The sequence below is a fragment of the Quercus lobata genome, chromosome 12 (genome assembly GCF_001633185.2).
Source record: "Quercus lobata isolate SW786 chromosome 12, ValleyOak3.0 Primary Assembly, whole genome shotgun sequence".
Taxonomy (NCBI): Eukaryota; Viridiplantae; Streptophyta; class Magnoliopsida; order Fagales; family Fagaceae; genus Quercus; species Quercus lobata.
The window spans coordinates 16,990,404-17,062,492 of record NC_044915.1 but is presented as its reverse complement, the minus strand read 5'-3'; the positions used below and the strand labels follow the sequence as shown (position 1 = coordinate 17,062,492).

Here is a 72,089-nt window from a genome sequence, read left to right as displayed (position 1 = left end):
CTTACCAGCAAAAGACACTCTACACACACATAAAAAAAATAAATAAATAAAAGAGAACCCTTGTCGACTAAGCAACAAAGCCGAAAGCCGAAGGCACCGCACACAACTAGCAACTTAGCCGCCCCCCTAACTCCAAGTCCTAGCTTTGTTCCTGAGCCCATAGTTGTAGGCTACCTGTACAACGCACCTTGTCTACCTATATATAAGGCAGACCCTTTTACTTTATTGCATACAGTTTAATATATAGTTGTTCAGATTTTCATAAACTATATCCTTAATGGATTAGTCAAAGTTGGCCTTATACATTTTCTAAAAAAAAAAATTGGCCTTATACATTCTTTTTTTGTTATTCTATTCCACTCGAAACCATACCATTCGTTATCTCATTAATTGACAAGTTTTTTTTTTTACTAACTCTATTATTTTTAGATAAATTACAACACTCTTTCTTGGAATTTATTATAACTAGTTGCTAACCTGTGCGATGCACGGGAAAGTTTTTAGTAACTATAAGATTTTATCTAATCAAATGCTTTAAAACTTGAAAATCTTAAAGAACTTACATTAGCACTCATCAATCTGTTTACAAAGCCAATGCTAAATAGATTTACAAATTGCATTCTCATATCCTTTGTCATTTGCAAGGTAACAGGACTCTTTTCATTACGGTTTGCATCCTTCTATCCTTCAAAAGTTTTAAGAAGTGCCATGTGGTCACTGCATAAGAATGTGTATAAGGTTATACAAAATTCTGTCATTATAATCAACATCCTAAAGCTAATATCCAATCCAAAATGTGTAACCAATGTTACATATTAGAGTGTTGTAAAGGGCAGAGAGTAGAGCAAACATTTTCTTACAACCACAACCATATGGCTTAGAGTTCTAACCATTATTCTAAGGAACCCAACAATATCAATAACCCAAAAAATATTGTTGTGATACATTTACTTTAGGACAAATAAATTCAAGCAATCAAAATCAAAAAAATCTATCTTAAAATTACAATTTCATACACAATCACACAAACCCACTATGAAATTCTATTTAAATTGTCTATTGCTTTCATCGAACTATTTGATTAACAGGCATAGAAACAAAACTTAGTGTAAGTAAAGCCAATAAAAGTCACCAATAAAGGAAAACCATCTTGCTAGAAACATCACAGAGACCAATAAATTAGACAGAAAGCACAGGAAAACCTCTCTATCTAACAGATCAGAAAACTCTACAAAAAAAGTACCAATTTAATATGATATTACCAACTTTGCTTTGAAAGAAGATCACAAAGACATCACAATAAAGAATGAGATGGAATATACTCCTTCAGTACTACCATGCTTCCAATCAGCTAGTCTTCTTTTCCACTCTTCCAACTACAAAATCCAATGCTAAATTTGCATTGAGAGGAACTTATAATAATAATAATAGAGAATCTATTCGTCCTTTTCATCTAATATGTAACTTGATAGATGGTCTCAGGCACTTTTTGCACATAGATTCTTTAAATTGTATATCAAATTAGAAGGAAGAAATTACATGTAAAAGCCAATTCAATAGAGAGATCTATCACACACAGTGATCAATAGTTTAAAAACAAAAGCCTTGTAATGTATCTGCCATATAGTGTAATCATAGAAATATGTGCTTATCTAAGAATATTTCCATAACATACTTACACTTATCTGACCAATTTTTTCAGCATAGTCCAATTCGAAATGTTTTTCTTCTTCTATTCTTTTTATTTTATAAGAACTCTAATTTTCACTACAGTCCAATTAAACTGTAATTAACTCAGAGATCATATGTTGACTACAAAATTGGTTCTTAAAATACAAAATTTGTATTTAAAGCAATGCAAAAGACAATTCAAGTCAAATGAAACAATCAAAACTAACACAGTAAGAGTCCAGAGCTATTAAAGATGCAATTTAAAAGCTATAAATACAGTACCTGATTTGATTCAGATAATAAGGAAGTTAAAGCATGAAGCTGGTGGTTTATAATCTATACAAAATTATAATAAATTAGATCTTTAGAACTCAAGCATTACACAATACATTATACACACACACATATATATAACCAGTAAAGGGATTCATACTTTGATCTCAATCAATTATTATTTAATATTGCATCAATTCGAGAGGATCCTAAAGTAGGAAGCAATTTGACACCCATTGATTTTAAAACTCCAAAAGTTGTTTAGGTAGCCGTAGCTTCCCCAATGAATTAGGCTGCAATGAACTACACAAACTGGCCCTGATACCAATTGTGCTTTCAGTGTTAGATGCTCAGGTTTTTTATTGTCTTTCTCTTCAATCTTTTCCTCCATTCGAATCTAAATAAAAGTGAATGGAAGAACAAAAATTAACAATTAAACCTGCTTTAAAACAGCAAATGAATGTAGAAAGAATTAAATTTGTTGTTGTTTGGTATTCATTGAAATCTGTTGTTTTAAATTTGTTGCAGAGAAGGAACAACACAAATGTACAAAGAATTATAAATTGAATAGCTGTGAATTGGTTTGGAGATAGTATTGAACAGCCATAAATTAAAGTGATATAATGCTCTACAATAATTTCACAAGCAAATACCAAATAGTAAGTAACTAAAGGCTAATACCAAATATTTTATGAATATTTTTCCTTCTTTCTCTCCCTACGGTTTTCTTTTGTATTTTCCTTTTCATCTCACACTGGCTAATAGGTGAATGTCAAAATCCTAGTTGATACCAAAGTACATGTTTAATATTGTTAAAACGATATAGTTCACGAACATAAAAAATCCTAAAAAATCAAAGAATTAATCCCACAATTCAAATAACTGTAAATTGTAAATCATCTTAAAGATAAAATCCAAAAAATAATAATAATAATAATAATAATAATAAACGATATAACCCCACAATTACAAGACCACCACCACCACATACATCAACACATCCGTGTACAACAAAGTAAATTATGAATCATCTCAAAGATTAAATCCCAAAAAATAAAATTAAAAAACAATATAATCCCACAATTACAAAACCATCACCACCATGCACAAACTCACAAAAAACTCAACAGTTGTATGGTTGAATGAAAAGGCTCTACCTGGTTAAGTAGGAGTTGAGGATGCAACAAAAATCAAGGCGTAGGATAGGCTTTAGCATAGAAGCTCCTTATGGTCTCCTTGAAAAAATTTAGGCATTCTAGGGTTTTTGCGTTAGGAGTAGCGTGCATGTTCTCCTTTTCTTTTTGTGAGAGAGGCCAATCGAATTTAAATTTAGGGCTTCTGGTTTTTTTTTTTTTTTTTTGTTTATGATTTTTTTTTTAATATTGTGCTGACGTGGAAAATTATGAGAGCTTCATAGGCTTCGGTTTTATATATATATATATATATATATGACATTCTCCTTTTGTATAAATGATACTCCTCTTGAAGGTTTTTATAAATGCTTCATTTAAGTCCATGTCCTCTTAAACCGTGATCAAACTAACAAAATAATTAAATTTAAAAAAAAAAAAGATCCTTACCCAAACTATGGACAAAATGACAATTTCCCCATTAGGTATGTATAAATTAATATAAATCTTTTCTAGAAATGAAATTATCATGTTTGTGAAAATTAACTATTACATTTGTACAAACTTCAAAGGGAGGGTGGGGGGAAGGGGGAATGTCATTTCATGAAATGTCTTAGGTGGCGTCATTTTGTAAAATCTCAAGGCAGGATAGGGTAATTTACCTAATGTTATTTTAGGATTTTTTTTAAGTTTTTTTTTCCTCAACCTAAATTAACTCAATATTCTTCACTAATGCATTAATCACTTTCTACTACACATGACTAATCTATCTTAAACAATTCTCCCTCATCTTTTCATCAATAAAGGCCACCCTTATTGTTAAACGAATTTCATTATTTCAAATCTTATTTTTCCTTGTATATCCCCAATATTTTTTAACATTCTCATTTAAGTTATACTCCAAATGAACATATAGTCAGTGGATACAATATCGAGAGAGATCGATAATGCACACATAGTTAATGGATACAATATTGAGAGAGAGAGAGAGAAGGAGGAGGAGGAGGAGGAGGAGGAGGAGAAGAAAGAAGAAAGTTTATAGCTAAGAATCTCTCTCTCACTCTCTCAAAAAAAAAAAGTATTACTAGTACATTTGGTTTCACTTCCTTTTTCTTTTCTTTTTTAGCTTATTAAACTTGTTTATTTATATACAATTTTTTTAAAGACTCTATTTTAAATGTATAATGTACTTTTACCCTTTCAACAAATAAGCTATCCAAACACACACGACCAAAAAGTTTGTTAAAAAGCTTGTTTTTAATATATTTTTTATCCCTTTGCAATTTCGCCCTTATAAAAGGAAAATTAATCTAATGAAATGGCTACATAAAACTACCTCTCATATCATGTGAGATCCACCTAACCATATGTCTTATATGTTTTGAGGAATGACCTCATGGAGCCACTCCAAGAGATACCTCTTATCAAAGGCTTTGCTCATACCTTACGTTGTTAGTTGAATGTCTCTTTCATTATTTTAGGAAATGAATTTTAATCTAAGTATATTAGAACGCATGAAAAAGAAAAAGAAAATTGTAAATGGATGATTGAATGCAACATTTTAATTACAATCACATCCCCCACCCCCCCCCCCCCCAAATATAGAGAAAAAAAAGGGGGTCAAAATAGGATTGTTTTGTCCCAAAATATAAAGTACTTTCTGTCATTCAGCCCTTCATCATTCATAGAATGAGACTCAAGTATTATACATTTTAAAATTTTAATTAATTCCATTTAATTTAAGTACAAACCGTGCAATGTGTCATAGAGACAAGTTCATCTTAATAACCAATCAACGACATTTTTTTTTTTTCAACGTTAAACGAATTAGTTCAAAAAAGGTTATCCAGCCAACCAAATTGACAATATTTTCTTTTCAACCCTAGCTAATAACGCCATTGGCATGGTGGAAATTGTGGGTTTCAAGGAGCATCCAAACTGAAGTTTGGTGTCTTGGTGAGAGTTTGTCCTTGTCTCGAATATCAAGATGTCCCAAACATAATGCATAAGTATTTACTCTTATGATATTGTAAACAAGAATAACAAGTAGAATAAAATATGTATAATATATAAATATTAAGAACAATTAAATATACTTACGGATCAAATGAGCAGAGAATTATAAATGCAAATTTGACGAGGGCCAATGTTTGAAATTATCTCCTTAAGTCTATTCTCTAGTCTAAACCATGTAGAGGATCCTTGCTAGGTGTAGTGGGGCTTTTTTTTTTTTTTTTTTAATGTTGGGCTGGGCTGCCTCCTGTGGTACTAGGCCCAAGTGTTCTGAGTAAGAGAGTTAAGACAGGTCCAACTGCAACTCACTTTGGTCTAGCTTATGCACAAATTATGCCCTTTTTGCCAGACTATGATCACATACCCATGGCAGGCAAAACTGCTACGGGAAAGTTATGGCAGATAGACATAATAAAGATAAAACAAGGAATACTAGACAGAATAAAAGGGGGCGACAAGAAGTAACCTCGTACACAAAAAGTAATAGAAATAAATGGGGAAATAATAATAATGGGCTTCTTGGATCAAGGAAGGGAAAGTCAGTCTGCCACGCCAAAGTAACACTACGGAGCTGAAACCGAGAAGAGAAACCACTTCCTCAATGCGATTAATCTCCCCAGAAAAAGAAACTAATTGCTTTAAGGGAATGGGCCTAAATGGTTTGTGTTCAATGAGGATCTTTTTTCTTTTATAGAGAGTAAGGCCTTAGAGGAAGAGAGGAGACCAACCTATTGGTGCATGCCTGTCATTCTAAGCTCTCTATTTTTTCTTTTGTTTTTCTCTCTTCCTTTCTCAGTGCTTGCTCCTACGTTATGATTTGTTCTTAGCGATTACTATTACCCTGATCGTCCCCCTTCTGTGCATGGCAAGGGCCCTTCTTATAGTGCCTGCCATGACTGGTTTTTACTATTTTAGCCTTTTACTACCTTTGTCTGGTATGGGTGTCCCTTGTCGACCACTACTGGTTCGTCAGTCGTTCAGCCATTACCACTTACTTGTGTTGGCTGTGCCACCTCCCATTACCAGACAAAGAAGGCTATTTTGTTTGTTTGTTTACCATGGCCCTCTTACCTGTTATGATGTGGGTGCTTCCTCTCTTTATCCATGGCATACACCTAGTGGTTCCCACTCATCTTTGCTCATTTTGGGCGATATGTTATCCCAGCAAGACATTTCCCTCAAAATAGCCTGAGCAGAAATCCCAGAATAGGTTTTCCCCTCTCCCCACCGCCAAACTATGCCCTCTTACCTCTATCTCATGACCTCACCACGTCCTGTATTGGCTGGGTACAGGCTGGTAATGTTTGGGCCTTACGCTTGCTTCACTTCTATGTATATTCAAAGCTTGCCCACTGCTCATGCGTTTGTCGTGATCTGGAGGCTTGTCTGCTCATTCTGTCGGTCATTTTTAGCTTCGTATGGTGTGGGCTGTTTTCTGATCTCCTATTCTCTATGCCTTGCTTCCTTTGGGGGCTGGGCTTTGCCAGATTGTGGGTTTTCCTTTCTTCAACCTACTCTTTTACTATTTCCGTAGCCTTGCTATCATTTCCTGTCATACAACTTTGCCATTCTTGCTGTGATGTTATTTGACCCAATCCTGCTGGGCCTATTTAGGTCTGTCGTTTATTCTTCTCCCAATGACTCAGTATGGTCATTAGTCTTTCTATTTACATTACTTGCGGGCTCCTATGTCCTATTTGTTTCTTCTTGGGCATCTTTGGCTCATTTGCTTTCCTTGGGTTTCCTTGACTCTTTCCCTAAACTCTGCATTCCCATGGGCTTTTACTTTACTTCTTTGGGTTTCCTCGACCCAATTCTCTTATCCCTCATCCTTGGGGCACATGGCTTGCCATCAACTCCTTACTTTCTTTATTTGCATTATTTCGGGCTTGATGTGACCCATTCTCACTTTTCTATATCATATACTACCCATGGGTTTGCTACTTCTCTCTCTCCGGGTTCTTTTAGGCTCATTTGCTTTCTCAAGGTCCATTTGTTTATTTCATAGGCCCATGATCCATTATTCCTGCCACTTGGACTTAATAGTTTTTCTATCCACTTACTAACTCTTTTCTGCCTATGTTGCTGGTCTTTTTCTTTCTTCTGGGCTTCCCCAAAATGAGCATTAACACTAGGTAAATAAAGTTTTTCACCAAACTAGTTTAGGGAGAATCTCTTTAAATTTTTCATATATTTTTATATTGAGTGTGAATTTTGAAAATCTAATCGTTGGATTGTATGTTCTTATTATATCCTTCATATTTGAAAATTTTTAAGAAAATTAAAGATCAATTGGTGTGTTATCAAAAAAATATTAAAATTTCAAATTTTTGTGATCTAAAATTGTGTTTAAAAAATAAATTTATTAATCGAATAGTAAATAATATTTGATTTAAATAAAATTTGATATGCATATTAAGAACACAAGGAGCATAAAATTTAAATATTATATTTTTAAAAATTCACAAAAAAAGATATATAAGAAATTTGATAAGTTTGTCTTCAAACTAGTTGCAGAGAAACTTTGTTCTTGCCATTGTTCTTTGTCCTGGGTTGCAATCTAGGACGCAACATCTCTTTCTCTCCCTCTGTCTTCTGGAAAAACATCAAAATACTTTTAATTAGTTTATTTATTTTTTAATTTAATAATTGAAATACATACAAAACATCAAAAAAAGAAATTTCTCGAATAAATGTAATTAGTTTTTTTTTAATTTAAAATAATTTCAAAAATATCAAAATTACATCATTTATGGGTCAGCTTAACGCCAATGTGGACATAACGAAATAGAAGGATTATATCAAACAAGGAACAAGCTCATACGATGGTGATTGATTGAACCCGGGTAGCCTTTAGGCTTTAGTCCTTTTTCTTAATAAATTGTGGTGAGAATAAATTATAGGACCGAAATGAGGGGGGAAAAAAGTTATCCAACTGAATTGAATTTTGAGTAAAGATAAAAGGTGTAAAATGCAATTGTGCCAAGAGAATTCTACAAATTATTTTACATATAAATGATAATGACCTAACTTTAAAAAGAAAAAGAAAATTAAGCATGTAAGTTTGAAACTTTGAAATATTAATTTTTTTACAAGAATAAGTGATATATATTCATTTTAGATATAAGATTACTAGATTCAATTTATAATTGATACGTATATCATATATAAGATTAAATATTTATACGGTTAAGGTTAACCAAGGTCCCCCAGAAAAATCTTCTGAATCCACTATTCCACTGATTTTTTCTTCTAAGATAAGATGTGGTTGAAGCTTAAAGGCAAAAATGAATGAGACGAAAAAAAAAAAAAAAAAAAAAAAGATATGTGAATGTGATCATCCCTAATAAGAAATTTAATCTTAATTTATAGTGGCCTTGGAATATTTTCTAATTTATGTTTATGTAAAAAATTTAAATCTTATTTTTTTAAATATAATTATACTTTTTTCAATTTTCAATAAAAAATAGTTATATTAACGGATATTCTTAAGGCAATTGTTAATAAATCATATCAAAAAAATTTTAACACTATTTTCATGAAAAATATGAAAAATTATCAACAAAATCTTAATTTATAGTGGCCTTGGAATTTAATCTAAGTTTTAACATATTAGTTATAAAATGTATCTAAAAATAATTTCTAAGTCAAATATCCTTAGTTCCATTAACATTAAAAAAAAAAACAAAAAACAAAAAAACAAAACTTTGTAAATGAAAACCGAATCCGAATTCCAAAAGCCATCATATTTCATTTGCTTTGTTATTTTGTTTTTTTTTTTTTTTTTTGTTTTGTTTTTTTTTTTTTTTTCATATTCCCAATTTCCAAGTCCCCGACAAGAGAAGAATCTACTTTATTATTTTTCCAAAAATTTTCATATCTCCTGTCAAATGCCATCATTATCCCCCGATTCTTCACCTTCCAACCCTTTTTAGTTTTTTTTTTTTTTTTTCCCTACTCTATCCCTCACCCCCTTTCTCTGAATTCAACACTTTCTTATATATTTCTTCTTATTTATTCGTAAATACCTGTAGAATCGAGCTCCATCAAATGCAAAACAAAAGGGAAAATTTGGTATATGAATTCTATCACATGTTGATGTAGTGACAAGTAAAAGCAAAGTGCACTATACAATGGGACAATTTCAATCTGACCCAGACATCTGACAGGTCTGGGAAAGCACTACCAATTATTGGAGAGAAGCTAAGCCTATAAAACTCCCATCTTAGCCTCTAAAATAAATTGACTAGAGAAAAAAAAAAAAAAAAAAAAAAAAGTGCTTAGCTTAGCCAAAAAAAAAAAAAGGACTAGAAAAAAAAGTTAACCATGACGACCTTTCATCAAGTGCATGTGTGCCACGTTTACACCATTCCTCAACTCAACAACGTCTTGACGGTTTGTATTTTTACGATTACTTTGTGTTTTCCCCACATGTACTTCACTTGTGTGTCGTTTCCATAACATCACTGTCTCCCACTCCACTCAACACTTTTTTTATTTTACACTCTTCTTCATTTTAATGTCCAATTATAGTCATATCAATGAAAAAAGTTACTGTTTCGCTGTCTCTCAGGCCTCAAGTGGCAAAAAGTTTTCTTTTTTCTTTTTTTTGCTGAATAAGTGGCAAAAAGTTGTGGTGGGAATATATAGCAGCGAAACACTTTTGTTGTTTTGGTTTCAAAAAGTTTAGAAAGCAAACCTTTATTATTATTATGGTTTTTTTTTTTTTTTAATCTATTTGCACTCTCTGAGAAAAATCTTTACATTTCTAATTCTGACCAAAAGACCCTGAGCCCTGTGCCCACACGGCTGGCATTTAACCCAATCACTGCCAAGTCACAGCCTTTTGCTAAACCCAATGCCCTTTGTGATTTTATAATTTTACCCTTTGACTGTAGCTTTAACCTCTTGTAATAAGAACATAAACAAATGCCCTTCAAATTCTTATTAACAACAAAACTACCACTACAACATTTGGGTTGGTCAATATGCGTACTGTAGTGGTCAACTACAGTACTACACCCTTTTGGTGCAACCTGCCCCAACTTTGGGTTTAAGTCGTATTCAATGCAAAATCTTGGTTGGTGATATTTCTCATGCATTTATTTAATGAGATAAAGTGTTTTTTTTTTAAATATATATTTTTAATTTATAAACGAGATAAAGTGTTGCCTTAATGCCATTCCACCAAACCAATGATAATTAAGTAAGCCACTATGCCTGTTATCATGGTTTTAGTAAGCTAAATTAGGTTGGTTTGTCTTGGATTTTTAGATGGCTACAATATTTTAGTATTGATCTTTGGAATTCGAGTTTATGATCACAAGTAAACTTGGGAATTTGGGCTAATAATATACTCCCCAAATCCTCCCTCCCGACCCCCTATGTCCCCTAAAAAGAATTTAAGATAAAAGTAAAATAAAAAGTATAACAAAAGATTTTGTTGGTTTCATAAATAATTATGCTAGAAAGAGGCATAAAGTTTTAACCGATTTATTATATATGGTCCCCCCCCCCAAAAAAAATAATAAAAGAAGAAAAACTCACTTGTAAGTCTAATTTAGAGGTGGTTTCTAAAAAAAAAAAAAAAAGTCTAATTTAGAAGTGAATCATCTGACAAAGCTTTTTTTTTTTTTTTCCCAACTAGGTTTAAATACTCTTTCTCAATTAATGAAATTTTAAAATAAATTTATAAATAAATATGTATGGGGTAAAAACCAATTACCCTTTGGGGCTGGTTCTTAACCGAAACAACTAATTTGTAGAGATAGATCTAAAAGCTAATTCTTTATAAATAGTGTAAGGACTCAATTTGTAATGATCCCAAACTGGTATTGGGTTCGTACGTTAAAAGCCCAAACAATAAAATTTGTAGAGCGTGGGCTGAAAGGTTAGGCCTTGGTCACTGAACAGTGGTTAACCATGGTGTTCATGGTGGACGCACAGAAGTGAACTAAGTTTGTCCGTGGATCTTGTCCATGAAGCTTAATGTCCCCTTTTTCTCTTGGCACATGAATCCTTACATTATATAACTCTTCTCAGTTGATCCTGACTTTCCATCTGTCGATCAGGCAGATAACTACTCGAGTACCTGTCCCATCAGTCACCTTCCCCCACTTTCTGTTAGTTGCAATAACCGAAGCCACACTGTTCAGGGATCTTTTCCCATCAATGTGGCTAGGACGTTTGTTGGTGCATTCAATGTGGAGGTGACGTCTTTTCCTTGAACCATTCCCACACTGCACCCTCGTGCAAGTCCCATTCCACTCGTCTTTTCTTCTAGGAGCGCTTTGGAAACTGCCTTTGATGACGTGTCGTTATTCCCTTTTAGTCCTCGGGATGCCGAGGACAGGGTCATCCTCGACTGCTTCTCTAGGCCATTTGGACTTTCGCTACCTGTTCTCGGCAACTACTCTCCTCGGCGTGGGCCTTGGGCCCTAATGGAAAGTGAGTCGGGACCACAAATTCTCTGGCCCCACAAATAGAAAAGGAACTCATGATAAAAATATTTGATTAAAATATGTTGTGGAAAAATAACTACTACTTCTCTTTTATAAACTTTCCTCGATCAGTCCGAGGAAGACTGATATACAAGGATAATAACAATATAGATGAAGGTGTTACAAGGTTGTTTATAAGCTTTTCTCTTAACTTAATCTTTTTTCAGATTTGCGGCACATAAAGTGTTTTTTTCTATTTATAGGATGATTGCAACCATCTTAGCCGTCCACTTGTAGGCCAAATGATTTCCCTAGCGGGATACTTGTCCCATCCTTCCCTTCCCCTCCTTTTGAGGCAGAGATGTGAATATAACAATTTGTCGAAACACTGTTTAGGAGGGTCATTCAACCATAAAATGCAGCATGACTAGTTGGTGCAGTGCATTTAATGTAGATGAGATAACTACTTTCTCAAGAAGCTTCCTCCAAGTTTCACTTGGGGATTCCATTGTTCCTTTGTCAGATAGTATCTTATGAGTAACTTGCTAGTCTTCAATTGTCCGTCCATGTTTCCAAACTTGCCTTTCTCCTCGGCCTGGGTTCTTGGTACAAACCTTCCTCAGGTTGGTCTTCTCGGAATACCAGAGGGTGGTTTGCTTTAGGATAGGTATTTGTAGGCCAAATCATTTGCCCTTTGGCCCACAATGCTCGGTTTAGGGCCCATTTTTTCTTTCATCAGTACACAATTGGGCCTCTTTGTGATTATCTAGGCCCAATACTCTTTGATTTTCACCCCCTCCCCCCCCCCCCACAATATTTATTGATATTAAAAAGGCGGTGTCCCAATTATTGATTAGTATTTTGAATTTAAAAAATTGTCTAATTAACGGGTGTCCAGGTATTTGACAAAAATATAAAAAAGTGTCAACAAAATTAATTGCTTTTTTTCCCATAAAATTTTCTATAAATATTTCTTAAATCAATGCCTTTAAGGCAACCATTAATTTTTCCCTTTTAAAAAATCTATAACAAAAGCCAATTAAATATCAAATAAGTCAAACAAAATAAATCAAATTTTGTTGTATTAGTTTTCCAATATATAAGATGACAATTTAATTATATCAAAAATTTATAATAAAGCAATATCCAGGTCTAGCTCAATATGTTTGGGGGCTTAAGGCAATAATTTTAAGCGAGACCTTAATATTAGGGATGACAATTTTTCCCCACCCCGCTTAACCTGCCCCTCCCTGCTTCGCCCCGCGCGGGTTTACCCCGCCTTGCAAAGGCGGTGGGGCGGGGATGGGGCAAGATTTTAGCCCCACTCTGCGTTACTAAATATTATAATTGTAAAATTTTCATACCCTAAAACCCTACTATTTAAACAAACATATTAATATTAGCATATTTTATTCTACCCAATGTGATTCTCTACCTTTATTTTGTTGTGTTATACTATGAGATATTTATTTTTTAATGATTGTCTTGATAAACACTTGGATATATTATTCAATTTTTTCTAAAAATTGATTTGATTTGATGGGATAAATTTAGTTGTAATTTCAAGTATATTTTTATTAATGAAATAGGTTTCATTAAAAAAATTGTACTAGTTGTAGAGCAAATTAACAAAAAGTAAAGTTTTACGGGGTAGGGCAGGGCTTCGTAAGGCCTCAAGGGGCGAGGATGGGGTAAGAAAGTATTCTCCGTCATGCGGGGCGGGGCGGGGATGGGGCAAGATAAAATCATGCAGGGCGAGGACGAAGACCTCATCCTTCGACCCCCCCCCCCCCCCCCATTGCCATCCCCACTTAATATTTAAATATCAATTCAATAAATTTATTTAATACGAATGAAATCAAGGTCAATTTGAGGAATACTATATGTATGTGTGAGAGAGAGAGAGAGAGAGAGAGAGAGAATCAATACTAACCAAACTAAAATTAATTTCATATGCAGAATTAAGTGTCATGGTTGAAGAATAAAATTTAACAAAATTTTTTAAAAGTATTATTATGTTAAAACAATAGTTTACTTTATCTTAAATAAAACAATGCATTGTAATAAATTTTGATTTGTGTGTTAAAAAAGAAATAGATGTTATTTGGTGTGTAGTCATGTTGACAATCTATTGTGTAAAATATTGGCTTAAAAAAATTAAAGCATCAAAACAATTCCCCCCCCACCACCACCCAAAAGTCTATGATTTTCAATTGGGTTGAGTTTTTGTTGGTATAATATTTTGGAGACTTTTTTGGAGGTGTGAAAAATGGTACACAACCTTTTGGTTTAAACCACTTATTATCATACAATCTTGGAAAGTTCTAAAGTCACAACAAACTTTAAAACACAAAGTACACAAAGTGATGTGGTAATAAATGTGATTTAATGTGGCAAATGGCAATGAATGTAATTGATAGGTTTCAACCACCTAATAAATGAATATTTGAATTTTTTTATATATAATTTGTTACAAACACATTTAAAAAAAAAAAGTTAAAGCATGAAAACCTTTTTTTCCCCCAAAAAGTTTTTGATTTTCAATTTAATGGATTTTTTTTGTTGGCATAGTATTTTGAAGGTGAGAAAAATGAGAAAGTATACCATGTTTCGGTAATACTAATTCAACATCTATTTTGGTATTTCATACCCAATAAATGAGTGACATCTGTTTCAAAAAATCACATCAAACTACTCCAATAAATTAATCACAATCTTCTATACTATTGGAAAGATAAATTAATCATTTATTGGAGTAGTCTGATGTGGTTTTTTGAAACAGATGTCACTTATTTATTGAGTAGAAAATACCAAAACAAATGTTGAGTTGGTATTACCGAAACATGGTATTAGGGTTGACAATTTTGCCCCGCCCTTCTTAACCCACCCCTCCCCCGCTTCACCTTACACGGGTTTTCCTTGCCCCGCAGAGGTGATGGGGTGGGGATGGGGCAAAATTTTAGCCTCGCACCACTGGGCGGGGCGGGGATGAGTTTAGACCCACCTTACCCCGTCCGCATTGCTAAGGGTTATAATTGTAAATTTTCATACTCTAAAACCCTACTATTTAAATAACATATCAATATTAGCCTTTATTTTAACCAATGTGTTATTTGCCTTTATTTTGTTATTTGTTATGAGTTTTTTTTTTTTTTGGTGATTGTCTTGTTAAACGCTTAAATATATTATTCAAATTTTTTCTAAAAATTGATTTGATTTGATGGGATAAATTTAGTTGTAATTTCAAGTATATTTTTATTAATGAAATAGGTTTCATTAAAAAAATTGTACTAATTGTAGGGTAAATTAACAAAAAGTAGAGTTTTACGGTGTGGGAAGAAGCTTCGTAGGGCCCCAAGGGACGGGGATGGGGTGAGAAAGGTTTCCCGGTCATGCGGGGTGGGGCGGGGATGGGCCCCATTGCCATCCCTACATGGTATACCTTCTCGAGAAAAATAGTACACAACTTTTTTTGAAGTCACTTATTATTGTACAATCTTGAAAAATGCTAAAGTTACTACAAATTTTACTATATAAAACATACAAATTGATGTGACAATAAATGTGATTTGATGTGGTAATAAATGTGATTAATGAGTTTCTACCACTTAATAAATGAATATTTGAATTTTTTTATTTGGTAAAAAAAATTATAGTATCTCTAAGACTCTAACATTATTCTACAATTTTGGGCCTCTTTATAATAAAATTTGCCTTTTTTTATTTTTTATTTTTTACCTATTAAGATCTTTTAAAAATTGGGGCCTTAGGCCTAGGCCTAAGCTGCCCAACCCATGAGCCATCTGGGCAATCCTATCAAAATTTAAATAACTATGTCCTACTAATATTATAATGTTCTCTTCTTCATGATAATTTAATTACAAGAAAAATTTATATTGTTTAACGACTTAATAAATGAATATTTGATTTTTTTTTTAATATTTGGTAATAAAACAATTTGTATTATCTCTAACGTCACTCTACAATTTTGGGTATTTCTATAATAAAATTGACATTTTTATATTATTGGGAAAAATCTTTTAAAAATTGGGGCCTTAGGCCTAGCTCCAAGTTGCCTAACTCTTGAGGGGGTGTTTGTTACTGTTGTTTAAATAACAGTTTTAATGTTTAAATAATATTACACATATTTTCACATACTTTTTCATTTACACGTATTTCTACAAAATAACAACATTACTAAAAATCTTTTACCAAACAGGCCTGAACGGGCTATCCTAACAATATCCTATCAAAATTTAAATGACTATGTCATACTAATATTATAGTGTTATTTTTTCATGATAATTATATATGAAATTTATAATGTTTAACTACCTAATAAATGAATGTTTAAATACCTAATAAATGAATGTTTAAATTTGTTTATAATTGGTAAAAAAAAATTATAATATCTCTAACATCATTCTATAATTTTGGACCTCTTTATAATAAAATTGACCATTTTTTATTAAGCAAATTTTTTAAAAAAATTGGGGCCTCAGGCTTAGGCATAAGCTGCCTAACCCTTGAGCTGTCCTGACAATATCCCATCAATTTTTATTTTTTTTGCTGAAATATCCAATCAAAATTTAAATGACCATGTCGTATTATTCTTATTTTTTAATAAGGACCATGTCGTATTAATATTATATTGTATTGTTCTCTTCTCCGTGATAATTTAATTATATGAAAATTTTATAATGGAACAGTATCCTATCAAAACTGACATGACCGTGTCATATTAATATTGTAATGATTAAAATTTCAATTCAACTTTAACCATACGGCGTGGCTTCGGCTGTTTAGTGCTTAAAGAGTCCATGATTGATAGGTCAATTATATCAAAAGGCATATAATAAACCACACAATAAAATGTATTAGATACCCATATTTGGAAAAGAAAATAAATTAGCTTTAAAAAGTGCGTATGGTGGCGTTTGTGTCTCCCCAAGTACGCCAATAACTCAAAGTCAAAAAGCTCTCAAAAACAGAGTGGAGATAAATAAATAAAAAACAAGGAAAAAAGAAAGAAAAGAAAAGTGCTAAGTACTTGTATTAAAATTTGCCTCTCCCTTTAGTAGCCAAGAAAAAAAAAAAAAAAAAAGGGAAAAAAAAAACATTGCCTCAAAGGCACTTCACATGTTTATTGCCTTTTTGCACCAAGTTTTTTTTTTTTTTTTTTTTTTTTTTTTTTTTTCAAAAATTGTTTCAACTTATGAAGTTTATTCCTTATAATAATTCTTTATCATCAGACCAAGACACCAATCAGTTTTTGGTGTAGGCGGAAATTGAATCCTAAATCTCTTATTCTATTATCAGAGACTTTACTAGTTGTGCTAATTGAAACCCACCTTTTTGCACAAAGTTAACAGCAATAATTTCACAAGTCACAACCCCAATTTTAGCTTTCGAACAACACTTGGAGCAAATGACCAACCTTGTTGGCTGCACCAAACAACTCATCAGTCTCAAATCAACAACCACTTTGAGTAGTACATACCATAATAAGCAAAGACCAGTTAGCTCAACTGGAAAAATCTCTAATGGTTGTATAAGAAATCTGGGGTTCAATCCCCGCCTACACCAAAAACTAATTGGTGTCTTGGTCTGATGAAAAAGAGCTATCATCAGGAGCGGACGCCATAGGTTAAAACTCTCTAAAAAAAAACAAGTTAATAATTATAGCATTCTGTTACACTTTTTCCCCTAACCAAGTACTTACACTTTATATTTTTGTCCTCACAAAATGCTCTGGTTAAAATTCTACGATATTAGTATTCAAAAGCTGCACTGTCAAAATTTTGTAAAATCATTCAGATTCAATGCTTACAAATTTAGGCCCCATTTTTTTGGTTGTGAAAATATTTTTTAGGAGTTTGGTGCGATATATACAAATTTCAAGTACACACTACCAAAGTCCGTTGCTTAGCCATCGGAGTTGGCAATATGGTGGTCCGACTTCAATTGCATGACCGTTGGCTTTGGTTGTTGGACTACCAACTTTGGCCATCAGACCGATGACCTAGCCACCAGATAAGAGGAGAGAGCCACTATGTGTGTGTTTGTAAAATGTTTTTACCAAATTTTTTACAACTTGTTACAAAAGATTTTACAGTTAATGAAAAATATTTTTCAGGTTTAATAGAGTTTTACAATGAAACAAATACGGCAAAATGCTGAAACTATTTTTTATAAAATATTTTACAGCGAAACAAATTGTGTGTTAGTGTATTAGGCTTTTTTTCTCCCTTACAATAATAAGTGGGATGATGGATTTGAACCCAATTTGTTCTATGAATTGTTAGAAATAGTTAGATTCTCAAAGAATTCTAAACATCTTAATTAAGAAAAAAAAAAATTTCTTGAAGGCTCTTGGTTATGGATTGAGCTTATCTCCAATACTTTTTAAAAAAGAATCTCCTTTTGATTTAATGAGAGATTGTCACATCACCAATTAATTAAATAAAAGATGAGGATTAAAACCCATTACTACTTGTCATTGTATATTTACAGTGGTGGTTATAGGATTTTTTTTTGAGTGGCCACTAAGAAATTTAAATTATACAAAATTTAATAAAGCGATAACTTGAATATTTGCTCAAATTGTAAGTTAAGTCACTAAAGAGAGTAAAATTGTTGTGACTGCAAAGCCAAAAAGAATATAATTGTTATCGTCATTAAGGAGAATTGACAACCACAATATTTTTTTTTGGTACCATTTTTTAGGGAAACATGAAATTAGAGATTATTTTTATTGAATAGGTTGAACGAGTTACAAATTTGAATGTTTAGCGATTTTTATCTTTTTGTTTTATAGTAGGCTTTTTGTTGAATAATTAGATCACTTGTTGTTGTACGATCTTATCTTATTTTTGTTTGGTTTATGTTTGTTGTTATTAGGACTAATATTTATTATTGTTATTTAAGTTTTTTTTTTTTAAACAAATTTATAAAAGGGATTAAGGATTATGTTTAGGGGGCAAAATTAATTTTGGAGTAATGCTACGTCCACAATACTTTTATAATAAATCTTATGCAAAAAATTGTTATTGGTGGATAACAAAATAATATCAATATTGAGCTTAAATTAGAATTAGTAACAGTTTACATCATTAAATTTGTTGTAAAATTATTGTAAAAATGTTGTGAATGTTGCATTATTCTTATTTTTGTTGAACCCCAACTTTTTGTAATTCTCAAGTAAGGGTATTCAACATTTTTATTAAGGTGGTTAGAATAGGTTAGCTTAATGCATAAATTTTTTTTTTTTGACAAGTGTATATGCAATTTTTTGCAAGTTAGGGTGGTGTTGTGACCACCCTGGCTTGCACATAGAGTCATTTGTGTATATTTAAAATAAAATGACATGTCTAGTTAAAAAATTACTGGAACTAAGCCACATCCCTTGATTATATCCTCTCACCCATCATTTTTTGTGCAAATAATTATTAGGTTAGTTCACCTATGGATACACTCAAACCCAAATTCAATTTCACATTATATATATATATATATATATATATATTTTCGAGAAAGTGTCAACTTACTGTTAGATTTCAACATTTTCATATGAAACTGTTATGATACGTATTAAAAAAGAAAAAAAAAAGTGTACGAATAACAAAAGGATACTTAAGCATACAGTAAATTTGAGCGTGTCTCTCGACTTACTCTTGATAGGTAGGTCATTAAAAACAAACCATATGAAGTATACATAATAATTTCTTCTAAATTTTCAGTAAATAAAATAGCTATCACAAAAAGGCCACCCTCGTAACAAAAACTAAGGAGAGAAAAACAAGTGGGTAAGTCCCACATCGATTAAGAGTGAGTTTGAGTCAAGGTTTAAAGCCTTCTAACACATTTCAAGAGTTACCGACTTTTGTAATGGGTTAGTTGTGTGATATTAAACCTTCATCCCCATTCCCAGTTGTGTGTGTGTTTACTATCGAGTCTATCTCAAAAAAAAAAAAAAAAAAAAACTAAGGAGAGAAAACAATGGCTATCTACAAGTACCATTATATAGCTGAGCTGACACAGACAAACCAAAACCAAAACCAAAACCAAATTTATCGGTCTTGAACTCAATAATTTTGTCTTTGTCTTTTGGTTTCAGTTGAACACAAACCGGCGGCGTTAAAACTCTCAAAACTTTATATTTAACCCTTTCATCTCTCTCTCTCTCTCTCTGTGAAATTCTTTCTTATCTCGTCTTACAGAAACCCGAATATATCGGTATCTGTCTCTTTGCGGCTTTGCCCCCAATTTCCGGACTATTTACAACACTGTCCTTGGCTTTACTCACTTTTTTGTCTTTGTGCATATCTAAAGTCTCACTCAGACCAAAACCAAAACCCCCCTTCTCATAAAATATAGCAGAGAGTATTTGGGTTTTGGTTTGACACTCTCTCTCACTCTGTTCTCTGTTTTCACAAAAGTGGTCCGGCAGAGCAGAGCAGAGCAAGAGCAAGAGCAGAGTCTCCATTAACAAAGAGCACATACTCCTAAAAAAAGGTATGTAAAACTTTTTCCTTTCTTTTTGCGAGGCTTTGTTCTTGAATTGTTAATTTCTTTTAATAGTTTTTCTTTGATTAATGTTGCATGTTTATTTTCTGTTTGGTATGTATATAGTATCTTTATTTGATATCTGAATGTGGGGTTGGGTTTTTTTTTTTTGGTGGTGATTGTGGGTTTTTTTTTTTTCCTCATCATCTTTTGGGATTTGCATGTGATAATGGTTTCTGGGTTTATGAGGGATTGGAAAATTGAAGGGTATTTTTTTTGCAATGTGCATGGGGGTTTTGTGTTCATGAGATTTTTGAAGGGTTAAAAGAACTGAGCTTTGGACAATGTGAATAGAAAATTTGTGTTTACTGATCAGTTTAATTATCACTGTCGGTAAATTTGTCCTGCAAATGGGGTTTCCGGTGTGTGTTACCGGTTGTTGTTGCGGTTATGATTGGTGTTTTTGTTTGATAAGTGAACTTATGAACTAATCTGTGCTGTTTCTGCTACAGGGGTTTATGAATTAATGTGTTTGTTATAGCTAAGTGATTGACAAGTGAAAATGGTAGTTTATGTTTTATGTGGGGAGGGGGGGACTTGTTTTGTTGCTTGTTGGTGATAATAGCTTGTGTGATGTTGCTAGTATCATAAGTTTGTAGACTTAATTTTACCTACATTTCAGTATTTGAGAAGTAGGGGATAATGTATTTCTTCTTATTTGATCAATTGGCGAGTTACTTATAAAAAGAAAAAAATGATCAATCAGTGAGTTGCATTTATGATGTGTCTTTATTGTTAATAATGGTTTGTTGTTGTCTTACTGTTGAGTAAGTTTCATTACCCTGATTTGTGAGCAAATTCGAATTTATGAGTTTGATTGAACATGTGTTCAATTTCTAGATTCGGGCATGTCCACAAGTTTGATTGTCTGTCATGGCAGTACTTGTATGTTGTTCTGTTATTATCTTTACGTTTGTTGTAAGATCATATAGGAGAGACGACAAAATTAGTAAAGGACATGTAATTTAAGTCAGCTCTGCCCAGCATTACACCCTATTGGATCATGACATCAGTACCACTTTCATCACAGAGTGGCCGTATAACATGACATTAAGACACATGCTCATTTTTTTTTTTTTTTTTATTTTATAATTTTTTTAAAAGTTTTAGTAGATGCCTTTCATGCTTGGTTTAATGAAGTGAGTATTCCTATGTTACTCTTTTTCCTATTGACCTTAGTAGTAATAGATGAGATTCCATTAATTTTGTTTTCTGAAGTGATTTATTGGTCTGTAACTCATTAGTTGATGTGGGTTTAACACATTCACACCGAGAAAGGAAAACTAAAGTTTCTTGTTTTGTAGTACTTGTTGGTTTTAGGTTGTTGGTGCCGTAACTAATACCATTTGTTAGCCCCTTTTTTTTTTCTCTTCTGATATGTGGATTTCTCAAAAAATTGTGTAGTTGGGTTCAATTGATAGCCTAATGGTAATGGCATTATTTGTGGTGTCCCATGTTTGTGGTTTGAATACCACCTCCCCCTCCTGCATATCTACGTATAAAAAATTATTTAATTATATAGTTGAAATCACTCCAATAGTGTGTGGTATAGTTTATTGAATAAATTCCTTAGCTTATATATATCACAATTAGGAGAAATTAAGGATGGTGGTTCTAGAAGCTATATCGTTTCTATTACCATAATTGAACAAATTAAACCTGAATTGTTTCCTTTGGATATTGAAAAAACTTGGATATTTGACGTCTAGGGCCTAATTAGATGCACTTTTTAAACCTGCTTTCATTTTTTTCTTTTGTTGTTTAAAAGAAATTAATTTGTCTAGGTGTAGGGGTGGCAATTTGTGTTCACGTGTCGAGTTTGTGTCGTGTCGACTCATGAGTATTCGACAATATGGGTCAACACTAACCTGACATGTTTATTAAATGGGTCAAAATTTTTCAACCCTAACATGACCCATTTATTAAATGGGTCAATCATGTTGACCTGTTTATCTAATTTTATCAAAATGAGAAGAAAGAAATTTAATATTAACCAAATTGAACTATGAAAAACCAAAAAAATAAATATTTTTAATATAAAATTCAGAACTAACGAGTAACTGTATCACAAATAATCATTCAAAATTAAAGAATATCTCAATATCACATATAATCAATCATAACATGTCAAAGAAAATAAACCACAACTAATAAGTTTATATACTTAGGATTCGAAGGGTATATTGGTATATTGTCATTTCATTAAATGGGTTAGACAAGTCAAATGGGTTTCATGGATTGGACACTAACCCAACCTGTTTATTAAACAGGTCAGTCCTGTTAACTTGAATATGATACTAACCCATTAAGCCTCAACCCATAATCTGCTAATTTCGTGTCGGGTTCACAGGTCATGTCCAATTTTGCTACCCCTATATCTAGGTGTAGAGCGTTTGGTTGGGCGTTTTGTGTTTTCTATTTTAAAAATTACTTAAAAAACAGTTTGTAGACCAGTTTTTAGGGAATTCTAAAATGATTTTGGGTGTTTTGAAAACTTTTCCCAAAACCACAATAGTGATTGCTCCTTCAAAATCCATCAACCCAATTTCACTCCTTCGTCTTGGTGATTCTAGCGAAGAACAAAAGAAACAATTTCGGTGAAGAACTAGACAAAAGGCGATTTGTCACCTCCGATGTCTGTTTGGACTCCACTAAGGTGTGATTCAGTGGTTTAGGTTGGTGAATCAGAGCTTTTCTTGATGGGTTTGTTGGTGATGAGTGGCTTTAAATGGTGCAACTTGTGGGTTGTATGGGTTATGGTGGCTTGGAAAGTAACATGGGTGATCAGTGCTAGCTTTAAATGAAGAGTGGTGGTGGATTTAAGGGGATTCAGCTGATTTGAAGGGGTTTTATAGATACACACACGTATGCTTGTATGTATGTATGTATGTATGTATATAAATATTTGTATAAGTAATAGAATTTTATTGTAAATTAAAAGGGCTACTCTATGTTCATGATGGTGAACACAAAGCTTCTTGGAAAAGTACAAGTAAATTAATTGGAAAATCTAAGAGACTAAGGGTGGGAGGCTCATGTTACTTAAGAGTACTCTCTCAAGTCTCCTAACGTACTTTTTATCTCTTTTTACTATTCCTAAAGCTGTGGCTGCTAGATTGGAAAGTATTCATAGGAATATCCTTTGGGGGTCTTCTGAGGGGAGTTTCAAATATCCTTTGGTGGCTTGGGAAAAGGTGTGTTTACCCGTTGAGATGGGTGGTTTGGGGATAAGAAATGTGGTGCCTTTTAATCAACCTTTATTAGGGAAATGGCTGGGGAGATATGGTCATGAAGTTACCCATCTCTGGCGGCGAGTTATCTCCTCTAAATATGGTGAGGGTCAAGGGGGGTGGAGTACTAATGTTTGCAGGAGGACTTATGGGTGTGGCCTTTGGAGAAGCATTAATGAAGGGTGGGAGAGCTTTTCTAAGCATCTGACTTTTGTAGTGGGGGAAGGCACTCGTATCCGCTTTTGGCATGATAGGTGGATTGTTGACAATACTCTAAAAGATCTCTATCTTGAGCTCTATGTGTGTTCAGTGGTCAAGGATGCTTGTATCTTTGAGTTTTTGTGGATTCCAGAAGGGGGTACTGTTAGAGTGTGGAATTTAAGGTTTTATAGAGCTTTTGAAGATTGGAAGTTGGTTGCATCTTATTCTCTACTTCAGCTTATCCAAACTTGTATTCCTCAGGGTGATAGGAGAGATACTCTTTACTGGCGGGCGGCGGCTTAAAGGTGATGATAAGTTTGACACCCGGTCTTACTACCATGCGATTCGGGGTGCTTCGAATTCTTTGTTTCCTTGGAAGGGTGTTTGGAAACCAAAGATTCCTAAGCGCGTGGCGTTCTTTTTGTGGACAGCTGCACATGGTCGGATCCTCACTTTGGATAATTTAATGATATTCTTTGTTTCCTTAGAAGGGTGTTTGGAAACCAAAGATTCCTAAGCGTGTGACGTTCTTTTTGTGGACAGCTACATATGGTTGGATCCTCACTTTGGATAATCTAATGATTAAGGGTCGCCCTTTGGCTAATAGGTGTTGCATGTGTTGCTATAATGGGGAGTCGGTTGATTACCTTCTTCTTCATTGTCCTGTTACCCATTCCCTATGGACTTTTATGCTATAGGCCTTTGGTATTCATTGAGTTATGCCAGGATTGGTGGTGGGTTTGTTATCTTGTTGGCATCAATGGCTTGGGAAGCATTATTCAGACATTTGGAACTTGGTTCTAGGGTGCTTAATGTGGATTGTGTGGTTGGAATGAAATCGTCGATTTTTGAGGACAAAGAAAAGACGTTGGATGAGTTAAAGGTTTTATGCCATCGTAGTCTTTTGAAGTGATCTCGTTGTTGGGGTTTTATGGATTGTTCTTCTCTCTTTGAGTTTTTTTCCTCGCTTAGCTTAGTTCCCTGGCTACCCTCTGTTTGTTGTGTTGTTTGTTTCTTTTATTTCTTGTTGTTTATCATCATGAACTTCTTTTTTTTTTTTTCATTTTTCTCTCATTCATAATAGCTTGCTTATTACCTATCAAAAAAAAGAAAAAAAAAAAGAAAATCTAAGAGAAAGGTGGAAATCAGAAATTGAAGTACAATTAGTAAAACCCCATGTCCTAGACCAATCAAACAAGGGATGGAACAACAAAGTCTTCAATTGATCAATAGGTCTCTCAATTTCCTCAAAAGTGTGATTGTTTCTTTATTTCCACATTAACCATCACATAAGCCGACACCAAATTCCATACATTCGAAGAATGTTTCCCAAACCAGTTGCGCCAACCAAAGAGAAGGGATGCTACCTTGTCCGGCAACACCCAATGAATCCCAAAGATCATAAATAATTTACTCCATAAAGCATGAGCCTCACAATGGATCAAAAAAGATTCATTGTTTCTCCATTGCACTGACATAAACAACACCAATTGACTAGCAATAATTCCCTCTTGTTGAGGTTGTCAATTGACCACAAAAAGAATGATACCCCATAGGGACCTTGGCATGCCAAATATTTTTCCATAAAAATGAGTGAGTATTAGTTCCACAGATGGCATTATAAAAAGAGCAAACATTGAAATTACCATGCCCGGTTAACTTCTGCAACTTATCATCCCCCACCCCCCTAGGCAATTTTGTATAAATATGATCTAAGAATGAGCACACTGCCTACATCTCCCAATCATGAATATCCCAATGAAAACACAAATTATAGCTTCTTAATGTCCCTTGTGATGGGGGCTCTAACACATTAGAGGCTAAAGCACCCTTATTTGCTGAGCAATCAAATAGATCAAGGTATATATCCTTTATAGGAAGATGGTCACTCCAAGTATCATACCAAAACCATATTTTATTGCACTCCCCAAGCACAAAAACCACACATGAGAAAAAATTATCCTAACCCGCTCTAATGCTCTGCCACAACCCACACCCGTGCGTACCTCTACTGACCCTTGTACACCATGCCCCTCTATCCTCACCATATTTGGCTACAATGACCTGTCGCCACAAATGAGTGGCTTCATACCAAGACCGCCATAAGAATTTTCCAAGTAATGCTTGATCAAAGCTCCCTATCCTTGTAATCCCAAACTACCAAACTCAATGGGAGAGCATACCTTATCCCTTGTCACCAATGGGTAGTTGAATTTATCCTCCGAAGCTCCCCACAAGAAGTTCCTTAGGTATTTTTTCGAATCTATCAACCTCAAACTTGGAAATAGTAAATAAAGATTGATAATATGTTGGTAGGCTTGATAATTTACTCTTTAAAAGGGTAAGTTGGCCTCCCATAGACAAGTATAACCTCTTCCAGCCAGCTAATTTTCACTCCATCTTTTCTAATATAGGGTTCAATGTAGACTTTGCCTTGTAATGAGCCGCCAACGGCATCCCCAAGTAGGTCATTGGCAAGCTCTCTACTTTGCAGCATAAAATCTCAGTTAATGCATCCAAGTTGCCCACCTCTTCTATGGGGACTTTTCAGTCTTGTCCACATTAATTTTCAATCCCGTAATAACACCATTCTAATGTACAACAATTGCTCCCTAGATGCATCGCAGAATAAAATTGTGTAATCAGCAAAATGATGTGAGACACTCAGCCCTGCAGGTGCTTTCACACCTGCTCAAAATTCTCAAATAAAACCTTCCTCCTCAGTTTTCTTGAGTATTCTACTCAGCACCTCTATAACCGATGAAAAAGGAGAGGTGAAAAGGGGTCTCCTTGCCTTGGGCCACGGGAACTACTGAAGAATTTGGCTGGAGTCCCATTTACTAAATCTGAAAATTTAACAATAGAGATACAAGCTTTAGTCCATCGTCTCTATCTCTCCGTAAATCCCATCCTCTCCATCAAGTAAAACAAGGATTTCCAATTTGTGTGGTCAGAAGCCTTTTCTATGTCAAGCTTGCACAACACACCTGGAATACGACTCTTCACTATACTGTCTAAGCATTCATTGGCAATTAGAACTGAATTCAGAATCTGCTGGCCTCCTACAAATACATTCTTGGAAGTAGAGACTAATTTATCTAGAACAAGGCTGTTATGTACTTTGGGTGGTAATGGGCTTTTGCGAGTTAGCAGCGGCAGATTTTGCGGTTGGTGGAGTTTGGGGATTTGATGATGATGCAACCTTGTTGGATTTGGTTCTATGAGTGAGGTTTGGTTGTAGCTTGTGAGTTTCTGTGCTGCAACTTTTAGTATGGAAGCTGAGCTTTCTTTTAATTATAGACGATCTTTACAGTTTAAAGAGCACTGATTCGTGTCCAAAGGAAAAGAAATGGAGGTATAAGAAGAAAGAGAGGATTCGTAAGCTTGATTGTATGAAATGGCATCTTTCCAGGAAAAAGTTGCATAAATTAACTATACTTTCCCACCAGTAAAGATTAGAGGTATAAGATTTGGAGGACAATTGAGAATAGTCTGTTTTCATGTTGATGAGTGAGGAGACTAGTTGGTGTGCGTTTGACTGGCAGTTCAGGTCTTTTAGGTAGATTCCAATCTTATTATCACTCATGTGTTTTGCATCTGGGGATAAGAAGTCAGTTTGTGCTCGGTCTCACCTGAATGTTTCATGCAAAGAATATGATGGTTTTGTTATTTGGTGGTATGAATTGGTGTCAAACAATTGGTTCAAGGGTCCTATGATCAGTCCTAAGTGTGTGTGGGGGTTTTTTTTTGTTTTATCCACCACCAATGGCACTTGTGCTTTTGTTGTTGGCAGCATTGGAGTGGAAGATTGAGGGGAGTGGGGACCTTTCCGGCCATTGCATCCTGCCATCAAGGCTTGCCCATGGCTTCTCCACCAGTCAAAGGGCTTGGTCAAACAGAGAGCTTAAAAAATATGATTTTTGTTTTTATGGTTTTCTAAAAATGTTTTTTTGAGATGCATCTTTCCAAAGATTTTTCTTACTTTGAGAACGACTTAAGCAATTTTTTGTTTCAACTCAAGAACAGTTTTTAAAAAGTTTTTGAAACACTTATAAAAAAAAAACAAACCAATCAGGCCCTTAATTTATTGTTGGTATCTGCTTGCTAGTGTCACCCTTTCACCCTTTTAGTGCCTTTGGTGGAATGGTGAATGATAAACCTATAGGTATCTTAATAACTAATTTTCCTCCATGTGATACAAGAAAATCTTTGCCAATTATCTTTCCTTTCCTCTTAAAATGTTATATAACACTGAGAATATGTTGGAAGAGTTAAAAGTTCCATGCCAACATAGTCTTTTTGATTAGTCTCGGTGCTGGGGTTTTACGGAGTGTTCCTCTCTTTCAGAGTTTATGTTTTCTCTAAGAATAGCCTCTTGATTTCAGAAACTGAAGATGTTTACCTATGGAAAAAAATTCTTTGGAAGATTAAAACTAAACTTTGAGATAGATTTTTAGGAGGTATATGTAACTTATTTATTCAGTTTCTATATCATGGTCACACTAACAGAAGATCTTTGGTGATATGGTTTAACATTTTCTTGCTGAGGGAGACCTAAGCAATGTGATTCCAATAAATGGTGAAGAGGACCTTAATTAGAAAACCACGAAGTTTCTTATGATAAAAAATTTGGTAATCTTTGCAATTTTTGAAATGGGTTTACATCTTACACATTAGTCTAATTTATTTATTTATTTTTTAACTAATATGTTTGGAAGGTTTACTGTATGTTTACTAACAAGTGTGTTTTCTTCTTCGGCCCTAAACCATTTTGGCTGTAAAGTTACCGAAGTAGTGGTATGAGCTTTTGAGAGACGTGAAATTAGGCCTATAGTGCTACCTACAAGAGACTACCTACTATGATAGCAAACATCTTTAGGCAAGCATATCTGAGAGGTTTTGGTTGAAGGTGGCTTTTAGATATTTATAAAAAGATCTCAGAAGTAATTTCATGACTCCTATTGATTTCCAATTGAATTCTTAGCATTTTCTTGAGTCGTCTTAATTGATCAGTGGTTTAATTTACTATGGGTGTGTACTTGGGCATGCCATGCAAGTAAACATTGTTGGTAAAGGAGAGGCATGGTGGGTGTTTCTTGTTATGCCTTCCGTATTTTACTCTTAGCAGGCTTTCTAAACAGGTCAAGTTTTATTCAGATTGTTTTACTACTATCTTAATTTCTGTACATGGTGAATTTTTACGGTTGTTTGATCTTCCTTGTTCTAATGCTTTTGGTTTGATATAGGTTGCTTTATTTGTCTCCATACCAAGCCCCATGGACAATGAATTGTATGAAGAGCAACAAGTCCCATCTGGTCTTCTCACTGGCATAAGTTTTAATATTTCAACTCAGACAGATACAGTAAGCACTTCTTCAAGATTAATGCTATGTTGGTTGTTGATTTTCTGAGAACTAGGAAATATCCATTCCCATTTCTTTTTTTTTTGGGGTGATCCTTTGGTATACCAATATGTTCATTTTTATTTTAAATGAATTTACTACTCATACATATAATATAAAGAAAACTCGTTCATTCTTTGTAGTATGTGGATTGGATGCATCACTCATTCAAGTAGATTGAATGCCTTGCAAATTAGTAGCTGTCGGTACTAAAAAAAATAAAATGGTGACTTATCTCCATTTTCATCTGGTAGTGGGTTGGGTTAATTAATTAATCTGCCCAGCCCACATTTACCAGGAGAACATTTGGGTATAGGATAAATCTGAGGAATCAAAGATGAGTAAGGTTCAGATTTTAGTGAATTTATTAACTTGATGACACTTTAGATAATTTTGATAGAACACGCAAATATATGTTTACTTAGGTGTATTTGGTTGGAATGAAATAAATGGACATTTTAGCTTACTGGAGATTGTGGCTGCATTCTTGTTATTAATTTTCTTTTAATAAGTAAACTGAAAAAAAAAAAAAAAAGCTTGCTGGAAATCGGGTCCACATCAACGTGTGCTTTTGATCACATAACCCTTTTAATAGTCACATGACCTATTTAATCACTAACATATGGTCACGTGACTTGTTTTTGTGATGTGATTAAAAAGAAAACTTGGATAGTGGTGCAGACACCAGATGCACGCCACCAATTACATGATTGGACAATAGAGGCCCTCTACCCATTGGGCTTGAGTTCGATTGGTTTATTAGACCTTATTGATTACAAGTTGAATTATTCTTGTAATTGATTACAAATTTTTTCTTGATATGATATGGATCCATAGTTGACCCCAAATTTTTTGGAACTAAGGCTTTGTTGTTGTTGTTGATATGGTGCAACTTAGTAAGTTTTACTTAAAGGCTCCAAAAAACATTATTGAGTACCTTGATTTTGATGAATAAAATCTTGTGAGAGTTTCCATGGCTTAGTGGTGATTCCATACAATCTCTAGGTGGGGAGGTCAATGTACTTTAGACTTTGATTGAAAGGATGGAAAAGTGGGGGATAGAAAATATCGGAAGCATTGATGTGATGACAAGTGCCTTCCACCCAAAGTGGTATGTCGTAGGTTCGAGTCCATGAATCAACCTCTCCAAAAAAAATTGGGGTTAAGGCTGCTTACCCTATCACCCTTATCATACCTTGCAAAAGTGGGAACTCTGTGCATTGGGTACAAGTATTTATTGAAAAGTATGGGGAAAGAAATGATTTTTCTTTGGCCTCGCATGTTTGGTTGGAGGGATAGAGAAGTAGAAGAGTGAAGCATGAAAAAGGAATATAACTTTCATTTGTTTGGTTGGGAGGAATTTTTTTATTGATAAATAATGAATTTTATTCTATCTAAAAAAGATCACCCAAGTATACAAACGGGAACAATACAATCAATCATGCAAGTTACAATAATCAATCAAATCAGAAACAGAACATGGTGATAAAGAACCCACAACTGACATCCAATCCAATATGGTTTTAAAGAAAGACAGCTTAAGATCAGGCAAATTTCTTTTAGAATCCCCAAAGCTTTGGTCATTCCGCTCTTGCCTAATACACCATAGTCTTCAATCCTTGTTTACTTTTATTTCATATTAAGTGTCATTTATCAATTCCTCCTTTGGCTGTTCTTTTCGTAATGTGTGTTTCTGGATATGAAAATGATGCTTTTAACAAAGTATTTGTCCTATTAGCATATGGCATTGAATGATTGAAATAACTGATCATTCCTTTGGTTTATCTTTTAGGGGTTAATTAGATGATGGTTTTAAACGACTAAGAAGTTTTTTTCCAAATCAAATGAAACTTTTTAACATTGTGATACTGTAACAGGAGAAGATGTCTGGTCTAGCAATTAATTCAGTCAGTGAGGTCACTGATCCTATGTTGGGACTCCCAAATCCGTCCTGTCAATGCTCGACATGTGGTGCCAAAGATTTAAAACACTGTGAAGGTGTAATGGGCATGTGATGCCAAAATTATGCCACGTAACTCCTTTTCCTTGTACTTTTACTCGAAATTGTACTAAACTATTGCTTTTATTGTCTTTTCAAGGTCATTTTGGGCATATTAAATTCCCATGCACTATACTCCACCCTTATTTTCTATCGGAAGTTGCAAAGATTCTGAATGAAATTTGTCCAGGATGTAAATCTATCAGGCGAGAACTATGGGTCAAGGTCAGGTACCTCACTCCTTGTGCTGAACAGTAGAACTGTTGTTTTGTTGTCTAAGTAAAAAATAAGTATGCTGTGTATTGCAGCTTACTGCTTGATTCATTTATATGATAGAGCATTGAATTACATTTGCTAGCATGAAATTTTTTCCTATTTATTTATTATTTATCCTGAACTCATTTCTCAAATATCCTTGGTTTTTATTTATTATTATCATCATTTTTTTGTAAGACTAGTTTTTAATTTTAGTTGCTAAAAATAGCTGTATCAACAAACCTATTGGGCAGCAGAATTGGCTAGGACCATGTCTCATGAAATGGAGGTTCTAAGTTCAAATCTCCCCCTTCCCCCCTTCCCCTTGGGGGATGTTATATGGTGTATCCGATACATGATATCCTTTTTCCTCTCCTTAGGTCTAAAACTCTTTAATTTATTTTTTATAAATAAAAAGCTGTATCAGCATTGACGTCAACATGAGAGCATCTTGTATAGATCTTTTGGGTTAAAACTGGTTTTGACTTTTTGTAAAAACTGCATCTCCCTTTTCTACTATTGTAATGAAATTGAATCATTTGTCTGATAGGGAATCCCTTTCTGTTTATTATGAAAAAAAGAAAAAGGGTACAACCTAAGGAGCACAGGAACGGGTATGGACCGTATGGTATGATAGGATATTTTATATGAAAATACTGCAATTCTTGAAAAACTAGGATATGATATGGGGAATGCATATATTAATTAAAATTATTTATATTTATATTTTTAAGACATTGTTAAGCATATATAAGAACAATAATGGATAATAAAGTGAATCTAGGAGGTGTCAACTAGTTAAGCTATAAGTCTCTTAGGGTGTGTTTGTTTTGGGTGAAAATGGTTTCAGGAAATCATTTTCCGTAAAATAGGCTGTTTGGTTGGTTTGGAAAATTGAATTTTCCGGAAATCATTTTCAGTTGATCGTAAATTAGTAGCATTGACCACGGAAATCCATTTCCGTTCCTATTTTCACTTCAAATGATTTCCGGAACTGGGGACGTGTAAGGGAGAACGAGAGAGCTCACAGACGCGTCGTCGATCGTGAAGCACAGATCGCGTCGTCGATCGTGAAGCACCGATCGCGCCGTCGAACACGAAGCACCGCGCCGATCGACGCGAACGGTGCTTCGCGAGATCGCGCCGTCGATCGCGATCCGAGATCGCGATCTCGCGAAGCACCGCGCCGATCGCGAGATCGCTAACGGTGCTTCGCGCGCCGTCGATCGTGAGATCGCGCTAGTTCTTCTGGGTTTTGTAAGTGTTTTTCTGGGTTTTGCCTCTTCCTTCTTCTTTTCCAAACACCAGAAAATATTTTACGAAATTTTTTTTGAAATGCAACCAAACACATGAAAACATTTTCCTTTCCGGGTAATAGTATTTCCGGAAAATGGAATATTTTCCGAAAATGCTTTTACACGAACCAAACATAGCCTTAGTGACACACATGCAGAGGTATTCCAAAAGTATTGGGTACAAATACATATCAGATACAGATACTTGCAAAAATGAAGCATTCGTGCTTCCTAGCGTACAGCTCAATTACGTTAGAAATATCCAAAAGGCCCCTTAACAAATTATGATCTAAAAAATTCAAATGGTTAGGATAATCGAATAGAGTGGAAAAGATTTAGCCTCCCATCACTTTCAACCACATAAGTGATTTAGGAAAATACTATAGCTCAAATACTATAGCTTATTGAGCATAAGCTCATTAAAAATATTCCAAAATTATACATCATTTTAACTGTATAAAATTCTTTTATTTTGTACTGATCTATTGTGGACAATATATTTCTTTTATACAAGCTATCAATTACACATACACCACTTTTTTTATGGATTTTACTGTGGAATAGATTAATTAGCTAAATTGATGTTTCCTAGTTGTTTGCTTCTTGTTGATGGCGTTTTATGCTTGCCTAATCGTGCATGTAGCAGGGTGGAGATTTGGTATCTAGCCATAATCGGCCTAAGGGCTGCAAATATTGTGTTGTAAGTTTGTTATGCTCTTATTTTCTTCTTTCTCTGGGAAAATTACATATTAAACCCTATAATTTCGGGGGTGTAACAAGTTAAACCCTAAAGTCTGAAAAAGTGGCAACTTAAACTTAATAGTTTCAAAAGTAACAAATTAAACCCTTGGTCCATATTAAATTCCAAACACAATGTAATTCCACTTAAATGGGTGAGATTTAATTTGTTACTTTTTGAAAATTCAGGGTTTTATGTGTTACTTTTAAAACTATAGGGTTTAATTTGTTACAAACATAAATTATTGGGTTTAAAATGTAATTTTCCCTCTTTCTTTTTGCGCCGCTGTGATTTTAAAATCATGACTTCTGTAATAAATAGGGACATTCAATAGAGTGGTATCCAACAGTGAAATTTAAAGTTTCCTCTAAGGAACTCTTTAGGAGAAGTGCAATTATAGCGGAGGTAAATGAAAAGTTGCTAAAGCAGAAGAAAAGATTAAGGAGTTTGCCTGCTGATTTTTGGGATTTTATTCCAAAAGATGAACAGCAAGAAGAAAGTTGTTTGAAACCAAATAGAAGGGTTCTATCACATGCCCAGGTAACATTGCCTTCCTATATAGATGTCTCAAATGTGCATCCTGTTTAGTCATTTGTATTAATGTAAATATGTATGCTTATTTGTTATTTCAAACTAGCATTTCCTGAATAGTTTTTTTTTTTTTTTTGCTTTGTCAATTCAATAATTACAATGGGGGAAGGGGTATTTGAATCCTGGATGTCTTTGTTGGAAACACCTGGAGGTGCTAGTTGCGCTACAAGGTTCTTGGTAGCATTTCTTGAATGGTTGTATTTGGAAACCACAGACATTTCTTGATCATTTATCAAACTATGAAACTCATATACTTGCATAAACAGACATACACATGAGCACATGTTTCTCTGGATGTGCATGCAACTTCCAGATAATTGGTTGTTCTCTTTTTCTCTTTCCCAGCTTCTCTATGGACATGAGAGTCTATTATCTCCAGATTTGCTTCTCACCTAAAACAATTCAAGGGAAGGCTGTTTATTTTCCAAGTGATCCTCTGCTTTCTTATGATACATCCATAATCAATCTTGGATCTCCTGCAATTCATAACAAAAGCCCATTCATACAATAATTTTTGCATATCCTTCAATGCTCTAGCTCAAATTGCACCTCAAAATTAACTAGGTGTATCTGTAACATACTAATAAAAAAAAGAAAGGGAAATGTTAATGGATGCCCTTAGGGTAATGGTTAATAATTCATTTAAAGAAAGTTTTTATGGACAAGAAAAAAGCGCAATCAATGTTTTGACAATTTTTTTCCATTTCCTATAAAAGTGGTGTCAAAACTTTCCTAAAATGGATTGTTAACCATTGCCTTAAGGACATCCAATAGCATGGCCCAAAAAGAAAAAAGAAGAAGATTAAGTATAAGTTTAACTAATTAGTTTGTGCTAGTTTAGGTTATTTTAGTAATAGTATGTCTAAAAATAGTACTCGTGGCCACTGACTTGCAGTTTTCTCTAGATTCATCCATTTTTACTCATCCAACTCTTTAGAGGTGGAATCTACCCAATGATTTAATATCTTTTTTCCTTTTATTTTTTGATAGGTAAAAATAATATTATTGGAAAGAGACTATGTCGTGAGAATAATATCTACTTATGAATTGACTCTATGAAGGAGTGAATAGAGAATTAATGAAGGATGCTTGTATTTGAGAAGACTTGCACTCCACCTCTTCAAAAATATGCCGATTTCGTTCCCTCCATTTAGTCCACATCAAACATAAAGGGATAAGATTTCAGATATCCGAAATTGGTCCACGACCTTGCCACCCACATAATAAATCAAGAACGTTTTCCTGTAAAACGCACTGAACCCCAAACATCCTAAAAATAAAGCTCCATAACTCGAAAGCCATGTTACAATGAATCAAGAGGTGATCCATAGTCTCCTTGCTACAATGGCACATACAACACCAACTCACCATTGAAAAGAATATCTTGATGAGATTCTTAGTGGTGAGAATCTTCCTCCGAGCTGCTGTCCACACAAAGAAAGAAACTCTCTGAGGGGCCTTGGGTCTCCATATGGTCTTCCAAGGAAAAAGCATAAGGGTTGAGCCTTGCAATTTCTCATAAAAAGATTGCATAGTGAACTCCCTATTACTCTTTAACTTCCATATCATCCTATCATTCCCCTCCCTAAGGGGAGTATGAGAGTCTAATAAATGGAAAAATGAAGCCACCTCATCAATCTCCCACCCCAAAGGGAGTATGAGAGTCTAACAAATGGAATAATGAAGTCACCTCATCAATCTCCGAATTGTTAAAATTTCTTATGAATTCCACATGCCAATTCCTACTCTGCCCCTCTACCTATCTCTCCAATAATGATTCCACAGAAGCATTCTTATCCACGACAATTTCAAACAGTACAGGAAACATTAGTTTTAAAGGCTGATCCCCACATCAAATACCATGCCAAAATTGAATTCAACTACTAGAACCCACAACAAACTGAATGCATCGTAAGAAATGATCCCCCTTCATTCTAATGCTCCTCCAGAACCCACAGCCATGAGTGCATCAAACAGGTTTCGATAACAATCCACCCCATTCCTCCCCATTTTTCACAATATCAACCTGTCTCCAAAATTTTTCTCCTCCAACCCAAACCTCCATAGCCACTTTCCCAACAAAGATTGATTGAAAGTGGTAAGTTTTCAAATCCCCAACCCTCCATAAGCCAAAGGACTGCATACCTTATCCCATCCCACCAAGTGGTGCTTGAATTCCGCTCTAAACCACCCCACAAAAAATTCCACTGTAACATCTCTATTCTATTTGCCACACTAGTGGGAATGGTGAATAAAGATAAATAATAGGTAGGCAAGCTTGAAAGCGTGCTCTTTAATAACGTCGACCTTCCTCCTTTAGATAAGTACATCCTCTTCCAACCAGATAAATGACGTTCAAATTTCTCCAAAATAGGATTCCAAATGTTATATGTGCAAGTGGTTTTTGGTTGCTCTGGAGTTGTGGGACATGGTTTTTGGTTTATTTGGAGTTTGTTGGGTTATGCTAATGTCTGTTGTTGAGTTTTTTGCTTGCTAGCAAGGTTGATTTGGTTGCCATCGCAATGGAGATATATGGATGGTTGTTCCTCATTGTTTGATGTGGTGTATTTGGAAGGGAAGAAATAGTAGGTGTTTTGAAGACAATGAGCGTTCTATGCTTGCTCTCAAGCTTCTATTTTTCAGAACCTTATTGGACTGGTTCTCAGTGTGGAGAAACCAACCTTTTTCTTCTATTTTGGATTTACTTGATTTATGTAATTTTTGTATTTGATATGTTCACCCTTGTATACTTCCTGTGTACTTGGGTGTCTCTCTCTTTTTGATATCAATAAATCCTTATTATTTATCAAAAAAAAAAAAATTGCCATTGATTTAGAAGAGGCCCCTAATGGCATTCTAAGATAAGTCATAGGCAAAGATCCCACCTTGCAATACAAAGGATCTGCCAGTTCATGTATATTCTCCACTTCACCCACCAGTACCATCTCACTTTTTCCCAAATTAACTCGCAACCTGGTCACCGTCTCAAAACAAGTTAGTAACAGTCGAATATACAGTTGCGGCATCACACAAAAGAATGGTTTCATCAGCAAATAAAAGATGTGAGACAAACAAACCACTAGCAATAGAATTTCCCACCTTAAAACCTCTAATAAGTCTTTCCTCCTCCATCTTCTGTAGCATTCTACTGAGAACTTACATGACAAGGATGAAGAGCAAAGGAGATAAAGGATCCCCTAGAAAGGTAGGTGTAGAAATAATTTTATCCTGCACTTCTTTCAATCTATTTGCCATCACCTTAGCCACAATTTTATGTGCTTCCAATCAAATTGATAGGTCTAAAATCTCTCCCATTAATAGCATTATGTTTCTTTGGGATTAATGCTATAAATGGGAATTAAGGGATTTTTTTGAACTTACAGTATTTATGAAATTCCTTAAAAACAGCAAACATATCTGCTGCAACCACCCTCCAACAGTGCTGGAAAAAAGCCATGGTGATGCCATCTGGACTTGGGGATTTATCCCCTTGAAAATTCTTCACCACCTGAGTAATTTCCTCCTTCTCAAAAGTAATTTCCTCCTTCTCAAAAGGCGTTTAAAGCATGCGACATTCATCCTCCCCAATGCTAGCAAGATTAAGTCCATAAACCTTTGGATTCTATCCCGCTGTTTCTTGGTACAAGTTATCGTAAATTGGCACAATCTGATCCCTCACTTACTCATTTTCTTCCTGTACCACTCCACCTACTTCCAACACCCTCAGATGGTTATATTTCCTGTGAGAATTAGCCAACTTTTGAAAATATTTAGTATTATTATCCCCTCTTTCGATGAAGTAGCTCTTGACTTATGTCTCCAAGATATCTCTTTTAAGGAAATAAGACAATCCAACTCAGATTTTACCTACTCTATTTGTCGCCTCTCTTCCTGGGTAAGGCCATGCAAACATTCCTTTTCATCTGACTTCAACACGTCACCCAACAAGCACCTTTTATTAACCCCTACATTTCCAAACTCCATTTTATTCCATCGCTTAAGATCCTCTTTAAGGGCTTTCAACTCAGAGTTCCTCTAAAAGAATACATGCTCCAGCATGTTTGAACTTTCTCCACAAAGCCTTCTGTTTTCAACCACATTTTCTCAAATCTTAATGGACTTTTCCCATGTGCCATGCCCCCAGCTTCAATCAAAATTGGACTATGATAAGAAAGGAGGCGTGGTAGAAGCCTCTGTGTCACATCAGGAAACTGTTCCTCCCAATCTCCTGAGATTAGAACCCTATCAATGCGGGACATAGAGGGTGGGTCTCCATGTGAACAGTCCCCCTTCCAATGGTAAGTCCAACAAATTAAGCTCTTCAATAAAATTAGAGAACTCAAAGATTGCAGGACTGAATCTGCTATGTCCCAATCTTTCAGACGGGAATCTAACCACATAAAATCCCCAAATAAGCACCAAGGTGTGCCCACATTAAAATCCTAAAGAGAGAATGAGATTAGAAGAGTTAATAAGTAATATAGAATAGTTAGTTACTATCCCTAGCATGCTACTCACATTAACACGTGTTAATGATAAAAACACAAACTAGAATTATTTGTTGCGCAGGGGGTATAGTAGAACCAATGAGACGAGGAGATGTGGGCCAAAAAATTAGCTCTATGGATATATAAACAATCTATTGTAATCTCTTTTCTAATCATTGAATGAAATTGCCAAATTATGGCTTAGACTTGATTGTCTTTTACTTGGAGGAAGAGACTCCCCTGAAGAGGTCTCAATTGGACCAAAGAACCCTTGGAACCCTAACCCCTTAACCTATCATTTAAAGATTCCACTCGAAGTTCCTTAAGAACACATTCCCACTCTTGTGTAGGTAATTAATGCACATTGTAGTAGCTTTTATGACAATCCCATTACGGATTAGGAAACTAGGCCTAAAATGACATTAACATATATCACACCTTTGCCACAGCACCTGTACTATCTTTTCAAATCCTCGTTTTTTTTTTTACAGACCATGCTTTGTTCAGTTAGTTGATTTTATATTCAGAACTACTGAACTGTTTGATTTGTTTTGTTCTAGTGGTTGTCACTACTATGCATACTTATTCTTATGCTAACCTTAATGTCCTATGATACTCCCTTTATTATGATGCCTTATTTCTGATTTTCAGGTCCGTTATTTGTTGAATGATGTCGATCTGAAGTTCATCGAAAGATTTGTTTTGAGGACCGATTCACTTTTTCTCAATTGTTTTCCTGTGACACCAAACTGTCATCGAGTGACTGAAATTACTCATGCATTTTCCAATGGACAGCGATTGATTTTTGTAAGAATTCTCTCATCCACTGCTCTCCTTGTGTTGAAATGGACTCAAATCACATAATCTTGCAATATTTATGGTTTTCTTATCTCATTTTCTGATTCTACCTGATTAACTGCTGTAGGATGAGCGAACCAGGGCCTATAAGAAACTGGTTGATTTTAGAGGGATAGCTAATGAGTTGGGTTCTCGTGTTCTGGACTGCCTGAAAATTTCAAAGGCAAGCTGCACAGCCTCTATTTCTTCTAGTGTTTGACTTAGTGATTTTATAGATCATTATTTGTCTTTCTTATTTCTATACTTTTGATATGCAGTTATGCTCGGACAAGTCATCAAATAATGATTTGGCTTCTGCCCAACAAAAAAAAATTACAGATCCTTCCACCTCTTTCGGGTTGAGATATGTCAAAGATGTTGTTCTTGGGAAGCGAAGTGATCATTGTTTTCGAATGGTAGTTGTTGGTGATCCGTGTATCAAGCTCAGTGAAATTGGTATACCATGTCATATTGCAGAGAGGTTGCAAATTTCTGAATGCTTGAACAGGTGGAACTTTGATAAGGTGAGTGATTGGGCTGGACTACATTTCTTTGAGAAGGGAGAAGTTTTTGCTCGCAGAAAAGGTAGTCTGGTTCGTGTTCGTCGAATTACCGAACTTCAAATGGGGGACATAATTTATAGACCTCTGAGTGATGGGGATATTGTGTTGATTAATAGGCCTCCGTCCATACATCTGCACTCCCTTCTAGCATTATCTGTTAAGGTTCTACCAGTAACCTCAGCACTTTCTATAAACCCACTCTGTTGCTCCCCTCTTCGTGGGGATTTTGATGGTGATTGCCTTCATGGCTATGTTCCTCAATCAATTGATGCTAGGGTTGAACTTAGTGAGCTTGTTGCTATAGATAGGCAATTAATTAATGATCAGAATGGTAGGAACCTTCTTTCACTTAGTCAAGATAGTTTAACTGCTGCTCATTTGGTCATGGAGGATGGGGTTCTCCTGAACCTTTTCCAAATGCAGCAGCTGCAAATGTTCTGCCCACATCAACTTCTGTGGCCGGCAATTATGAAAGCTCCCTCGCTAAATAGTTTTGTTTGGACTGGCAAGCAATTATTTAGCATGCTTCTGCCCCCAGGCTTTGAATATGATTTTCCTTCAAATGGTGTTCTTGTTAGTGATGGAGAGCTCTTATCTTCTGAAGGATCTTTTTGGCTACGTGACAACAATAACAACCTTTTTCAGAGTCTTGTCAAACATTATCAGGGTAAAGTACTTGACTTCTTGTTTGCTGCTCAAGAAGTTCTTTGTGAGTGGTTGTCAATGCAGGGCTTGAGCGTTTCACTTTCAGACTTATACCTAACCTCTGACTCATACTCCCGGAAAAACATGATGGATGAAATCTTTTGTGGTTTACAAGAAGCAGAGCATATGTGTAATTTCAAACAGTTGATGGTAGATTCATGTTGGGATTTTCTTGTCGAAGTTGGTGAAGAGAAAGATGTTCCTGAAGTGGAACGTTTGTGTTACGAGAAGCAAAAATGTGCTGCACTCAGTCAAGCGTCCGTTGATGCTTTCAAGTACGTGTTTCGGGATATTCAAAATTTAGTCTACAAATATGCAAGTAAGGACAACTCGTTGCTGGTTATGTTTAAGGCTGGAAGCAAGGGTAATTTGCTGAAATTGGTTCAGCATAGCATGTGTCTTGGTTTGCAACATTCACTGGTTCCACTATCCTTTAGAATCCCCCACCAGCTCTCATGTGCTGCTTGGAATAAGCAAAGGGCACATGATTCATTCCAGATGGCTGATGATACTCCTGGACGCCCTAAGTACATCCCATATGCTGTAATTGAAAATTCCTTTCTGACAGGCTTGAATCCTTTAGAATGTTTTGTTCATTCAGTCACAAGTCGAGATAGTTCTTTCAGTGACAATGCAGATCTCCCTGGGACTTTGAACCGACGGCTTATGTTCTTAATGCGTGATTTGTACACTGCATATGATGGAACAGTGAGAAATGCATATGGGAATCAACTTATTCAATTCTCTTATAACATTAATAAGGACAAATATATTCCAAATAGCAGCACTCATGATTTTGGTGAGAATGTTGATGCCTATGATGCGGTAGGTGGTCAGCCTGTTGGTTCATTATCTGCTTCTGCCATTTCAGAAGCTGCATACAGTGCTTTGGATCAGCCAATCAGTCTACTTGAAACTTCTCCATTGCTGAATCTGAAGGTGCTCTCTCTCTCTCTCTCTCTCTCTCAACAGTTAAAATATGGTTTATTCATCATCTTGTTCTGGGGAAATATCTGATGTGACCTGCAATAGTATTGATCAGTCAATTGTTGATGCTGAATATTCAAGAATCATGTTAAATAAATTTTGTGAAGTTATTAATTTTTTTTTGGGGATAAGTAATCGTATTTTATTAATTAAAAAATTACTTTATGCTCACAATGATGAGCACATTGTAACCTAAAAGAATTACAAAAGAATTATTCAAAAAATTGAGTGATTCTTTGAAACCTAGAAGGGAATTGCTATTCGTAAGACCCATTCTTGGGACTAATCTACCAGAGTTCGAATCAGCAATGATTCCAGCTGGGCTTTTGATCTTTCCATTTCTTCAAAAGTATGACCATTATGCTCCCACACGAATTCTGTCACCCAAATAACAGATTGGCTACTGTCCTTGGTAACACCCCTTGAATCCCAAGAGCACTAAATGTTGGACTCCATTGACCATATGCTACATCAAAATGGATCAACAAATGATCTATTGCCTCCCCACCTGCAACACCATGTGATTTTAATGATGAATCTACTTTTAAATTTTTTAATAAACATTAACCAAAATGTGCAGTTGACAGAATCTACTTTTATTAATGATTCCCCTCCCCCTTCCTAAAAGAAACGACTCACCTGAAGAGGTCTCTCATGTATTATCTATTTGAACTAGATTTTACTATTTACATATTCAAAGAGGTCTCAATAGTGTTTCGCTACATAATATATATAAATGCTTAAATAAGCTAACATTGTGCTTATTTTTTGTTCTAAGTGCCTCAATTTAGTTTTTGCATGTCTTACATATTTTTTAAAAGATTTGAGTTTCTTGTTATTTTTACTCTGCCCTTAAATGTGTGGCAAAAGGAGCATCACACTTGTATTGTATCAACCTTCTTAGTGTCATCTTTAATTATGTAGCTAAATTTGTGTCCGTTGTCTAGCTTAACAAATCTTTAAATCTGACTTGTAGTAGGGTGCCAAATTCTGCCTAACCTGAAAGATGGATTATATGGACCTGGTTGCATAAAATCATGCGCTTTCCGTTTTATTTTCATTAATATCTATGAATATTCTATTAGCTATTATATATATATATATATATATATATTTATATATCAAGGAACATCCTGCTACTTGTAGGGTATCTCACATCACCAATAGACTGAAGAAAAAATGAGGTAACGAGTTTATGTGGAGTTGTTTCAGTCCGGCAGTGCATTCAGTGTGTTCCAGCCTGCAGCAGGCATTTTAGGATTTGATTAGTTAGTAATATGTTCTTGTACTATAAGTGATAAGTAAGAGTGTTGATAAGCATAGGCACTTATAACTAAATTGTGAGCTGGCTGCAATAACAGAATTCTGTTAGAAAGTTAGTTGCAAGATGAAATCAGCCATGTGCTTAGTTAGTTGGGGTCCTAGCCTTGTAATTCATGTATAAATACCTTTTCTTGTGTGTAATTCAGTAGATGATGAATAATACAATGTGTTTTGAAATCCAAGAAGTGTTTCTTGAAGAGTTGAAAGCCTAGTGCCATTGTTTCTAACCAACTTAGTTCTTCTATCACTTATAGTTGCTAGGACAGATTCTTGGTGCGTCACCCTTGGCCCTTTGTTCTACTAATTGAGGTCATTTAGAATGGCTTTGGAAGCAAGGGCTCATATGCAGACTTCCAGAGATTGTATCAGTAAGGAAACCTTATGATAGAATTCCGTTTATAACTTTTTCTTCCAAGAGAAGGGCTCTATTAAAAAAATAATTTTGATTGATAAATTTTGGGGCTAGGGGTTGATGGTCAGGTGTTTATCTGTTGTTGAATGATCTGTTTTGGAGCTCAAAAGTTAAATAGTGTTATCTATATAAAAGAAAGCGCCAAAATTACAAAACTGAAACCTATTATACTTAAGTGGTCCATAGTAAATGGAAAACACATACTTTAATGGAAGAGGCCATCAATATCAATATATTAATGAAAATAAATCAGAAACCACGTGATTTTATACCCTTAATGGGATCTTTCCCTGAGTTTCTTAATGTAATGTAAGAAACTCAAATAATGTGCTGCATGCTACAGAATCTGTCATACAAAATTAGCTTATCTCATTCTATCAGGTTTTCTAATCACCCTACAAAAGCTGCATACTAGGTTTATTTTCATGTATCATGCATTGTGGTTATCCAGATTCTACATGACTTGGTTACTGGTCAATGTTGCCAGGTGATCTAGTAGTGTGTTGTTTCTTTATTCAGTGGAAGTAGGGTGTGACCTGTCTATGGACTTTCATTATCTTGGTTCCTTGTTGGTCTGTATGCATTTTTGGATTAATAAATCCTCAAAATAACGTGACATCATGTTTTAGTTGTTTAAATGCATCTAAAATTGTGTTGATCATCTCCTGTTGCATTGTGGAGAGGTGTCTAGGTTATGGGGTTTTGCTTTTAGATTGTTTGGCATTACTTGGGTTCTACCCAAGAGGGTTATTGATTTATTGGCAGATTGGAGAAATTGGTTTGGAAAACACTCTTCAAATATTTGGAATTTGGTACCACATTGTGTTATGTGGATTATTTGGAGGGAGTTCAATAATCTCATATTTTAAGATTTGGTGCTTCCTGGGGACAAGTTACTAGCTTTATTTGCTGGCACTTTGTTTGATTGGTCAAGGGCGTGGGGTTTTACTTCAAGGGAATCCATTCCGCATTTTTTGATGATTTTTTTTTTCGTAATATATATTTCTTATCTATCAAAAAAAATTGTGTGTTTTGATAATTTTTGTAATTCTTTTGTGATGTGGTTTAATTGTACAGAATGTTCTGGAGTGTGGTACGAGAAAACGTAATGCTGACAGGACTTTGTCAGTATTTTTGTCCAATAAACTTGCAAGACGGAGGCATGGTTTTGAGTATGGGGCCTTAAAAGTTAAGAATCATTTGGAGCGGCTAATATTTTCAGATATTGTGTCTACTGTCATGATAATGTTAGTTTCCATTTCTCTCTTATTTGCTTATCTCCTGTTTTATGTTTTGTATTAATAATATTACTTTTTTGTTCTTTTAATATTAATTGATGTGATTCTGTGTATATTAGCTTTTCTCCACAGACTTGTAGCAAGACACATTTCAGTCCATGGGTTTGCCATTTTCATATATGCAAGGTAGTAAATTTGGAAATCCAAATCTTTTCTACTTTTATGCAAGTCCAAGATATGAAGAATAAATATATTTTCTTTCAGGAAATTGTGAAGAGAAGAGGATTAGAAGTGCATACAATTATCAATTCCCTTGACAAGAAGTGTAACTCTTCAAGAAAGGAATTAAAATCGAATTGTGCTGACTTGCAAATAACAAGCAAGTAAGCTGCTTCTTTTGTGTGACTAAAAGATTTAATTATAGTTACCAATGAGGATTTTTTTTTTTTTTTTCAGCGTAGATTATTCTATCCAATGTTCCCAACTAATAATTTAGTTCCACATGTTTAATTCCAAACTGCAATAGCCTAAGATTTCACCATCAGGTGAATTGCTTGAAAAGAAAACAGAATACTCTTTCATTTTGCCTTCCACCTTAACAAAACTTTTAATCATCTGTTGAATTATTTTTATCATTCTTTTCTTTTTAGCAAAAAATAATAGTAATAAGGTACTTTTTTTGTTGTTGATAATTATATGTTTAACAAGGTACATGCATTCATGTCTAAGTATTAGTTTTTTTATTTTTATTTTTATTTTTTATGTGTACTAAACATTAATATTAGAAGGGAATTTATATTATTCTTTTTATTTTTTATTTCTGCTCACAATAAGTTGGGAGGGAGAAAGGATTTAAATTTGGGTGAGACTAGGGTCTTGGTAATTTATATGATTATTTTTCTAAGATTTATATTAAAAAAAACTAGCATTCCTGCTCAAGTTTAGTTGCTTTTGCAACAATTGAAACAAAAACCAGAAAAACACAAAAGCAAATTTAATAATACACGCAACAAAAAAAATTGAAAATAATTATGCAGTTAAGTTGGTCAAAATAATTAAATATTTGAGTTCATTCAAACAATATGTTCATATACTAAATTATATCTATCATAATAATTTACCTTTGCTCTCTTTTTAATAACATGTAATAATTTTAACTTATTCTCAAATATAATACTACCTAATAAATATTATACGTGGACAATATTGTACTCATGCATTGCACAGGACATCCACTAGTAAAATTATAAATTTGAACAGAATTTATTAGAACAAAATGCTGCATGGCTGTTTTATACTTTTACATGTAAAGCATATGGTAATAACTATGCTGATAGTAACATTCGTGTGTCTCTACTATGGATCCTAGCAGAAAACATCCTTAAAATAACATGCCTAGAGGAAAGCCATTTTGTTAGGTAGCTTTAGATGTCATGCATCAAAAATTTAGTGTTTCGTCATGGAATGTAGCCACAGCACTTGCTCTGAATAACTTTCTTTATTAGGTCACTTTAGATGTCTCAAAGTGAATATTCAATCCTCTGCCTTTTCAAGATTTCTTTTTCATTTGTACTTCAAAGTTAACTTTATCTATAATAAATACATGTAAATACTTGGAAGTCTATATACCTGTACATATATACATATGCGTGTGTGGGTGAAGCAGGGTCTCCAAATTGTGGTTGCACCCTATTGTGCCACGTTTCTCTTTTTTTCTTTTTTTTTTGGAAGGTTTATAGAGATTTTGAGAATCAATTAATGTTCTCATTGATTAAGTTAGATTAACACAATCTTATCATAAAATTTTGATGTGAGTCATGCTAATTTATAGATTTTAAAAATATACAGCTAATAATCATACAAATGATTGTTCTTGGATTGGATCAAATTTTTCCGTTGTAGATAATTACTTAACCATAACCCTAATTTTGAAGAAACAAGAATCGGAAAATGTTGGTTCAATGCATATTTCTTATTGTTACTTTATCCAATTCAAAAACTGAATATTATTTGGGTATTGACTTTTTAACATTTGCTTATTATTTTCATGTACAAACAACTTGTTAAGCACTTAATGTTATTACCTTGAATAAAATTCATTAGTTATTTATTTTTGTTAAGCTTGAATAACATATAGTTAGAGACTAAATACATAAAACTATTAAAAAAAAAATCTTGTGAAACGCATGAGCTACAAGCTTGTTTTGGCACATACTACAGCTACTGTTTCATGAGTATATTTGGGGCAGTAATTCATTTTTTTTTGATAAATAAAGGCAGTAATTCATTTTGGACTTTGTTGATTAAATGACAGGGACTGTTTTGAGACACAAAAGGAAGGTAATGATACAATTTGCATCACTGTTACAATAGCTGAAAATGACAAGAATTCCTTACAATTGGATACAGTTAGAGGCGTGATCATACCTTTCCTTCTTGGAACAATTATTAAAGGTTGGTAGTGCATATCTTATCTTGCTTCACTGTTCCATTGTTATAGATTAGACATATGCTTGATGTATTTATTGTTTTGCAATTCTGTCATTTTTCTTGATTTGATTTATTAATTCTTATTTCCACACTTTGTAAATGTTATTTAGGATTCCCAGAGATCAAGAAGGTGGATATTTTATGGAATGATCGGTCTAAAGTATCAAGATGTCATCATGGTTCTTCTGGTGAACTCTACTTAAGAGTTTTTATGTCAGGAGACTCTGTTAGAACAAATCTCTGGAGTTTACTTAAGAATTACTGTGTACAAATAATGGATATGGTCGATTGGTCACGTAGTCATCCAGATAATATTCATGATTTCTCTATGGCGTATGGAATAGACGCCGGATGGCAATATTTTCTCAATGTATGTTCTCTCTGCTAAGATTTTTTTTTTTTTTTTTTTTGGGATTGTTGCAAGGGTGTGGTATTGCATTTCAATCATGGAAATTGTCACTTATTTTTAACTATTGCTCTGCCTTTACATGTGCAGAGTTTGGAGTCTGCGATATCTGATACTGGCAAGTCTATTCTTCCTCAGCATTTGCTTCTTGTCGCAGATAGTCTATCAGCTACAGGAGAGTTTGTTGCCTTGAATGCAAGAGGCATTGCACAACAAAGAGAACATGCATCTGTCTCATCACCCTTCATGCAAGCATGCTTATCTGTTAGTTCTCCTACATGTTTGTCTTTATTTTGGCATTGTCATGATTATTCATTATAAAGAGAATAATCTATAGCCATCTAATCCATACTTGTTATTTGGTTCTTTTGTGCAGAACCCTGGTGCTTGCTTTATTAAAGCTGCTAAGGCTGGAGCTGTGGATGGTCTTAAAGGAAATCTCGATGCATTGGCATGGGGAAATGTTCCTTCTACAGGGACGGGAGGCCACTTTGATATTATTTATTCTGCAAAGGTAGATATTATGTTGTTCTTGCTGGTGATGCTTCTAATAAATGTTGGAAAATCCTGTCTCCCCATATGTAAAAACCTTGACATTTTAAAGATCCCATCCAAATGCAGCATATCAGTGTATGGTTAACATATGAATGTGTGGAGACCCCATTATATTAATAATAGGTTTATCTTTCCTTGTCTTCGTCATTTTTTTTTCTTGCATTGTTTTTGGGGTGCTAAACAAGGACTTCATGGAGTACATTTGATGGAGTTGTGATGGATCTGGTTGACAAGTATTGTTGAGATGAACTGAACTTCTATACATTTGAACATTAGTTTCTGTCAACACGCATTAAAATCAAGCTGTTTTATTGTTTTCAAATTTCTTTCAGGTTTTATTACTAACCCCTCATGTTTGTCGGTTTTCATGTTCAATGATATATTTGATTCATATTAATTTTTTTTTTCTTTTAGAGAGAGAGAGAAGGGGGGGGGGGGTGGCAGATTTTTTTTTTTCATAGCTCCATCTTCTGTCTTTTAATGATCTAATCATTTCAATTCCAATTATTATATATCAGGGACTTGAGCTTGCAAAGCCTGTAGATGTTTATAACATGCTGGGTAGCCAAATTAGTTCTGATAAGCAGAATGTGAAGATAAAAACACCTTTTGTTTGCAATAGTATGTCTGACAAATCTGGTACTCAGTTCATCTACAAGTATGGTGGTCTTGCAACAAAAGGACTGAAAATGTTGGAAAGCATATCTAAATCCTTAAAAAGTCGTTTGACATCAAACGATATTCAGAATCTTTCCCATTCATTGAAGGTTATATTGCACAAGTAAGTCAAAATATCCATATGATTCTCCTCTCTTTTAGCTTTGTTCATTTCATTGTAATCTGTCATACTACTTTAATTAGCTTCTTATTAATATTTTAGTCATAATTTGTTACTAATATATTACTCATAATTTTCCATTCTTTCCTTGCTCTACGGGATTATAAACAAGAATGTTGTTTCTTGCTTTTCAAGTTATGGCATTAGCTTGTAAGACTCATACTGAAATGTGATTTTATTTCTTTAAAAAAATGTCTTTATATCAAATAAATGATATTTTAAGATTCAAGTAACTGAAGTTCTTAGGGTGTATTTATTTCCCTCAGCAAAGAGCATTAGGGTGTATTTAATATCAATATTTATTTGATCTAGAGGGAAGGAGTTCAATTTAAGCAAAAAAATCCTGAAAATAATACTCCCTCCATCCCTAATTATTATTCCTCTGTATTCCATTTTAGGTGTCCCAAAATGAAGTCCTCTTTGAATAGTCAACAATCCTAACTTACTGTTTGGGTGTTTATTTAATAAGTCAATACTCTTTCATTTGAGTTGAACTTAATAATGGTAGTTTTGGAAACTTGTACCTTTTTATTTAAAAGGCAATACATTAAATGATATGCTCTTTAACCGTGTGTTTGGATGAATAATTTGGGACATTCACAGAATTTCACAAATGATGGAATTTACATCCCCATCATTTATGAAGTTCCTTGTTTGGCTCTAATTTTTGTAGAAATTTTAAAATGATGGGAATAGTAAATTGAAAGTTTGGACATAAACAGAATTTGTAAAGTCCTTACAATTCATTTTATTGAAACTCATCTTTGCTTAAGGTTGGAGTAAAAATAAATAAATAAGCAACTAAAGGATTGCAAAAGACACCAAATATGAATTAAATACAAGATGAAAAATTTATTCAAATGACATTATTTCTTGATAATATTAACAATATACAAAGTAAAAGCATATTGAAGTCCTAAAAATATCTAAGAGTTTTAACTAAACTAGCCTACAAAAACCTACGAAGTATTCACAAAACCATGTGCTGATGATAATCATTAAACATCTCCAATGTTAAGTATCACGAAATGTCACCCATTCATCAATAGCTTGAACACATGTAATCCTATCATCTGAATTATTTACTCTTTCTTCTATTGTTGACTGGCTTAATAACTCCTCATCCACAGAAGCCAAAAATCATAGATCCTGGCCTTGAAAAATAGGGTCATCATGTTGCTAGACTCCAATGAAATTATGAAGTATAAAACATGCATTGATAATTCTAATTTTTGTTTTGATGTTGAATGTGCACAATATACTCCACCGTTGTTTTAACATTCCAAATGCCCTCTCAATTACATTCCTTGCAACAGAATGACAAAGATGAAATAGTGCTTTAGAATTTTCTAGGTTGTTTCCAGCCCATTCCTTTTGGTGGTATCTGGTGCCTTGATAAGGTACTAAAAAACCTAGACCATCAGTATAGCCTGCATCCACAAGATAGGGTGCATGTTAATCAATTACCACTTGGAACAGGAAACTCGTTTTTCCTATGTAAAGCATCTTGCAAATCTCGTGAGTCAGATGTAGAACCCATTAGTTGAAAGACCACCCTTTCTCTTTCAATATCTAAGTCAGTCATCAATTGACACAGTTACTGGAACGTGAGTTCCATCAAGTGCTCCAATGCAACTCTAAACAACGTTAAGAAAACTTAAAATACTTAAATAAGTACCAACGAGAACTCTAATTAAAATAAAGGCTAAAATGCAAATTGTACCTTATAAATTTGGTTGAAATCCATTTAAGTCCTCTAACTAACTTTTGTTTAATTGAGTCCTTTAAGTTTCAAATTTATTCAATTTAGGCATTTTGTCTAATTTCGTTAAAAAATTGCCATTAAGTATACAATTAACTAATAAAAAAACATTTTTAAAAAATAAATAAAATAAGATTTCTACATAAAAAATATCTATAAAATTAATAAAAATAAGGCTAAAATGCAAAACCCACCCTCTAAGTTTCATCAAAATTTATATCAGTCCTCTAACTTTGCTTTTAGTCAACTCAGTCCTTTTAAGTTTTAAAATTGTTCAATATAGGTATTTCACTAACTTCTGTTAATGTCCTACCATTAAGTGCAATTTTATTTTTATTTTCAGTTTTTTAAATTGAAAGATGCAGAAAACCAAACTACAAAATTTTAAAAATATTTAAATTAAGAAATTTCAGAAACACAATACATGAATTCCACAAACCCGGTACATGAACAACAAATTTTTTTACATTGATCACAACCAAAAATTGCATCCAAATACAAAATTTAAATATGCAAATTCAGAAAAGATCACAGCAAACATGAACAAAGGGATCTAACATCAACTATCACTACCACATACAATTTACAAATTCGCTACCCACAAACAATGTTTATAAGATTATATATTCAACAAGGAAACAATGTTTCTGGGTTTTTCGATTTTGGGGTTATTTGATTTTTACAAACAAAATCAGAATAAGAACAGATTTGACTAAAAATCAAACTTGAAAACCCAAATTAGATCAGGGAGAGAGATAATCCAAGGAGACCCAGATTAAATAGTTGAATCCAAAGAGACTCAGATCAGGTTATTCACCAAATCTGAAATCCTCTGAAACCAATCAAAAAAAGACTAAACACAACAGCCCAGTCGTGGGTTGGAAGTCCAATGAGGTTTGATGAGAAAACACACAGAGAGGCCCAGTCGAACTTTGATGAGAAAACACAGAGAGGGAGAGGCCCAGTCGAACTGAGCTAAGAGAAAGAGGACCACTGCCACTATAGTGACCGGTGAGGAGAGGAGAGCGGCTGACCTTGGTGGTCGGCTATGAATGAAGCTTCGAAGGAGAGAGAGAGAGAGAGATATAGGATTTTTATTTTTAAAATTTTTGTTTCTTCAAAATATAATTTTTATAATTCTTATGGATTTTTTAAACAAAAAAATAATTACAAAAATATAAAACTAACTGTGAAGTTGACAAAATCGAACGGAAGGACTTGATTGAACACTTTTGAAACTTATAGGATTGAATTGACTGAAAGCTAAGTTAGTGGACTGAAATGAATTTTGGTGAAACTTAGAGGGTGACTTTTGCATTTTAGCTTAAAAATAATTTTCGAAAAATAAGTAATTTTTTTATTTTATTAACAGCAAATTTTTAATGGAATTAGATTGAAGGCTTGAATTGAATAAATTTGAAACTTAGAGGACTCAATTAAACAGAAATAAAGTTAGATATTTGAAATGCATTTCAGCTAAACTTAGAGGTTGCAATTTGCATTTTAGCCTAAAATAAAATATTTAAGAATTTTATTTTTAGAAGTACCTCGAACTGTTTCCACTTATCTTGGTCGGAACAGCGAAGAAGACATGGATGGTATTTCAAGTAGTCCTTTCTTATTTTGATCATTGCATATTGCGTGCAAAACGCAATTAAACTGTCAGCTTACTGTTTCCTTGGAATGATACATGTAAATTTGACTACAAAAACATTGCATCAGCTTCTTCAATAGTGACTTGTTTTGACTGAACCAACCCACCATTCTCATGTGAATTTTGTACATAAATTCATAAATGCACTCTTGCTTAAGTTGCAACTGTTTAATGCAGTCAACCTCACTTCCATCATACAAACTGTTGGGGTGATAAACACCTCGGGGAGTTGTCTTGAATTATTAATATTACATATAGAGACATACTTTAACCCAAAAGGCCTAAACTCTATAGGTATGTTCTCAATTATGTTATATTAACCACTCATTCTTCTTATCATTATTCAATGTGAGACTTCACTAATACGTGTATACCCAACAATCTGCCCCTCACGTGTGAGTCTCTGCCTCTTTGTGAGCTATGAACGAGTCCTACTCACTTCCCTTTGTCTAATGAGTTTTTTTGTTCGCTAATGCGTCATCCATGGGCCTTCATGTGTTAACCTCGTACGTCTTTTATCTACCATGGGAACCTTGAACCTCACCGCTTTATAGCACAATTGGCAATAATACTCATTTGTTGGGTCTTTTTCAAGATTGTTTGGGCTTGCTTGGTGCAATATACCGTGGGACCCGCCTTGCTCCATTTGCGAAGGGGCTTCAAGTACACACACCCCCTTCCCACTCCAACTGCGAAAGGGACCTTGATAACCTTGCCACCTTTGCCTCACACCACCATGGGCTCTAATACCACTTGTTGGGGAGATAAACAACTTGGGAGCTTCTTTGAATAATTAATATAACATATAGAGATATACTTTAACCCAAAAGGCTTAAGCCCAATAGGTATGTGCTTAATTATGTTATATTAACACTAATTCTTCTCATCATTATTTAATATTTAATGTGGGACTTCACTCACGTGTATACCCAGCACAAACAATTTTAGAAACATTGTCTTTCTTGATCCCAATCATGTATTGGCTCTATTACCCATAATATTTTCATTATATCAAGCTGTAATAACAGACATGATAGATGTAGCTATGGCAACAATAATTTTCATAAATTATACACCTTCTCTTTAAGCGTATAACTAAATTACTCATCCCATCGGCCATTCCTGTTAAAGTGTTCAAAGTAACAATAATAAGCATTGAATTTAAGTGAGTGGGAAATTTTTAATTTTGTTAACTATGAAGGCAAGCTTCACCAAATTGGGTAAGGCACTAAGGCTATTATTAGGCTATCAAGAGTGAAAGCTAGCTGTTTACTGGTCTGTACCCCTAAAATGATAATAGAAAATATAGAGAATCCAAAAATATCAATTAATAACCAGGATACAAATCATTTTATAGTCCTCCAACTAAACAATATAGCTAAGAGGTGCAAAAACAAATACTTCTGTTCTTGTCGTAAATCAAGCATAGAAAGCATTTCAAGAATGATCTATAACTGTGGCATTGTTGATATAAAGACACTATTATAGTTGCAAAATATGGGCTTCTTTTTGTATTCTCAGAAAGTGAACCCCCTCAAAACACATTAAAGGCACTATAAATCAAGTGACTGTATTTAAACTTTCAAGATAAAAATAGATTTAAACGGTTTCTTAGAAAGACAAAAGATATGCACATTAAGTGAGTGCTACTTCAGGATTTTTGTGTTACTAAGGAAAATGCTTGGATGCCATTGCCATCAGGACTGGTCTGTCATTGACATCAACAAAAAACATGCATTTGATCAGTGAGGCATTTAGTCAAACAGTTCCTGTGCCTCACTCCGCCCAGTTTGGAGCATTGATCAACCCAAAAATGCATTTGTTTACCATACAACAACTTTTCATTTGGAATCAGCGTAGAAAACCTCCCATATGAATCATGAGGGTACTCACCCTGGACAACAACAGCATAATCATGTGCATTTAATTTCTCTGTACAAATTCAAGTATTTTAATGATGCTGCAGGTCCAGAGACGACACTCTCTACAAGAGTTCTCTCTGTAAATATGACATATGCATATAAAGAAGACAATGAATGTAAATAGTGCCATATGAAACACCACACAAGGGATTCAAACTTTAAGAAGTGGTCTTTGTAATCGATTGAAAAAATATATATTACTAAAGAATATAATCTATGCTAGGGTACACAACTATCAATTAATTAACCTGCCAACAAACCCAAAAAGGGCAGAGCCAAAGGCTTGGTGTAGCTTTTAATCAATTTAAGCAGAATTTAAACATCTGAAATGTTAGAACAAAGTATTTGGTTCAATACACAATATTACTATCAAGATAACTATAATAAAAAATAATCGATCTAGTTTAAATATGCATAGCCAATCAAGTTTTCTGAGTATATTATGACATCTCCATTATAAACATGCAGAACCCAAATAATTGATATAGAGGTACTGAATTGATGCAAGCCTAAGGCAGTAATCAATTCATACAGTAAAATCTAAAATATATAGTTGATAAAGGTTCCCTTGCCAACACGCAAGCTGAATGACATTCCACTCTAAATTTAACTGGTTTTGAATACCTTTGAGTTGCTAAGAATATGCTAAACTGCCCAAGAAGTTATCTATTTGAATTTTGAACAATTATCTCAAAAATTGATGGCATTATCAGAAACTGTAGCAGCAAGTTCTCTATTTGAATGACAATAGCTTTAGGTGTGAATAGGTTTTCTAGCATGCATGTTAAGGGTTGTACCTAATATTAATTTTAAATCACATTATTTTTAGGGCTTTTTTTTTCAACATTAATATGATACCTTGTTGAATGACTGCCCTTGTAGCTTTAGTGTGTTCATATGATTTTTTGAAAAGGGTGGGAGTTCCTGAAGGACTATTCCTGTTTTGGTTGTAGGTATCCCATTGATCACAGGTTAAATGAAAAAGACAAGTCAACTTTGATGATGGCTTTATATTTTCATCCTCGGAGGGATGAAAAGATTGGAATTGGAGCTCAAGACATAAAGGTATATAAATATTTTTTTTTTGATAGGTAATATAAACCTTGAGTTTTGGAAATATTTCTGCTTCTTTGCCAGCTGGTCCTTAACTAATTGGCATCTCCTCCTTCCATAAACAAGGGGTGGAGAATTAGCCATGGTTTCAATCCTGTGTGAGTGCCTTAACTGTACTTGTAACAGGGAAAAAAGAATTCTGTTTATTTATTTATTTTTATATATTCTATTTTATTTTATTTATATTACAGTTTGAAAAATTATGATTTTGTGTTGTTTACATGGGTTTTTAAAGATAATTGGATTTTTTAAATGCTAAATGCCTTACATCTGGATTAAAATTGGGAGGGGATCCTTTCCCAAAGATCATCACGGGTAAATATATAAGCTTTTTCAACAGTGCTGGGTGTTCAAGTTTATACAGTGAACATTGTTCTGTGATGATTGATTACCTGGAATTGATAACCTATTGTGCATAGATATTAAAGTTAGAAATCTGAGGTGGATGGGGTGGCTTATGAGGAGGAATCTGAGGTAGCTGCTCACGTGGTACAGTTTTATAAAACTTTGTATCAGGAGCCAAAGGGGTGGAGGCCTTTCGTGGAGGGTTTAGAGTTTGATAGTCTTTGGGATATGGAGAGGGTTTGGTTTGAAAGGAAGTTTGAGAGAGAGGAGATTTTTCAGGTTGTAAGAGACTTGGAAGGGAACAAAGCTCCAAGTCCGAATGGTTTTACCATGGCTTTTTATCATCATTGTTGGAGAGTAGTGGAGAAAGACGTTTTAGCTGTCTTCGAAGAGTTTTTTCATCATTATTAGTTTGAAAATTTTCTTAATGCTATTTTCGTCGCTTTAATTCCGAAAAAGAATGACGCCTCCAATATCAGAGATTCCCGGCCTATTAGCTTGGTGGGAGTGTATAAAATCTTGGCTAAGGTTTTGGAAAATCGTTTGAGAGTGGCTTTAGATCAGTTGATCTTTAAGTCTTAGAATAGTTTTGTGGGCGAGAGACAAATCCTTGATTTTGGTTCTTATGAATGTGTTGATAGTCGAGTGAAAGAGTAGGGTTTTGGGGGCCATTTGTAAGCTAGATATTGAGAAAGCTTATGATCATGTGAATTGAGAGGCTCTCTTGGATTTGTTGAAGAGAATGGGCTATGGGGAGAAGTGGTGTAAGTGGATCTGCACTTTTATATCCACGGTTCAGTTCTTTGTGTTGATCAATCGGTCTCCAGGTGATTTTTTTGGTAGTTCTAGGGGATTGTGTCAAGGGGATCTATTATCTCCCATGTTGTTTTTGATTATGATTGAGATTTTCTGTAGAATGTTGAAAAGAGTGGATGGTGCTGGCTTACTCCGTCGTTTTAAAGCTGATGGTAGGAGGGGTGGTGGGGAATGTGTTTCACATCTCTTGTTTGTAGATGATACTATTCTGTTTTGTGATGTAGAAGTGGTGCAAATCCTTCATCCTTCATGTTTGGCTGTTGTTACTTTCTTTTCAGACTGTGACAGGTTTAGAGATCAATGTGCAGAAGAGTGAAATGGTTCCAATAGGGGAGGTAAATGATTTGCATGCCTTGGCTGAGATATTGGGTTGTAGGGTTGGAAGTTTGCCTATGTCTTATCTTGGCACGCTGTTGGGGGCCTCTCCTAAATCACCTTCAGTTTGGAATCCTATTCTAGAAAAAATTGAGCGAAAGTTGGCCGGGTAGAAAAAGCTGTATTTGTCTAGGGGGGGTAGATTGATGCTGCTCAAGAGTACATTATCTAGTCTTCCTAAGACTCCTTATTTTTTAGCGCTGTTCACCATTCCTACTCATGTGGCTAATAGAATTGAAAAGTTGCAAATGGACTTTATGTGGGGTGATAGCAAGACTCATTTGGTAAGATGGGATAAAGTTTGTGCGCCTATGGCCAACGATGTGGGCTGTTGTTACTTTGTTTTCAGACTGTGACAGGTTTAGAGATCAATGTGCAGAAGAGTGAAATGGTTCCATCCAATAGGGGAGGTAAATGATTTGCATGCCTTGGCTGAGATATTGGGTTGTAGGGTTGGAAGTTTGCCTATGTCTTATCTTGGCATGCTGTTTGGGGCCTCTCATAAATCATCTTCAGTTTGGAATCCTATTCTAGAAAAAATTGAGCGTAAGTTGGCCAGGTAGAAAAAGCTGTAATTGTCTAGGGGGGGTAGATTGACGCTGCTCAAGAGTACATTATCTAGTCTTCCTAAGGCTCCTTATTTTTTAGCGCTGTTCATTCCTACTCATGTGGCTAATAGAATTGAAAAGTTGCAAATGGACTTTATGTGGGGTGATAGCAAGACTCATTTGGTAAGATGGGATAAAGTTTGTGCGCCTATGGCCAACGATGGTTTAGGTATAAGGAGGAGGGTGGTAGCTTCAAAGTTTGGGGAAGAGTGGGGAGATAGACTTCTAAGTTGGGTAGGGGAGTTCATGGGTGTGGTTTATGGAGATGTATTCGAATGGGTTGGGAGGATTTTAGCAAAAATACTCAGTTTGTTGTTGGGATGGGGAATAGGGTGGTGTGGGGATCAACCTCTCAAACAGACTTTCCCGAGGCTGTATGGTATTGCTACTGCTACTGACAGGGAGGCCTCTGTAGAATCTTCGTTGACAATGCTGGGGGCGGAGGAGAGAAGAAGTTGGGATGTTTGTTTCATTCAGGACTTTAATGATTGGGAGATAGATGAAGGGGCAAACTCTCTTTTTATCTTGGGAGCTAATATTCCTTTAATGGATGTTGGAGACCGGATGAGCTAGAAGTTGAAGCCTAGTGGGTATTTTGACATCCGGTTGTTTTATAACAAATGGCGAGATTTCCCCTCTATTGTCTTTCCTTGGAAAGGTATTTGGAGAGTTAAGGTTCCTCGGCATGTTTCCTTTCTCGTTTGGTCTATAGCTTGGAATAAGATCCTCATGGGTGATAACCTGAGACGGGGGTGGTATTAATTTTGTGGATTGGTGCATTATGTGTTGTCGCTTTGGGGAGATGGTGGATCACTTACTACTTCATTGTGAGATGGCTCATTGGTTGTGGAGTTTTGTTTTTACATCTTTTGGATTTTTGTGGGTCATACCTAGAATGATTCTAGATCTGCTTTTTGGCTGGTGGAATTGGTTGGGGAAGCATTTGTCTAATATCTGGAATTTAGTTTTGTTGTGCTTACTATGGTGTCTTTGAAGGAGCGGAATCAGCAAACTTTTAAGGACTTGGACTTGGATAGTTCCGGAGATCAGATGCTTCTTTTAGTGGAACTCTATTTGACTGATCTTGGGCATGGGGACTCACGACTAGTGCTTCTCTCCCTTCTTTTCTTAGCTTTCTTCTCTTTTGTAATTGATTTGCTGCCTGGTTTTCTTCTGTTTCTTTTCTCTTTTTTCCTTTTCTTGTAAATTTTGGTTTGCCTTGTGCTTTTCATGTTAAGAGCAGCCTTTCGAATATATTTCATTCTTACTTATCAAAAAGAAAAAAAAAATATATATATATATATATATATTTTTTTTCTTTTTGATAAGTAAGAATGAAATATATTCGAAAGGCTGCTCTTAACATGAAAAGCACAAGGCAAACCAAAATTTACAAGAAAAGGAAAAAAGAGAAAAGAAACAGAAGAAAACCAGGCAGCAAATCAATTACAAAAGAGAAGAAAGCTAAGAAAAGAAGGGAGAGAAGCACTAGTCGTGAGTCCCCATGCCCAAGATCAGTCAAATAGAGTTCCACTATATATATATATATATTAAAGTTTGAAATCATTACTTGGAACTTAGATAATATAGAAATCATTAGCTAAAACTTTTTTCAAATGGATTGCTTATTAAACAAAAAATAATAATAATCCCTTTTGTTGGTGAAAATTTCCTGAAAACATTTTTGTACTCTATGCCTAATTTTCTGTTAGATTTGCAATGATAAGATTAGTGGAAATAAGAATCAATAGCCAACCCCAAATAATTTGGTACTAAGATTTTGTTGTAGAAGTGGAATTGAGAATATGAAGTGAGATAAGGTTTGAAATGAAATGAGGAAATTTTTTTAATGCTAAGGGTGGTGCCTTTTAATGAAAAGATGAGGGGGAGTTAGTTGGGATGGTTGGTCATGTTTAGAGGTGAACAATTAAGGCACAGTGAGAAAGATAGAGTTTATTCAAGTTGAGAGAACAAAAAAAAGGTAGAGGAAGATAACAAAACATTAATAGTAGTAAAAAAGGACATGTCAAGTAAGGAAGTAATGAGAGTATGACTCTAGATAGAATAGAATTGCGGAAAAGAATACATGTGGCTGATCCTGATTAGTTGGTTGAGGATCCATAGTCAACCCAAAATATTGGGATAAAGGCTTGGTTGTGTCATTGTGATATAGATGATGTCAATGAGGACTTCTCTTGGTTTACAAATTCAATTATTTGGAGTTTGATCAGTTGTAATGGGAGACCATTTTAATGGAAAATAATACTAGGAAACCAAGGAGATTTCTTTGCCGAATTCTTCCTTGTTTAGCAAAGTTCATTGCTATCACAATGAAAATGATTCTTTTGTATGTTTGAAGTGAATTGTAGAACCCAAAGTAGTGTTTCTACAATTTATTTGTGTATTTGTGCCCAAAATACTTGCTAATTAAACTGTCACTATTTTTTGTGCGCTGAATTTCTATATCCATATAATTTGTTTATGTTGAATCTTTTCCTTGGGACAGTTTCATAATGGTTCTTTCCCCCATCTTTTACAGGTTGGTTGCCACCCTAAATATCAGAATACGCGCTGCTTTGAAGTGGTAAGAATGGATGGGACAACTGAAGATTTTTCTTACCACAAGTGTGTCATTGGTGCCCTTGAGCTCATAGATCCTCTAAGGGCGAAAACTTATGAATCAAAATGGGGGCGAAAAGCTACGAATCAAAATGGAGCATTTGCAGTAGACTCTCTAGAATAGGGCAAAGAAACAAAATAGGGAAGGAAACCCATTAAACACCCCACATCAGCTTACCTATCTCTTCCCTATTGTTTTCTGTATCTGAGTAACACTGATAAAGAAAAGTGGGTGTTCTGAAAAGTGAAAAATAATAAAAAAATGAATGAAGAAATAATATTTAAAATGAAATAGGGTTTAGAAAAGGAAATCTGATGTGGGTGAAAAGGAAAGTGGTTGGCTAAAATAGGAAAACTAGGTTCTTATCCTAAAATTGGGAGAAAATTTTAGGTAAACTGATGTCAGTGCTCAACATAGAACTGTCAAGCCAACCATATGCCTCTACATATTTCGAACTCCCAAGCATGTAAAGTGACTGACATTGGATTCGAGAACGATGTTTTAATGTTTAAGGTCTTCGCATCAGACCATTAAACATGCAGTCATGTCAACTTACATTTGGAATGATCCTGATTTCCTGAATCCCGCATTCTATCCTAGGAAATTGCAAGCAACTTTGGGAATTGGAGCTACCTACTAACTAGTGTAAATCAAATTTGCTCTTCTCTAACAATGGCGGGTGGATCATCTCAAAATAATAGTTTTGGAGCTTTCATACCTTTTCAAAGCTGTATATTCTTCCCCCCCCCCCCCCCCCCCACCAAAAAAAAAGAAGAAGAAGCAGATATTGTGCACAAGAAGAGTACTAGTAGAGCAGTAAGTGCTTTGCTTTTTGTAGTCAACAGTATTTCCTTTTGTTTTTAATTTTTAAATTTTTTTTTAACTACAATTGCAGTCCCTTACTCATGCTTCTTTTTGCTACTTCCACTATAACTTGTTTGCCTTACATCACGTCAGGCTAAAAAGCTGTAGTCGAAGCAGCAACGAGAAGCTTTGTAAAGGCCAATTTCAATTTCATGTTGTATCTATGATACATATGTACAATGCAAACATTCATATGAACAGCTATTTTCATAAAATAGTTTTGGCATTTCAGCCTATATGGTGATCTGGTTATTTTGCTATATCTCATTTCCAATGCCAATGATGTAATGGAAATTATGGCTTTAGATTTATCCCATTTCCAATGCAAATATGTATATGATTCAATGGAATTTTCAGATATAGTCAATCCTCTGATGATTGGTGCACGTGGAAAGCGTCTTGATGACACTTAAAATCATGTTTGTTTCTGTTAATAGAAATTCCTTCTGATATTTTATTTGATGTCTCTAACCTGTTGCTCATCAAGTGGGTTGTCACATTATTATGCTTTGGTGGCATAACTTGTCTGATAGTTTAATAAATTCAATGATTAATGGTGCTAGAAATAAGTCTGGATGATTTAAAATAATAATTATTAAATCGAAGTCATTTTAAGAACAGCATACCATCCAGATTGCATCCACTTAACACACGCACAAACGCTAGCATGTGGTTGTGTGATTTTTTCAATTTATAGTAATGCTACAGATGACTCATAATCAATACATTCATATGCATATCCATACATATTTTCAGGTGTTACAAAGTTTGGAAATAAACACTCCAAGAAAAATACTTTTTGAGTATAACCCATCTTGTTGAGCTCGGACACCTCTCCTTTACTATGCCTCAATTTACTTGTGCATACATTTATACTTGTACAAAGACAAGTGCACATTCTCTAATTGATCTCATAATTGTCTGGGTAATTAGAGTAATATAATCATTAACAAGACTAGACTTGTCAAAACATAATTTTTATTTTTTATTTTTAATTTTAAAATAAGATCTTGATTCCTGGAAAAAAAAAATTGGGAACAGTAGGAATAGTACTCTTGTATTCACATAAGTAGCCTATTCTTACTGTGGAACCAACCTTATGTGAGAATAGAGATATTGCTCCCATTTCAGTTTACATGAGGTAATTTCTTCTGGTCTAAAGTGCAAGTTAACCTCTTTTTAAGTTTAGAGTAGTTATGATTTTGGTAGTTGATGTTTAAAAGTGCTGATTTTAATGTTTAATATCATTTTCGTCGTCGTCCATCTATTTGTTTTGTGAATGGCGTGGCTATTATATGTCACTTGAACTCGAAACAATAAATCGGTGTACACCTTTCATCTTTGAAGGTTACTTCACAATCTTTCTTCCCTTTGTTGACTGACAGTAAAAAGTAAAAACCAACATAAACCGAAAAGGACTAGCATAGGAATAGGATTGAACACTCCGTGTCCTCCTTGTTGGAACATTATAGTAAGGGTGATGTGGTCAGTTAAGAATTGAAGGGGCACATGCAATACTAATGACAATGCAATACTAATGACAATGCAATATTGTTGATAAAAGTGAGTGATTAATATAACATTATTGGGTAAATTCACAAGCTTAAACTTTTGGATAAAATGATATCTTTATATGTTATATTAACTTCTTAATTAGAGTCTTTCTTCCAACAAGTGGTATCAAAGCCACGAAAGAGTGAATTCGCGCATGAGAAAAGTTTTACATTAAATAGTAATAACGAGTAAGTGGCTAATATAATATAATTGGACTTAAATATATTAGCTTAAACTTTGGGGTAAAGTAGTTTTTCTATATTTTATATTAAACTTTGGGGTAAAGTAGTTTTCCTATATTTTATATTGACTATGAGGGTAATGTGGAAGCCATTGAGGAAGAAAAGAAGAGAGATGAGATGGGGGGAAGGAAAATAAATTATATTTTCTAATGTAGTTAAAACGATTTAATTATAATATTTAAAACTGTAATAATGTGAGTTTATTAAGTGACATTTAACGGTTACATATGGAAATAGGTAGAACAAGAATTGAGAACAAATAGCAAACTTGAGAGATTAAATTTAAAAAAAAAAAAAAAATCTATAACAAAATAATCTAAAAATTTAGAGGATGTTTTTATTTTGAGAAATAATATGTCCACAATATTTTTACAACAAATCTTAAGCGGCAGGTTGTTACTGGTTGTTATTGTTATGGCAAAAAAGTAATCTTAGTGTTAGGTTCAAATTTGAACCAATAACAACTAACTATCTATGATTTGTTGTGAAAATATTGTAAAAATATTGTAAAAATATTGTGGACGTAACACATCTCTTTCATTTTAGCCTCTGTTGTGTTATCTTGGTAAAGGGGTGGTCCGAAGTATTTGAAGCACTTGGTCCACAACATACCTGCTTGCCTGAATTTGTTAGTTTATCATAATGCCAAAGAGAAATTTTTTGCATATCCTTACCAAAGGTACATTTGTCGGCTGTCTGATCAATGCATCAAACCCATATGGGTCCCTCTCCCCTTGAAGTTGTCTAAATACAAACACTCTCCCTTGTAGGAGCCTTTTTCTCTCTCGTCATGGTGCGAGACTTTCCTCCCTTAGGTGTCAGAGCTTAAGGGTCCTTTTCTTTGTCTCATTGTTGCTGTCATTTTTTTTCTTTCTCTCCCTGGTTTTTTCTTTTTAGCCTTATCATGGAACAGTCAATAGTTGATAGTCTAAAAAATCTACAGCTTACTAAAGAAGAAGAGGAGGATATTTTTATTTCTTCAAATAGTTCACCGGACTGGTTGGAGGAGTGTGCTTTGAGTTTGTTTGGAAAATTATTGGCAGATCGTAATCAAAATCTGAGAGCTCTTAAGAATACTCTGAGATCAACTTGGAAGATGGGCTCGGATCTTAGAATAGTAGATGTTGGGAACAATGTGTTGCAGTTTAAGTTCAGCTCAATGTTCCAGCTAGAATGGGTGGAGCGAAATGGTCCGTGGAACTTTGAGAATAACCTCCTGCTCCTGAGTCGATGGAGGAGGGGCTTAACCTCAGCCAACTTGGTCTTCACTCATGCCCCTTTTTGGATTCAAGTTTGGGGCTTACCTTTTGTTGAGGTCCAAAAAAGGGTTACAATAAAATAAGCCCAAAAGAAATGGAAGAGCAAGTCAAGCCCAAAAGAAATGGAAGAGCAAGTCAAAGCCCAAAAGAAAAAAAAAACCAGGCTAAGCCCAAAAGTAACAGGAACGGATGACCCATGGGGAGATAAAAGGAAAGCCAGAGGATCCTGAAGCCCAGAAAAGTAAACAGCATCCCAAAAGAGACCACGGCAAAAATATAAAGAAGCAAGGATCCCCAAAACCCTTCAAGCACAAATAAAAAGGAAGACTGAGACAGATCGGTAGAAAGAAGACAGGAAAAGAAGAAAAAAACAAGAAGCGCAAAACGACCTCTCATGACACAGACAGCAAAAGGGCCTCGGGGAACCAGGACAGGGAAGAAAGAATAGCAACGAAGGACTTTCAAAAATGGCAGAACAAGATTCCACCCAAAACGGAAAAGAGGAATACGCCAGAAATGAGGATACCGAGAAGGGCATACCTCAGCACGTCCCAAAGAGGATGGCCGACCAGAAGCTTTCGAAGGAATCAGAACCAAGAGAAGGAAAGAATGAGAGAAAACGGCAAAGGGACTTACCAAGGCAACAGGGACAGAACATGCTCTGTTTGCAAAAGAGCAAAACAGAGGAACCCGGGATACCCAGAAAAACTCCATTATAAAAGGAGGGGACGGGTTATGAAGAAGGCAGCGAGAAAAATAGAAAAGAAGCACAAAAAAAAAGAAGAAATTCTCTAGGAAGAACCATTAGAAAAATCCACCCAGAAAGAAAATACTAAGGGAAGAACAAAAATACTGTTTTCCCGATATCCTGTAAAAGCCACTACTGCACATACTCGGATTCAACAGGAATCAAACTTTGCAAGTTTTGAAGGCTGAAATAGCCATTCAAGACTGCAACTTTTGAGCTTGATTGGACCTTGTATCACGTCCTAGTGAGCTTTCTGTAATCAAACAGATACTTTGTTAATGAAATACTGCTACATAATTCCCAGGATCCCCATAGCACTATTTCTCTGTTTTATCATTTTGCTAATCCTGCTTTGTTTCCTTCTGAACTTACGTTGTTAATTTTGGTACTCCTCGATATCCTTGTTTGTTGTCTTTCTGTATATTGTCAGGAGTATTCTCTGCATTCACTTGATTCTTAAACAGCTCGTTAGCTGCGGTGAATCAAGGCCCGGTCAACCAAATCCTTCCTTTTCATTCAGGCCCAGGATCCTTGGGCTTGAGTATCCTGAAAAAGGCACCCTCACACCTTTTGAATACATGACTGAGGAAGCCGGGCGCGACATTGGCAGCAAGTTAGGAAGAGTTATGGAGGTGGATAAACGGTCATGGCAAGCTGACCAAGCAAAGTTTATGCGTGTAAGGATCGAATTACCGATTGAGAAGCCTCTGAGGAGAGGTGGATATGTCTCTAATATGGATGGGGATAGATGTTGGGTGTCCTTCAAATATGAGCGACTTCCAACCTTTTGCTTCAGATGTGGAAAAATAGGACATGATGAGAAGCATTGTGGAGTGGTGACTGAGGAGCAATCAATGGAAAAACAGTATGGTGATTGGTTGAGGGCTGGAAGCATATCAAAAGGTTCAAATGAGGAGGTTAGAGATTCGGGGAAGAGCAGATATGATTCAAAAACTGATAGTTTCAGGGGCTCGGGCAAGGGTGGCCATGAATCAAAGAATGGAGATGAAATGGGGAAGACGGTTCAGGTCACGGCAGGGGAGAGGGAGGCCTCTGTCCGAACTGAAGATGAGATGAGGAACGGCTGGGATGGAAGGGTCAGTCTCGAAGGTCGGGATAGATTTGAAAAGCCGGAAAAGCAGGAACTTGTTGCTCGGGCAGAGAGGGTTGCAGTAAGTCATCAGAAGGGATGTGACAATGTGAGCACTCCAAGGCAAACAAGGAACCATCTGGTTGGGGACTTGTCCGAAACTAAAGGGAAAGAGATGGCCTCTTGGGTGGGCCTGACCGGGGAGCCCAAATTGAAGGAAAGAGGGGCTGCTGATCCACCTAAGCCCAAAATGAGCATAATAGAGCAAGAGGAAGACAGCTCACTTAAGCCCAAGAGAACTGAAAAAAACATCACTGAAGAAGAAGGGAAGGCCGGCCCAAACAAAGGAAAAAATAGAACGGGGAAGGGGAATTTAAAGAAGGTGGCCAGGGAGGTAGGAAAGGCCCAAGGAGTTGGTTCAAAGTCCCTGGAGATAGCAGTTGGCACCAAGAGGCGTGAGGATACAAATACACTTGCAGAAAAGGAAGGGCGACCCCAGAAGAGAAGCTGTGATGAGGAAGGTAAGAACAATGCTATTTCATGCGAAAATTTCTTTGAGGAATCGGCGGTGGCTGCTAGGCAGCACCGCCGGGAGCAATGATTACCTTGGGGTGGAACTGCCGGGGGCTTGGGAACCTCCGGACAGTTCGTGTGTTGGGCGAATTAGTCCAACGTTGGAATCCCAAGATTATTTTTCTTTCGGAAACAAAAGTTAAAAAGAAAGCTATGGAAAAGATTATGGAAAAAATAAATTTTGTTAATGGATTGATTGTGCCTAGGAAGGGTAGGGGAGGAGGTTTAGCTATGTTGTGGAAAAGAGAAATTGATTTAGAAATTATGAGTTATTCTAGAAACCACATTGATGCGATTATTTCAGAACAGGACACGGAATTTAAATGGCGAATGACTGGTTTCTATGGAAATTCGAAAACTCATAGAAGGCAGGAATCCTGGGATGAACTTGCTGCTCTGAACCGGAAATTTCAGCTTCCCTGGCTGTGCTATGGGGATTTTAATGAGATTCTGTCCAGGGAAGAGAAGATGGGAGGGGCTCCTCGGCCTTAAAGGCAAATGGATGGGTTTCGGGAGGTGGTTAACTCTTGCGGTTTTAAAGACTTGGGGTTTTGCGGTCCGGATTTTACATGGTGCAACATGCAAGAAGGGAATAATCGCATTTATTTGAGGCTTGATAGAGCTTTGGCTACTAATGATTGGATTAGCTACTTCAGCGGCACTAGAGTCCTCCATTTGGTTAATTCGACATCTGACCACTGTGCGCTGTTGATTGCCGATTCCATAGCTATGCAGCCTTCCAGAAAGCGTAGATTCCATTTCGAGGAAATGTGGACGAAAAAAAAGGAGTGTAAGGATATTATTAAGAGCTCATGGGAGGGGTGCCTGCATAGGGGCACTCCGGATAGCATCTCTTCAAGTCTTCAAAGCTGTGCAGCTGAGTTGGAAAAGTGGAATAAGGCGGTGTTTGGTTATGTTCCGAAGCAAATTCAGAGCAAAAGGAAAGCTCTTAATGAGCTAACTTTGCAAGATAGAGACGGAGTTTTGGGGAAGGAGATAAATAGCTTAAGGAAGGAGATTAATGACCTTCTAGACTGTGAGGAAACCCTTTGGCACCAAAGATCAAGAGTTTTCTGGTATGGCCAAGGGGATCGAAATACAAAGTTCTTCCATTCAAAGGCCTCACAAAGGAGAAAGAAAAACACTATTAGTGGCATTTGGGACGATAATGGGCTGTGGTGTGATACAAATGAGAGCATTGCAGCGACTGCTATAGCCTATTTTGAGGCTTTGTTTACTACTTCTAATCCTTGCCGGATTCTGGAGGTCACTAACACAATTCCCACCAAAGTAACGGAGGCGATGAACCAGGGGCTGATTGCAGAATTTACAAGGGAAGAAGTCGTAACCGCGTTGAAGCAAATGCATCCTACAAAAGCTTCGGGCCCGGATGGTATGTTAGCAATTTTCTTTCAAAAATATTGGGATGTAGTAGGGAATGACATTACTTGTATGGTGCTGAATGTGCTTAACTCTGATATGTCAATTGCTGATATAAATCGAACAAACATCACTTTAATTCCAAAAATTAATTGCCCTTTGAAAATGTCTGATTTTAGGCCAATAAGTTTATGCAATGTAATCTATAAACTTGTGTCTAAAGTTATTGCTAATCGCCTAAAAAACATCCTCCCTTAAATTATATCGGAAAACCAAAGTGTTTTTCTATCTGAGAGGCTCATCACTGATAATGTTTTAGTTGCCTATGAGTTAATGCACTACCTAGAACATAAAAAGGAGGGGAGGAAAAATTTTATGGCGGTTAAACTTGACATGAGTAAGGCCTACGATCGTGTTGAGTGGAAGTTTATTGAAGGTGTTATGGAAAAAATGGGATTCCATGAAAAATGGATCCAATTAATTATGAAATGCATCACTACTGTTTCCGATTCTGTTATTATTAATGGTGCGGTCCATGGTAGTATTTTCCCTACAAGGGGTCTCCGTCAAGGAGATCCCCTATCTCCTTATCTTTTTTTATTATGTGCAGATGGTTTTTCTTCTCTGATCAATGAGGCAGTAAGAAATCAAGGGCTGAGTGGAATATCCATTTGCAGAGGTTGTCCTTTGGTGTCTCATCTCTTCTTTGCGGACGATAGCCTCTTATTCTGTAAAGCCTCTGAGCAAGAATGTCGCAAATTGATTGAGATCCTTGGGCTTTACGAAGCTGCTTCCGGTCAAAAAGTTAATGCGGAGAAATCCTCTGTTATTTTCAGCCACAATACCCCTCCGGAAAGTAGGCGTATGGTGATGGACATCCTTGGCCCGATGCAAGACACAAGGCATGGGAAATACTTGGGGCTTCCATCTATCATTGGAAGGTCCAAGACCGAAGTTTTTGCAGAAGTAAAGGAAAAGGTGGGACGAAAGTTGGCGGGGTGGAAAGAAAAGTTGCTGTCCATTGGAGGGAAGGAGATTTTGATAAAGGTCGTGGCGCAAGCGGTCCCTACTTATACCATGAGCTGTTTCCTAATCCCGAAAGGGCTGTGTGAAGAGATTGAGGGGATGATAAGGAATTTCTGGTGGGGGCAAAGAAAAGAAGAGAAGAAAATTGCTTGGGTGAGTTGGGAGAAGATGTGTAAAGCAAAATCAATTGGTGGTATGAGATTCCGTAACTTTCAAGCTTTCAATCTAGCAATGCTCGCGAAGCAAGGGTGGAGACTTTTGTCAAATCCGAATTCCCTTTGTGCAAAAATTCTTAAAGCTAGATACTATCCGAGTGGTGACATCTTGAACTCAAAACTGGGCTGCAGCCCTTCATACACATGGAGAAGCATTTTCAAAGGCCTTGAAGTGGTTCGGAAGGGCTCTCGTTGGAGAGTTGGTAACGAAAGGCTCATCCACATTTGGGAGGATAAGTGGCTCCCCACCCCCACAACTTATAAGGTAATTTCTCCTCCTCGGATTTTTGATGATTTTCCTATGGTTTCGGCCTTAATTGATGAAGATACAAAAAGATGGAAAGTAGACACTTTGAAATCTTTATTTCTTCCTTTTGAAGTTGAAACTATCCTCAATATTCCATTAAGTTATAATCTTCCTGAGGACAAAATTATTTGGGTGGGAAATAGCAAGGGAGTTTTTTCAGTAAAAAGTGCGTACTATGTGGCTCTTGCTATGATTAATTCATCTGATTGTGGCGAGTGCTCTTATAGGGATCCTAGATCTTCCCTCTGGAAAAGGATATGGCAGCTGAAAATCCCCCCAAAAATAAGAATTTTTTCATGGAAAGCTTGTGTTAATGCATTGCCAACTATGTCTAACTTGAGGAAGAGAGGGGTTAGTACGGATGGCCTTTGTCCGGTTTGTGGTTTGGAGGAGGAAACCATCCTGCATGCTCTGTGCGGATGTATGGCAGCGAAGGAGGTTTGGAGATTGTGGAAAGATTGCAAAATTGATTTTGGGGCGGAACCTTTAGATTTCTCGGATTTTGCTTTGGAAGTGTTAGCAGCCGGCAATCTTAAGGACTTGGAGATTTTATTTGTGGTGGCGTGGGCTATTTGGCATAACAGAAATCTAAGGGTATTTGAGTCGGTCTGCCAGGGGGCTGATCATATATGGAATTCTGCAGTTAGTTTGATTTCTGACTTCAAGGAAGCTGATAAATTCTGCTCCTTGGGCCCTTCGGCTGGTGAGGTGAGTTGGAGGAAGCCTCCAAACGGAGTGTTCAAAATTAACACAGACGGAGCAACGAGTGGAGATGGCGTGCTGTCTAGTATTGGCGTCATTATAAGGGATTGCAAAGGCCAGGCAGCTGCTGCACTCTGCCGTGTTCTCCCTGGCTGCTTCACTGTGGATGAAACTGAAGCCTTGGCGGTTGAGGCAGGAATCTTACTTGCTAGAGAATTGAACCTTCAACAGATCATCATTGAATCAGACTCTCTTGCTGCTGTGCAGCGCATTTCATCCAAGGACTATAGTGGGGGATTCGGTCACATTGTAAATGGTATTGTGAACCTCCTCGATGTTTTTGCTGGTTGGCAGATTCGGCACGTGAAGAGGGAGTTTAATAGGGTGGCTCATGAGCTTGCTAAGTTTGCTCGTTGTAATAATGTTAGTCATTTGTGGAGAGGAGTTTCTCCGCCTATAGTTAGAACTCTGATGCACTTGGACTGCATGTAGTTGGGTTTGCTGTTTGTAGCTGTGCTGTCTGTAGCTGTGCTGTGTTTGCCTTGATTTGTTGTATCTGGCTGGTCTTTTAATGAATATGTTTTCTTTCTTATCAAAAAAAAAAAAAAAAAACCCATATGGGTCCCTGTCACTTACCTCCCATCTTATTTTGGGCCTACATGGAAATGATTATTTTAAATTTTTAATACAGGAAGCGGAAGATAGATTTGCAGGCTCAATGGAGTTGGGTTTATGCAGGGACGAAACTAGGGATGAAACTAGGATCAAAATTTATGGAGGTCAAAACCTCAATAAAAAAAATTCTTTAAAATACAAATTAGCATATATTTAATGTTAAGAAAATATCAACAAAACAGAGGAAAAACAAATAACCATTTATTAATACATTTTAAATTAATAATTTAAAAATAGAATTCAACATTCTTTTAAATAACAAAAATCATCTATAGTTGATTTTGTACTAAACTTTGCAACAATCTCCCTTTCAATCCTAATTTCTTTTGATTAATGATACATGAATTTATAAAATTTATATAATAAAATTTGTAATACTAATGACTGTACTCTACACATTAGAACCAATTTATTAACACAACTATTCAATTCTATAATACCCCACATAAAATTAAACTAATTTACTAATAAACAACCAACTAGTAAGTTAAAAAAAAAATTAAATATTTTAAGTTAAAAATTAATAGCCAAACACACCTGCCATCTCACCCCACACATTGATTAATGGCCACCCACGCACCCCACTCTCACTTACTATAAGTACATTAACTTGGTTTGTAATTTGTATTCATTTGTCTTTCTTCTTTTTTTCTTTGCGCATTTTTTTTTTCTTTACAGCAAAAATAGTCATATCTTTTTCACGAAAATTCAAATAGTCAATCTTAACACTCATTAAAAAAAATAGCTTGGATCTAAGAAGAAAGAGTAAGAAATAGCCAACACAATAACACAAATGTTGTAGTATTGTTGTTTGCCAGTTGGGTTTTATCATTTCATGGGCCAATTTGTAACTTATTGGGAGGAGGGGGGCCAAAAATAATTATTTTGGGCTCAATTTTTAAACTATTCATTAAATGTGTATACTATTACTATTTTTAAAATAAAAAAAATTTGGGTTGGGGGGGAGGGCAATGGTCCCCCTCTGCCCCTTACTAGTTCCATCTCTGGGTTTAAGGCCACATGAGGCACCCATTATTTAGTTTATCATTTGAGGCCACTTTTTCCCCTAATTGCTTCAATCTCTCTCTCTCTCTCTCTCTCTCTCTCTCTCTCTCAAAGATAAAGTAAAGGTTTTAGTTAGTGAGCATGCGAAATTGCGAATTAAAGAGGAAGTTAATAACAAAAGCAAATAACAAATATTTTTTTACTGAATGTTGTGCGGCTCTCCAAAAAGAGCTAATCAATTCCAATGTCAAACTCAACCTTAATCAATGTTTTCAAGCACCGTTGATCGGCACTAAGTAATAAACAATATATTGTTATTTCCAGAGTTTGTTGTAAGTATAATGTTTGAGAAGTCATCCAAAAAAAGAAAAAGAAAAATAATAATGTTTGAGAAGTAAAATGATAAATTATTTCATGTGTGGGAAAAATGGATTTATCATAAATATTTTATGTTGGAGATGTTTCAAATCACTATGAGCATTATCACAACAATAGTCTTATAACTCAACTAATGTTTTTTGGTGTTTTTAATAGATACATTCAAGGTTCAAATCTCCCATTGTAACTATCAAATACACACACATATGAT

The 72,089-nt window shown here is 35.2% G+C and overlaps 1 protein-coding gene across 4 annotated transcripts; it reads left to right on the top strand.

Annotated features, from left to right (window-relative positions):
* Positions 1 to 19,495: 19,495 nt before the first annotated feature.
* LOC115969816 (DNA-directed RNA polymerase IV subunit 1-like) lies at positions 19,496 to 61,035 on the top strand. Of its 4 annotated transcripts, none has more exons than XM_031089430.1 (19): positions 19,496 to 20,041; positions 28,770 to 28,886; positions 30,803 to 30,923; positions 31,025 to 31,149; positions 33,121 to 33,174; positions 33,535 to 33,753; positions 38,943 to 39,098; positions 39,217 to 39,312; positions 39,407 to 41,335; positions 44,196 to 44,365; positions 44,476 to 44,542; positions 44,621 to 44,739; positions 46,671 to 46,810; positions 46,957 to 47,216; positions 47,343 to 47,516; positions 47,629 to 47,766; positions 48,326 to 48,588; positions 54,937 to 55,048; positions 59,780 to 61,035. In XM_031089430.1, exons 2-19 carry the CDS (start codon positions 28,800 to 28,802, stop codon positions 59,981 to 59,983), a joined length of 4,434 nt encoding a protein of 1,477 aa, XP_030945290.1. In that variant the 5' UTR covers positions 19,496 to 20,041; positions 28,770 to 28,799; the 3' UTR covers positions 59,984 to 61,035. The 4 variants fall into 4 exon arrangements, with proteins under 4 accessions (XP_030945290.1, XP_030945291.1, XP_030945294.1 ...); XM_031089431.1 differs by lacking the exon at positions 19,496 to 20,041 and adding an exon at positions 28,223 to 28,664; XM_031089434.1 differs by lacking the exon at positions 19,496 to 20,041 and having other exon boundaries at positions 28,816 to 28,886; positions 31,025 to 31,154.
* Positions 61,036 to 72,089: the final 11,054 nt, after the last annotated feature.

What these genes read in the sequence shown, in the direction of transcription:
- LOC115969816 (XM_031089430.1), top strand. Translation starts at nt 28,800, where the DNA reads ATGGACAATGAATTGTATGAAGAGCAACAAGTCCCATCTGGTCTTCTC. An exon ending in AGGGCTGCAAATATTGTGTT is followed by an intron (nt 33,175 to 33,534) that starts GTAAGTTTGTTA and finishes TGTAATAAATAG; the next exon opens with GGACATTCAATAGAGTGGTA. An exon ending in TTGGAGCTCAAGACATAAAG is followed by an intron (nt 55,049 to 59,779) that starts GTATATAAATAT and finishes CATCTTTTACAG; the next exon opens with GTTGGTTGCCACCCTAAATA.